Below are 72089 nucleotides of genomic sequence, written 5' to 3'. Positions count from 1 at the left end.
AAAGAATTAGTTAAGTGTTTTGTTTTTGTCTTTACTTCTATATAAGCTAGTCTTTTTAAGATTTATGTGGAACTTAACTGACAATTTTATTATATCCGTACGTTATCAAAACTTCAATCAATGCATGCTAAAAAAAAAGACCTCCGTTGAAGTCATGTAAAATTAATGAACATAATTGGTTATGGTGTTTTGTCCAAAGTGACTTATATTATTGTGACATTTGTTAAAAAAAATAGTTGAAAAGCCTACATAGTAGTACAAACCAAAACTCTGTAAGAGAATGAAATAATTAGGTGTAAGGTGGAGCAGAGGAGTTTAAAAGCACTTCTTGAAAATCTCCAAACTACCACAAGGATACTCATTCCACCACTGAGGAAGACTCTTGATTGTGACCACAGCAGACATTCATTAGCACACTGATACTGGTGTGCTTGGTGCAGAGTGGAGCTGTCCAACCACTACTTTCACTTTAATGGTCTACACAGTAATGCCATGTAACGTCAAACCTATACTGCCAAATGTAAAACCATAATATTGTTAGACTTAAGAATCCCTATGATAGAATGTGTGCATTCCAAATCTGCTAAGTCAACCCTAATTAGTCAGACTAGACTCCTAGACCCTATAAAATGTGTAATCTTATTAGATAAGCAATTCCTAGGGCTTTTGCAGGGCCTTATAGTGCACAAATGTACAAGTCTGCATAAGACAGACTCCCATCATAAGTGTGCCAATCAAGCATGTACACTCATAGATGACATCATGCAAACTTCCTACCTTTTTTTTATTTCTTAATCCAACTTGCATCTGAGATAAAAACCTATTTTTCAAAACAAGCTTCCACTAATGGGTTAAGGGATACAAACTACCAGGCTATAATCCAACTTGCACCTAAGACGAGCTATTTTTCAAAACATTCCACTAATGGGTACAAGCAACCAGGCTGCAAAAACTGCTATAGGCTGGTATGAAATTTAAGTCAATAAAGCTAAGCCTTTTCAGTGTAAATTGAAATCCCCACAAGCAGAAAGGACGATACAATTTGATTCCATACAGAAAAAAACAATCTATTTATTGAACAGAATGATTATTTCAGATCTCCTTTGTCGTCAACAATGAGGGCATGAGGCAAGTATCCCAGGTTACTGCATCAATGACCCCACTCCAGACTCCAGATCTCTGCATTCAGTCCAGCTGAAAAAAAGGACACAATTACTTCTCCACAAGGTACACAAACAAAGAGCCTAGGTGAGCTAAAACACAGCTGCCTGTGAATGACTAATACGTCTTTCACTTTTGTTTCACATCAGTCGCAATTTATTCAAACATGATTAAGAACATTAATGCATTAGGAAGCTTATTCCTTACCTTGACGAAGCCAATGTCCTTCGCATACTGCCTGAAACACTGACGGCACATATTAAGACCGTATTTCCGGATCAAACCGTGCCTGTTCGAGCATACGCGGCTGCAAAGCAAAACATAACGTAACATAAGAATCGCCAGTCGGCACTTCTACAAAAGATAAGACAAGGAGTTTCCGCAATTTCCTTACAATATAAATAATTGGTAGCCGACAGTACTAAGTTACTACATCTCGAGGTCAAACATTCTTTGCATCCCATTCGATTCCACCCTCCCGCTCTAACGTTGAGAACACTGCCAGACTAGCAATGGCCATAGTAATTTCTATTATTTTTTAAAAAAATTAATCAAATTAATACATAATTGGTTGCCGTTACTGGTATTACAATATTGTTTTCAAACATCATGCTTTGCATCCCATTCGAGCTCACCCTCCCGGTGCAATGCTAAGATTAACGTTATCTGACTAGCAAGTCGTCAAACGAAGCCCAACAATAACCGTGATCCAAGGCCATTGCTAGTGGACTTAACTTCTTAAAATATTTAGTTTAAATTAGTCCGCGTCAATTCTGACTACAACCCATAAGACAGTACCAAATGCGTTCAAGGCATTCCCATCCACACGTTAAAACTAAAAGGCCCGGACTTCACATCCGCCATGTTAACTAGCCTCATTCGCTCCATGTGGCCCGAGCCGAACACAAACTAAAATCTGACCCATTCGGGACGCTAAGCCAGAATTAAACACAGAAATAGAATAATACAACATTCTGCAACGAAAAAGTGCGATACTGACCAGGACCGAGATCCCTGGCCGTATTTTCTTGGATGACTCCAATAGAGCTGCTGATGGCCCATCTTGTCTCTCTAGCTTAGGATATCGAAAAGGAAGGAAAAGTCGCACGCATGCGCAAATAAAACAGCTTCCTTCCACTTAACGTGATAGATCGAGCAAAATGGTCGACTGACATCTACTGGTTTGGAAGAATTGTTGCGTACCTAACTCGGAGATGCACCTTTTTGAAATGACTAGGCCTGTAAAAATAAGAAGCAAGTTGGTAAAAAAAAAAAAAACATTTTAATGCAATAAAATATATGTTATATAGGCTACTTTTTTTCTTTCTATTGCACTTTTTTCGGTCTGCATGTTTAATTCAAATGTTTGCCCTACAATGCACTGTGTGTCATGAAATCAAATCAGAACGCTATATGGAAACACTGTATCTAAGGACAAACTTAATAGAAGCATTACATTTCATACATGAGTACGTCTTTCTTTGGCTTACAATCAGACAAGTGAGCCTTTAGAGCATGCAAGTATAGCCTACGTTGCATCTGCCATTGAGACAATTTTGCAATGATAGGTCTACAACACATTGACAAACGTATAAAAACATGGATTTTTCTAAATCAAGGACATTACAATAGTCCTTGCACTGGCTTCTAATTCACAGCACTATCGTTTGTTTATAGCCTAAATAACTAAAATCAGACATAATTACCTAGATCATGCTTCAGCAGTACACGTCCAGACCTGTCAGGTCTCAGGAGAAATACTAAAAGCCTGTTGTCAGAACTGCAGCGAAATGTATATTTATAAATGTATAAATATTTATTTGCTATTATTATTTGCTTTTGTTTAGCCTATGTAAAGAACATTGACTTATCCCTGTATGAAATGTGCTATATGAATAAACCATGCCTTGCCCTAATTTTCATGCTGACTAACATTTTGGCTTCAATAAGTGGCTTGTCTGGTTTTTAGTCAGCCAAAAAAGTACAACTCTCTACTCTCAATTGGCTTCATATGTGATCAAAATTAAACTCAAATCCCTCCCTCTGGCCTACAAGGCCCTTACTGGATCTGCATGTCATCTTATGATCCAGCTTTATTCCCCATCTTGCCCACAGTCCTCAGATGAGTGTTTGCTGTATCAGCCTTCTGTCAACGCTGGAAGTCAGAGTCACGACTCTGTGATTCTTTGTTGGTGGAATGATGGTGGGATTTTAAGCACTTACAGACGCTGTTTACCTTGGAGCTTACTAATTCATTCTCCTTATTTGTATGGTAATCAATTATTATTATTATGAAGATTTACAATTGTTATTATTCTGTTAAATTGGTCTATTACTATTTGCATTGCTTTAATTTAGGATATTTGACTTTGATTACTTTAAACCATTGGTTCTCAAAGTGGGGTCCAGGGACCCCCTGGGGTCCGCAGCACATTGTCAGGGGGTCCCTAAAAAAGTTTGCTACAAAATATGAAATTGTCTTATATGGCGAATATGCAGTATCAGTATTTGCCCAATTGATCTGCTGATATGTTACATCAATATGTTAAAACACTTAACTATTAATTAACCGCCAACTAAATGAAAGTTATGTGAAGCAAACACATGTGCTCAACGCAATAGGCCTACATTTGACAAAGAAAAAAAAAATCCTACTTACTGTCAAAGTTTGCTAACATGACTATTGTGGTATTAGCACTCTGTTTTTAAAATACATATAACATAAGCAAGCATAACAGAAAAAAGGCTATACAGCTACATGATTAATTTAAGATCTATGTGTTGCGATTATGAGGGGTCCTTGGAGAATTTTCCACTCCATAAGGGGTCCCCGGCCCACAAAAGTTTGAGAACCCCTGCTTTAAACTATCAAATGTCTGTAGTAGCCTAAGTCATTTGGACAAAAGCATCTGCAAAGAACCAAGATAAACATATTGAAGAGGCACAAATTGTGGGCCTATTGAATATTTGCTTTGCATGTAACAAACAAAAAATTACAGTCTATCAAACATATTGACATAGTAATTCTGTCATTGTTCAGAGTAAACGATTCTTAATTCAATTTTACAGTTGTATGTATATAAGCCTATTCCAATGAACAGCACAATCAGCCTAATATTTTATCTTGCTCAAATACTCAATGCCAATCGGGGATTTAGGCATGAGCCTATTGAAATAGCCTAAAAGAGACTATTGACAGAGCAATGCTTTGTGTGTGGTCCGGTGTTCCAGCTTAGATGGTGAGAAGATTAACTGGTGATATTTGCATAAAATCAGTGAATATTCAACAAGACCCTGCCTACTTCTTCAGAGCGTTCTGCTCTGCCTCCGCCTAGTGTAGGTTCACATTTTCACAAAGTGTTTGCAAGTGAGACAATATAACGGATATCACTGAAAAGATCACCAGTGTATGTCTAATACATGTCTGTTTAAGCATTATCCACACAAATATGACACATACTGAATGAATGGAAAAAAATAAAACTAGCGATCTAGCTGGGATGCGAACCATGCATGGACAAGAAAGTTGACGAGATAAGCTTCTACATCGTCTATACCACTACACAACAAGCTGCTAAAATTGATGCCAGATTTCTATGTATATATTGAACTTAGTCAAAGTTAACACAGGTTAACATATGTGAGAAATATACGCCCATGTTAACTGGTGCTATCACAATTTACAGTTTTTCTCAGTCGCTTTGGTGCTATTCTCACATTTGCACAGCAGTTAGTGCCTTTCTCAAAACAATTAGTGCAAACTGCAAAACCTAGTGGATGACCTGCAAAAGCACGTCACTTGCTCAAAATGGATAGTCCATTCTTCAAAAGCACGTATTCATGTCAATGAAACTGTCAGTGTCATCAAAATGAGAAGTCTTGACACCATCGTTTATGAACAAGATAGTCAAATGGCTTTGTCATGTTTTCATTATGACAGTTCTCTCCTTGTTTTCCAATGCAAAAAAAGGGCAGAAAAAAAGGTGACACTACCTGAACACGCTCAAGACAGCACTATACACTACTTGTACAGCCATTTGAAAACTACAGTAAAGTTACACATTGCTGTAGTTAGGGGAGTAAGTGAGTACAAGACACTGAATACGTACATTTTTACTGTATGCTCTTTGCAATTCTACAGCATTGTGACAGAATTTGATAACTAGTTCAACAATTTTGTATGTAATGACTCAAGCAATGAAATGAAGGGAACGACTCTTCAGTATCCAAGTATAGTTTGTTTTGACTGAAATGACATAAGCAAATTATAATGTTAAAAAACAGCAGAGAATTGTATGAAAGCAACTGATACATGTCCAAAAGCATTTTCAATTTGTTCAGAGGAAGGAGAATTTGCTACTATGATGTGCACAAATGACTAAATGTTGTGGAGGTTGAACTAATAGTTATGAGAATTTTCATTCTGATCTGCAAAAAGCACCAAAGCGACTGAGAAAAACTGTAACATGGGCATATGCAAGCCTCAAAACAACAAAGTAGGTTCATCTTTGCCTCACATACCAAAACCTAACTGATGTAGGCTACAACAAACTATCATGTCCCTAACACTTTATTCCGTTTTGGGGGTTAATAATATGAAACACGTCAGTCATGTGCAAAAATTATCATAACTTAGTGTTATCTTAGTCTCGATGTAGTGAGCTGTCTAGTGATTTAAAGTGAACATGAAACTTATTTTCTCTGAGTTAGATTTATAATTTGTTGGTCCTAATTTGACGACACAAAATGGTTATCAAGGTAGCATGGATTAGACAACTTTGATGTAGCTAGAGAGTTTGATGACAGATGTTGCTGTTTCAGATTCCCACGTAGCCTAAATTAGTAAATATTTTAGCCTATTACTGCAGCCTATTGCTCAGCAGCCTGTTGCGAAACATTCACGTAGCCTATGTTTGCTATAGGCCTAATGAATATCTTGATCGATTGACAAATAAGCTGTCACAAGACAACATAGACCAACACATTCATTTAATTGGAACACCATGCTATTGTAGCTACAAAATGACCAGTGGTGTAATTGGTTAACAGGGTGGCTTATTATTGCTAGCTTGCTATTTTAGTGAGCAGTTCGAGGCCCACAAGTGATATTCATAATTTTTGCGCACAATGTGTGTGCGAAAAAATTATGACATTCAAAAAACGAACAATGTCTGATGGGGTCATGCCAGTTTGTTAGGCTACTGTTTGTGATGGAAAATTACTGAGGCAAAATTCATCTGCATTATTCAAGGCATGCATTCGCTCATGTCATAGGCTATCACCAGTTAACATGGACATCAGGATAGCTAGCTAAACTAGTAAACTAGTCTACTAATGATAAGCGTTGCTCTCTGTGGCGTATTTGGTGATAGTGCTTGCTGCTTGGAACATTTTGCCTCAGTGAGACTCATGTTCGAAACCCAACAAAACCTTTGCTGATTTACTTGGACACATTTCCTGTTTGCACAACATTTTATGTGGATGCTTAAGCAGACATGCCTTATACATGAACTGGTGATTTCCGCGTGTTTTCGGAAAGATCTTGCTTCATGTTATGTCGCCACATAGGCTTGTGAAAATGTGAATCTCCAGCACTGGAAGGGCGGAGGCAGAGCAAAGCGTTGTTAACAAGTAGGCAGGGTCTTGTTGAATATTCACGGATTTTATGCAAATATCACAAGTTAACCTGCTCACCATCTACACTGGAACACCTGTTCTGTTCCGGTTCTGCGGGTGGCAGAAAATTAAAAATTGTAATGTTGATGCTATTAATACAAATCCACGTCCAAATGCAAGCATCACATATGAATCATGGCGCGATGCCTTCAGCGATATGTGGATGGACCTCACTGATCTATCTAATTATTGTTTAGTAGCTACAGATAATCAGGCTGCAGGCTTTCTTAGTTGTTAGGCTACATCTTGGGAAGAGGATGGATGGAAGTTTCATTGTTTCTGACATCATGCCGATGGCTTTTCTGTTTGCTGGACCCCTCCCCTTCCCCCCGCCCCCAGAGGTGTAGTGCATTGTGGGAAAGAGGTCGGCAGTGGTTCCAGAGCTGCTCCAGCATCATATATTAACTAGATACCGAAATAGTGCAAAGTAGAGACAAAATGAAGCTAAATGCATTTCTTATATTACAGCGTTGTTAAAGCCGATGTCAAGAGCATTGCCACACGCCCACGACAGCGGTAAGTAATTTTGCAAGCTTTATTTTTCTTCTCCTGAACGAAATTATTGCGACACATCATGCTGTCGATTATTATTTGTCAAGTATTAGCTATCGTGCACCACTATGTCGTGATGATATCCACTCATTGATTAAGCTAACACTAGCCAGGAATGCACATAGCTAGCTAACGCTGTTTCTTTGCCGTACACTAAGACAGTCTCATACCATACCAGCCAATATAACGAACTGCAGGGCAACTGTTGTTAATGTCTGTATTTCACTGCTGCATGACATGTCTTTACACAAGCTATTCATATATGTTCTATTGAGCTAGCTGTCGTTCTGGAATACTCATAGTAATGTTTGTGGTGTAGTGTAGCCTAGTTGTGTAATGTAGCTATCATCATGGAGTAATTGTTTATCGTAAGCTTGCGCTTGCTTGCTTGCTTGCTTGCTTGTGTCTGTGGGTGATAAATGACTTAGCTGGTTGAAAATGCAAGTTAACCAAATCTTGCTTCGACTATTGGTGCTGTCGAACATTAAAGATTGGGTAAGATTGGGATCATCTGGACAACGTTGTCACTCATGAAAATCGACACAAGCGATTCGAGTAAAACGCGTCAACTCCCCAACATAGATTGTTGTTATTTAATTATTCACGTCTTTTTAACATCCGCCCAATGCACGAAGCTTTCAAGCTGTCACGGCTGGTATGGCCGAGCAAAACATCAACAATATGCATTCAACTTCATTGTGGCAAAATTACAATTTAAATGATTCATGGACTTTTGTCGAAGAAGGAAAAACCCATCCTAACCATATTTAGTTAAGACAACCCTCTTATGAGTAAACAGGTTTTACGTAAATATTTGTGTTTCCATTGTACAACAAAAATACTATTTTCATGTTGTGAGTTGTTTAGGTTAGATTGTCAGAGTACTGGCATTTATTTTTGCTAGATATATAATGCAGCAATGATTGATGGCAGCAATTCTTGCTGTTCTAATGTTGTTTTAGTGGTGTCCTCTTGCTGGCATAATATAGCTCAATCCTAACCCTCAGTATGGTGATAATCTGGCATTATACTGTGTTTACAATATTTGATTAGGCTAATCCATCAATCTACATAGGTTGAGGCTGAGCAGTGTTGTGAATTGTGTTTGGTAGGACCGGACCAGACTGATAGTCCAGAAAGATGATTTTTCTTTTCTGTGTTGTTTTTCAGTGTGCAGAAGCCTCCTGTTGCCACAGAGTCACAGCACAATGCCTTACTGGAGATTGGAGACTGGAAATCATCATTTGTGATACGCTAACAGTCCACGTTTACATTCCAAATGTGAAAGGAAACTTTTTTTAAGAAGAAAAATCAACAAAACGAGATTTCCATCCCAAAGCCTGCACACTGCACAGCAGACACCTTTAGGAAGCCAACCTGCCTAGCAACGCCTTCCTGTTTTTCTACCCTGGTCTTCTCTTCTCCCATCCTGTTGTGGGTGACTGCCTAACATGAGATTCCGAATCTACAAGAGGAAGGTGGTGATACTGACTCTGGTGGTGGTTGTGTGTGGCTTTGCTGTGTGGAGCAACGGGAGCAAGCAAAAGAAAGTGGCTGTCTTCCCCAAAGAGGCTGAGCCTGTGAAGAAAGGCAGCAGCAGCAGCAGCAGCAGCAGTAGTAGTAGTAGCAGCAGCAGCAGCAGCAGCAGCAGCAGTAATAACAACAACAATCAGCCACAGCCACCAGTCCAGGTGCAGACCACGGTACCGGTGAGCCGAAAGCCGACCAACGAGACACACGTGGAGAAGGTGGCAAAGCCGGAGATAGACAACACCACGCTGGTGTACCGCAGCATCGTGTTCCAGCTCAACTTCGACCAGACCATCCGGAACGAGGAAAAGTTCCGGGCGGCGCGGCACAAGGACGACCTGGTGGTGGTGGTGCAGGTGCACAACCGGCCGGAGTATCTGCGCCTGCTGGTGGACAGTCTGAGGAAGGTGCGTGGTGTGGAGAGCATCCTGCTCATCTTCAGCCATGACTTCTGGTCGCCCGAGATCAACCAGGTGGTGGCCTCCATCGACTTCTGCTCCGTGCTCCAGATCTTCTTCCCCTTCAGCATGCAGCTCTACCCACAGGAGTTCCCAGGGAACGACCCCAAGGACTGCCCGCGGGACATCCCCAAGAAAGACGCCTTAAAGATGGGCTGCATTAACGCGGAGTACCCCGACTCCTTCGGCCACTACCGCGAGGCCAAGTTCTCCCAGACCAAGCACCACTGGTGGTGGAAGCTGCACTTTGTGTGGGACAGAGTCCGGGTCCTGAAGGACCACCAGGGGCTGGTCCTGCTCATCGAGGAGGACCACTATCTGGCCCCAGACTTCTACCACGTCCTAAAGATGATGGGTACTCTAAAGAGAGAGCAGTGTCCAGACTGCAACATCCTCTCGTTGGGCAGCTATGGACACATCGGCTACACCAGCAAGGCCAACCGTGTGGAGGTGAAGGCCTGGAAGTCTACCGAGCACAACATGGGCATGGCCCTCTACCGACAGACCTACCAGCAGCTTATCCAATGCACGGACACCTTCTGCACCTACGACGACTACAACTGGGACTGGTCGCTGCAGCACCTGACCGTCACCTGCCTGCCTGCCTTCTGGAAGGTGATGGTGTGCGAGGCGCCGAGGATCTTCCATGCCGGTGACTGCGGCATGCACCACAAGAAGAGCACCTGCATGCCCTCCAGCCAGAAGACCAAGATCGATAACGTTCTCCAGAGCAGTGGGAACCAGTTGTTCCCCAAGGGCCTGCTCATAACCAAGAGACTCCCGGCCAATGGAGCTGGCGCTGTGGCTCCCCATGTCAAGAACGGAGGCTGGGGAGACATCAGGGACCACGAACTCTGCAAGAGCTACTTGCGACTACAGTGACCTTATCTGACCTTTGGTTTGATTGTTTGTTTCTTTATTTGACTGACTGTTTGTTTTTGCATCCTCTTTAACAGAAAGCCTTTTAAAGAATCCTTTTATTCATATTGCCTGTTCCAAATAAAAAGTATGTGGGTTTGGGATGTTAGTCATGAATGTCTTTTAAAAGATCCAGTACTGATTATCAGACTTGGCATGTCTCTATAAGATCGTTGTGAGGGGCTTAACATAAGCCTGCTATAATCATCTATACTTGTCAAGAGTAACCTCAAGACACAGCAAAGACTTAAAAGTTTTGCACAGGTTCTGTAAATGTATTGAATGTGGTATCCTTGACACAAATGCAGATTTTGAGGATGAGCTTGGCAGGTCCCTCGGAATGATTGGGCTTAACATACACATCAATATTCTATTAAGAGTTGGGTCATTGGTTCAGTTAAAATTGCACAAGAATTGTACCAGGCCCTGTGGGAGAAGGCATATTTTTACATTTAAAATGAGCCCCTATCTCCTGTGAGGGCCTAGCGTGGGGCGTATAATTAATCCGGAGGTATTTAAATGGCACAGATTTGCTGAGATCAAACATGCTCCACTGGGTCGGTTGCTTTGGCCCGTTTGCACAAACGTGCTCTTGGTTCCGCAGTAGGTCCTCAATTCCTACAGTATCACACAGCAAGCAAGGAAGTGTGAAAAGGTAGGGGCCTGCCAATAAAAGTCCATTTAATTAGATGTAGACACTGTCGATACAAAGACTGTGTCAACCCTGCTGATCTCTGGTGTCCGAATTGAGTGGATCAGTAGTTTTTTAAACCCTTGTACATCCGAACACAGGGCTTCCCTTGACCACCATCCTGTGATGTGATGATATCGATTCCCTTGTTTGTGGCTTTGTTTTTTCAAAGCAGATTGTAGCGCTGGGGTACATGTTCAGTTGGGGCATTTCTATTGCCATTTGTTTATATACTATAGGCCATGCCGAATACATTTTTGATCATGTTATTCTAATTCAACATGGTTGAACGTTGTCACACACTGATATGACAGGTTGGCCCTTTTTCACACTTTTCTATACGCATGTGTGCCAGTGCATAGTGTGCCTTGTAATCTTAATGTTGAGTCAATCTGCTCCTGACTGTGACAACTACTGTGTCAAGTTAGTGTAAGATAATGCTATATTTTAAATCATTACCATATATCTCCATAAAATTGGCTAAGCTTGTATTAATAAGCTATGCAGCCATGTTTTCCTGTCTTTCACAGAAATCTCACAATCTTACTGAAGATGTCACATTGGTGAAAGAAGTGGTCCTGATTGAGTCAATAGGGGGACATTTCCTTCAAAGCCTTGTCCGGGGCTCTGTTCAACTCAGCTCTCTCTAAAACATCTTAAGTGCATATGCCCTAGCCCTGCAGGCAGTTGGGTCCAGTGAAAGCTAGAGCAGGAGGAGGCATGTGATGGCCGAGGTATGCAGCGTTGGGAAGTAATGGAATACAAAATAAGAGTCACTTTATTTACAATTGGAATAGGTGGTATGCAAAAGAGTATGCAACTCTAAAAATGTTAATATGTTTGTAACCAAATGAAGTATGCATCTCTTAGGTACCTCCTCCCCTCCCTCTGTGGTTAGGTCTACTGGAAGCCTACATAAAACATCAAAGAATATCAATTTAGTTGCAGGCCTTTGCCAGCCAGCATGTTTTTGGCCAGTCATAATAATGTTTCATAGCGCATACACAGCAATCTATCCCTACTGTAAGTCAGGGTGGTGGGTTGTTGCCATTGGCTGTGGGTCTACGACCTCGCATATAACCAACATTCATAGATAATAGAACAAGATAATGCTGATGTAATCCTAGTAGGCTATTCAGAATGCCTCACCAGTCTATTCTATATATCTATATCTCAAAATACATTTTATGTGTATTCAGTAATGTATACATTTTAAAAGTAACCTCAACACTAGAGGTATGTTTAGTGACTGACCCATAGATAGTAAAGGACTTCATGACTGGCCCCATTAACCTGATTGATGGGCTGAGGTAGTTATGGTCACATGACCAACTTGTTGCCTAAACAAAATAGTTGTGCCTACAGACAAGTGTGATGACAAGCAGACTGTGCCTTCCTTGCACTGAGGTAAGAAAGTTGTTTCCTTTAGTTTTGATGATTTATAAATGTGTCAGCTGTGTGACACTTCATATGTGATACAGCCTGATGATATCTAGCCTAAACTTAGTAGGCTATAGTTTTGAATTTCCGTAGTTGTTTTCACAGCATGAAAATGTTGAATTATTTTCTGCATGGTTAACCCTATATAGGTAAGTTATTAAAATGACTAGGCTATAATGTGACCCATCTGAAGAACCATTGGGTATTTTCACAATCAGGGTAAGAGTTTTGTCTCATTATGCCTAAAAAGGATCCTAAAACCTTCTTGAAATATTATGTTTTTTTCCCCCTTCAATCTACATCCGTTGAAAGGTAAAACATGTGTCATGGCAATATCATTGACAATTCTTAAATATGCACTCCTAATACTCCCAAATGTGTGTTGGGGTGGACATCTGAAACAAATGCAGTTTTTCAGTAGCCTAGCTTACAAGCCTGTCTCCTCAGATCCTGGTGAACTTTTACCGCTACACCATCCAGAGCATCCTCACCAACTGTGTCACAGTATTGTATGGCAACTGCTCTGCCTCCGACCGGAAAGCACTGCAGAGGTTGGTGAAAACTGCCCAACATACTGTATCACCGGTTCCTCACTCCCCTCTATTGAGGCCATCCAGGGCAAACAATGCTTGCGTAAGGCGCACAGCATCATCAAAGACTGTTCTCACCCCAACCACATACTTTTCACCCCACTCCCCTCCAAGAGGCATGACAGGTCTCTTCGCACCAGAACCAGCAGTTTCAGAGGAAGCTTCTTCCCTGCGCCTGCCACCCTACTGAACACTAGCTCTCCACTCTGATGACAACCAACCAAGCGCCCTCCCCCCACATGCCTCCTTGCCTGTGCCTGCTGATGTGTCCACAACCATGGCAACCCTAACAGGGACAACAAGGAGCCATAAACCATACCACTTTTTTAACTATTGTCTACCCTGCACTATACATCTTTACTGTTTATACTGCACCACCTGTCTATACTGTGTACATCACATTGCACTTTTCTGCTTTTTTGCACTTCTGGTTAGACACAGACTGCATTTTGTTGTCTCTGCACAATGATAATAAAGTTGAAGCTACTCTAATATAATCAAATAAAGTGAAATATTTGCCTGCAATAGTTGTAGGCCTAGTATTTATTAATGTTCCTTGGGTTAACATCAGACAGCTAGTTGTATAATATAATGTACTTTTTATAGAATATTTATGTCAAATTTGTTGACATAAATACTTAAACTATATCAGTTTTTATGAATTGTATATCTGTATTTTGTTGGTAGGCTGTTCCTTGATGCATGGCCTAGTGAAATATTTCTTCTGCTAAATAAGTTCAAGTAGGTCAGCTATGTTTCTGTACTTATATTTAACAGAAATGTCCAATTTCCAATACCCGCCATTTACATTAACATTATGAAAATCCTCGGTTTTCTTCAACATTACAATAAGGGCTGCATTATTTGGGGAAATATTTTGTTCTGTTTTTTTCTGACAGTATTGCGATTTGATTTGCTATAACATATTTGAAAATCAAGCTTCATTTCAGTTATTTTGATTTAAAGGTACAGTCAGCGATTTGCCCAGTGTGTCGTGTTTGTTTATGTTTATATTTCAATTTCTTTGCAGTCACTTGTCCAAAACAACATACATTATATTTTAGCCAAGGATCAAACAAAACATACTGTACCAGAGAGGTAGCTCACCCTTCCCTTCAGTATCCCCAGAGAAACCCTACACAGGGCGTTGTTTTTGAGTCTGGACTGCCTTCAGAGACCAGGTTGGGTTTTTTTTTAAATGGGATGGGCAGCAAGCAGATTGTGAAGAGATGTCCACTGAATGTGACAAAAATATTTTGGACTTGAAATGGTGTACATTTGCTGACTGCACCTTTAACTTGGGGCAGTTCTGGTGAGCATGCTTAGTGTATGAGAAGCACAACACTCCTGTCAGGTGAGTTTCATTGTCCGTCACAGAAGATCAATTACATGAAAAAAAATATATGTGACAAGATTTACCTTTGAGACTTGTTTGTGAGCTGCAAGATTAATTGCAACCTTTGTGATTAGCTAATTGTATTAGTTCAAATTGCAATTTAAATTAAAAAACAATTAATTATGCAGCCCTAATCATAACATATTACAATGATTTATCATTATAATATTTAATAGTAATATGTGTTGAAGAGGTGTTAAAGGAAAATTCCGGTTTTTAGCACTTTAAGGCTCTTTTCTGGTTTGTTTTGGATGAACTAGAGTGGTGGACACCGAAATTTTGACGATTGGTCCTGTCTCGACTTTTCTGACTCGTTTTGAATCGCCTTTGACTTCTCAGGGTGGCTGGCAATGGGCATACTGTAGTAGGCTACTCAAACATGTCCTAAAACAACCCTTAACGTTCGTTTTCAAAACTGTGCAACTCACCGAGTGGTTAGTGGTGTTCGTTGATGTTCCAAAACAAGTAGCGTAGCGAAATACAGTTTCTGTTGTCTTTTATTGCATTTTGTAAAATCCCATTGATTTCTGTTGGAAGACTCATTGCACGTTGATATTGCTGCGCCACCGTCTATGCTTTAGGCTCACAATTGAGCGGAAGTTTATACGCGGTTGTGAGGTGTCTGAAAAAATAGTTCCACAATAGCAAATAAGACGGCTGGAAATCATACATTGCGCCGATATATTTGATTTTAATAATCAACGAACACCACTAACCACTCAGTGAGTTGCACAGTTTTGAAAACGAACGTTAAGGGTTGTTTTAGGACATGTTTGAGTAGCCTACTAGTATGCCCATTGCCAGCCACCCTGAGAAGTCAAAGGCGATTCAAAACAAGTCAGAAAAGTCGAGACAGGACCAATCGTCAAAATTTCGATGTCCACCACTCTAGTTCATCCAAAACAAACCAGAAAAGGGCCTTAAAGTGCTAAAAACCGGAATTTTCCTTTAAATGAAACATCCATTTGAGGATGAAAATCCCTGAAATGTGTGTTACAAATGTTACTTTTGCAATTCTTTTTTAATTATCAAGGTGCACCTAAAAACAACATGCAGTTATCCAATATAAACACATTTATAAACACATATTTTCAGGTATACAGAGATGTATGCGGAAAGTCACTCACCCTAAACGTAAAACCACCCAAATAATAAACATTTAAATGACCTGTTATAGGCTAGACCCAGACTGATCTTTGACAATTTTCAAACAAAAATCACCTTTTTTATTCTCAGTTTTAAATCTCTGATGTGATAGCCTATTTTTATTGTGTGGCAACTCGTCAACGAAATGGTATTCTGTGAGCACATCTGAGTTATGATTGGATAGACAAGGTGCTATACAAATTTAAATTGACTTGTTTTAGAACAATACTGATTTGTGAAAACAAATTAAGAGTCAAACAGTTCTTTTGTTTTACCTGTGCAGGTAAAATCCAAACAGAAAGACATTTCACTGAACTTTAAAACCAGGACTGAGAGAAGTCCCTCCAACAAGGCAAGGCAAGGCAATTTTATTTGTATAGCGCATTTCTTACATCAAGCAGTTCAATGTGCTTTACAGAGAAGAGACAACAGTGTAGTTTATAGTAAAAAAGTACATGACAGCAATAAAAGACATTCAATAAAACCGCATGTATTTAAAAAGAACAAAGAGAGAGAAAAAAGATAAAAAATAAAATAAATATATACATACTAAAAGGAAAACATTAGCAATGTTAAGGATATGCATCACTGAAGAGCATGGTCTTTAGTTTAGATTTAAAAATATAAACTGTGGGAGCATTTTTAAAGGAATTATCCGGAGTAAAATGTACTTTAGATCAATTTACGGATGATTTGGAGTACATACGTTGAGTTGACATCAAAATCATGTCATTCGGATGTGTTTTGAGAAAGTTCGATTTTACCGTTTTTAGTCAAAACTCGTTAGCCTGGAAATGACCCGGGCATGTCATTTCGCCGCTACAAAACACTATTTTTATACCTCTTCTACAGTTCCAAACATTACACTTACGTGGTAGTGAGTAGAGGGTCCCTAAAGCCAAACCGAAGTATCCCAAGGTCTTTATGTGGTCGGATAGAGAGTCCAGAATGAATTTCATCAAGCCAGTACCTTTCCGGAAATGTTGCTGCTGCACCTGCCATCTTTAGGGGAAAGTCTGTAGGAGTCGATTGCCAAGTGTGGGGTAACACGTTCTGGAAATTCACAATTTCGTCGCCGTTTAAAAAAAAAAGAAAAAAACAAAGTCCAGTATTTCTTTCGAAATTGAAATGAAGTTGTATGCAACAGCAAACCCTAGCTTACTAACAGGTTGGAATTTTGAAATGTCACGTGACGTGATGTCTCACGTGAGGCGTTGCTTATTTTGTTATTTTTTAAATTTTATTATTGAAAAAGGCTGCAAACTCTTCGCATTAAGTGATCTGAGAGAAGTTCCGTTGTTATGTCAGTAGGAGGGTTTGTTAGCCTCTCAACAGTAGAGAAGAGCACACGGGCATTATTTATGTTCCTGCTAATAATCTCAGAGAAAAAGGTCTCCCTTGCCTTGCAGATTTCATAATTATACAACCTTAGCATGTTTTTATAAATTTGGTGGTAAATGTGTAGTTTGGATTTGCGCCATTTTCTCTCGGCTTTCCTGCATTCCTTTTTTTTTGTTTAACCATTTTGTCTCCAAAGAGCACTTTGCTTGATCAGCAACGTCATCTATGATTAGTCTCATCCTTGATGTGAAATTGTTCATCAAGTCATCTACCGAGTCACAGATTTGAGGTAGGTTTCGGGAGAGCGCTTGTTAAAAAAGGGCAGTGGTGTTCTTATTTATGACTCTCTTTCCAACAGTCCTACACATTTTCTAAATAGGGTGACATGTACACATCAAAGAAAATGCAAAAGTGATCAGATACAGCCAAGTCCATCACATTAGTAGACACAGTGAGACCTTTGGTGATGACAAGGTCAAGAGTATGACCATGCGAGTATGTTGGCCCCTGTACATGCTGTGTTAAACTAAAAGTATCCATGAGCATAAGAAAATCCCTTGCATTGGTGTTCTCTGAATTATCTATATGCAAGTTAAAGTCCCCTGCAATGATAATAGAGTCAAACTCTAAGCAAATAGTTGACAGTAGTTCACAAAATTCTTCTAGAAATACTTTAATTTAACTGACTGTCTTGGAGGCCTGTAAATGGTTAATAGTAGAATGTTGGGAGAACACTTAATAAGTGAACATAGGTATTCAAAAGATGTAAAATGCCCAAAAAGTAACTGCTTGGACTGAAAAGATGCTTTGTATATTGCAGCAATTCCACCCTCCCTCTTCATTTCACGGGTAGTGCTCATGAAATTAAAGTTTGGGGGAGCAGATTCAATCAGGGTAGGGTCTTAGGGACCGTTCGTTATTTATAAACGGGGCCACCGGAGGAAAATAGGGGAGGGTCATGTCTTTTTATTATTTGTTGAGGGGAGGGTCACCTAACTTTTTTTTGTCTAGGAGGGTGGGTCACCCATCTTTTGTATTAATGAAAACAGCAAAAATTCAAAGTGGCTTTTTTGATTGTTGATTTCTGTCGCCATATAACGTTCTCTTTCATTCCATAGCTCTGTCAACATTGAACAATGAAAATAAGGGAGATTTCCGGGTTTCTCCGCATAAAATACGGAAAATGTCAACATCCCTCCCCATTAACGTTGGAAGGTTGGAGCAACAAAGTAGCCTACTTTATTCACGCCTAACAGCCTATATCCATTTGGTCAACTTTATCCAGCCCTAAAAAAGCTAAATTTAACTTTGGTTTACCTGTAGTTTACCGTGTAGCCTAGCCTAACTTTAAACAGCTGTGCATGCTTATAAAGCATACTTGTGCTTCATTCATCCACACATCCAGCTCCTAACGTTTTGACTAGCATTTCTACCAATTGACCTTGTTCCTGCCCATCTCTAGCTTTGCTGAGCTCCATCCTTTCTGTTAAAATAGTAGGCCCTATTTATTGGTAACCAGCAACAAGTGCAATTTGTTAATCGCTGTCATTCTCTCTCCAACAAAAATGTGTTACGTTCCAAGTAGCAGTGCGTAATTCTGCTTCATAAAGTTGAACAAATACATTGGTCATATAAATAGCCAGTTTATGGTCTACAGTGTAGAGTTGGTAAGTTATGGTAGGCCAACTTGGAGTGAATATACAGGGGGATTTCTTTAGCTCTTAGCTTGGCAGGTGCGCCGTGGACATAGCCTACGGACCGAACACTGCAAGCGACAATGAATCGTGCTCTCCACGACAACCCACGTCGTTAACTTAAATAGGCCTACTGTAGGTTAACATCACTCTGAGTTCGCATTCAAGCAAGCAAAATGATGATTTGAATACATCAGTTTCTCTGGAAGGGCAAGGGGTAACAACAGCACAACACAGAGACAGGCCAGAATGCTAATGTTATGAGAGTATTACAGTAATATGGGATATTCCACGGGAAACTATTAAAACGGCAAGACAGCGGGGAAAAGTTAAAATGATAGGCCTAAACCCAAAAAAATTTGTCATGTTAGGTATTTTTCGGTCCCTGTGATTATTTGTGAAATTGTGCAAACGGCCTTTTCAAGTCATTTGAGAAGGAAGGAGTGTAGCCTGCTCCCAAATTGACGCTCGTCTGAGAAATTGAGTTTTGGATAATGTTCAGCTTCGGCAGCTTTGCAATGACTGAGGAAGTCTAGAGACGAGTCCATAGCAACAAGTTCATGTGTTGAATTTGTTATTACCCAGTGTGCTTTGTTGAATGGTCTCAATGTTTTATTGTTTTATTTCATGTGAATACGTACTAGAGGAGTAACTTATTTCAAGTAGCCTAGGCTAATGCAGTTGCAGGAAGTGTGCATTTAGTTTCCATGCTTATTGTGTTTCCACAACAATGTTAGTGAATAAATCTACTGAAATGGCCACCATCTTGGTGAAGTGTGATGTGTAAGATCAGAAAGCAGAGGGTGAGTTTAGAACGAAAGCTTCGATGTGTTTTCATAGCGCTTTATAACGTGGGCGGAAGGTATCGACAATTAGCCGGGGAGGGTGATGTCTTTTTTGAAAACACTGCTGGAGGGTCGTTGAAAGGTTTTTTGCAGGCAGGGGAGGGTCATGCAACTTTTGATTGAAGCACTCAAAATCCCTCCGGTGACCCCGTTTATAAATAACGAACGGTCCCTTAGCATGATCTAGCCATGTCTCAGTCAGGAGCATAAAATAAAGTGAGTGTGTGCAAATCAGATCATTAATTAGAAATTACTTATTTGAGAGTGATCTGACATTCAGCAGAGCTAGTTTTACAGTTGTAGCTGTGGGGATCCTTTCCACTGGTGTTTCTAGCCTAGAATTTGTTTTGGAACTGGTTTTAGGTTTGACTGGTTTACCTCGCTGTGTAGTCGCCGTCCTTTATGTTTTGTTGATATACAACTTATCAGTACAGTGATGGGGAATTTGGAGGTGGGTGATACCTGGACGGAACAGGAGGGAGGGGCTACCGATATTGGCTGCTTTCTTGGCCGGATCCAGTACGGCATCAGAAGCAGGAAGCTCTTCTGCTGCATTCAGTCAATCGTTTCTGAAACGGCGTTGGGTCATCTGAACCGTGTATAGAACATTTGCTGCCAGCAAACGTGCACCCATACGGTTTGGGTGAGTTCCATCAGGCTTAAAAAGACTGTAGACAAGCCTAACATTTCAAAGAAGTCGCTAAAACAATTAGAAATTAGATGTGGTTACATCAATGTAGTCTTTAATTGATACAAGATGTGTTTGTAAAAAACTCTACATAAGAAGAGAATAGCAATCAGCAGTCACAAAACAATGTTGTATTAATGACATTCAGGCAATATGATTGTGCCGTCTACACACACCGGTCGCATGTCAAAACTATCACTCTTTTGCATTATCCACATTTTGCACACAAATGAAATATGATCATTATGTCTGAGATACTTTAGATTTTGTATCGGGTATCTAAACTGAATATTTCTGTCATCCATGTCCTTTTGTGTCACTACGCAGGGTTCTGAAATAAATCACAAAACACATCATCACTCAATGAACAAATCTGGTTTTAAGTACGTCAGTTTTCACAATAGAAGTAACTTCTCATCATGTTACACACTCAATATTGAGGAACCCCTCAATTCAGGTATGGAAAGAAAATGTGCACCAGAGAGCCTGCCCACCAAACACGGTTACATTGTGGTTACGTACCGCTTTGGTCTCGGTTACGTCGTTGAATAACGTGATGGATATGTCATCTTGTGAATCGCCTATACGTCGTGACTATATTTTTTATGACCAAAAGTTACATGCCCAGGACGTATCGGTGACCTATTTGCAACGTCTCTTTTGGTCTTGTGTTCGTCATATCCTTTTTTTTTTTTACATTTAAATCTTATTTTGGGTCCCTCTACTGTGTCTTTATGAGCAAAAAAACGAGGACAGGACAGTTAGATAGATAACTAATGTTTGGTTTTGTGCTTTGTTAGCAAGTGTGTTGTTCACTGCAGAAACATGTTGCGGCTGATCCTGCTCCATCTCCAAAAGGTTTCCTAAACAACCTCCTCAGCTTCGGCACAGGAAATTCAAGTGGATGCCATCTATTCTGTGTTCTTGAACATACTGCCTCCATGGACAACCAGAGATGCCTCCTTTCTAGCATACATGTCACTCATTCACTCACACTATACTGACTTTGCACTCATTCACTCCTCACACACACACACCTACATGACTTTTAGCACTTTTACATCCCTCTCCCTATGCTACAGACCTTTTATTTATTTTCTTATTTCATCACACGTCAAAACACACACACACACACACATATCTGACTTTCTCCAACTTTTGCACATCTCCATAGAACTTTTTATTTATTATTTTTGATTTCTCCTCCATCTATCTACCCATGTCCTTGATTGCCTAGCCTTTCTGCCCCCACCCCACCCCCATCCCCAACACAAACACAAAAAAAAACACACACACTTACATCATCACTGTCATCACCTCACATACATACAGCACACTGCTTGCTACAATAAGCCTCCTCTACATACTTGCTGCACACTGCCCCCCCCTACATACACAGCACATTGTCTTCAGGATCTTCTCCAACACACATCCTCTACATACTTACAGCACACTGCCCCCACCTACCCACACACACACTACACACACACAGTCACTGCTCCACTCCCCTTCCGCCCACACACACATCTTCACTGTCATCACTCAATACATCATACATACAGTACTCTGCAATAGTAAGTCCCTTCACCATACTTGCAGTACACCCCCCCCCCCCCTCTCCCCTACATACACAGCACATTGTCTCATGAGGAAGCTTCTCCAACACACATATTGCACACTGCCCTCTCCCCGCAAAAAAAGCAGTTTTTCCTAAATAACTACCTGAACCGTGGCACTGAGGATGAAGAATCTTTTATGGTATGTTGGTCTCAAGGGCCCACATAAACCTGGCCCATAATCACTCATTTGTGATTTGCACCCCCCCGGTAAAAAATGAAAATGCAATATTATTCTGCTTTAATCGCCCCTATCTTCAGTTAAGATGTTCAGAACTGCACCAAATTTTATGTGTATGATTGACCTGGCATTCTCTGGGGGTATGCCAAGTTTCGTAGAATTTCATCCATGGGGGGGTCTAAAAAAAATTAGGTTATGTGTACATTTAGTGACTGTACACTCATTGGCCTGTAGATGGCGGTGCACACATATACACATGCACACACACACAGGCACCCACTATCGGTATTAGAACGGCCGATACATAATTACAAATTCATTAGGATTAAAAGAAAGCCAAAATAAATATTCATCATCATCATCATGGCTGCATTTCCAGTATTGGCGATAAGTAGTCGTTTGTCCACTAGATGGCGCATCGTTGCAGTGAGACGTAATTTTGTTGGAAGTTTAAAGTGGGTTGGAAAAACAATGGACGCTTCCTACAAGGACTGTACGCAAAGAACGGTCTAATAAGGATAGGACGATGTTCACATGAAATGTAATTCCCATTTCTTCTTGAAGCCGAAATAAATCTGAGGATGTTTATCGGACATGCTTGGTTTTTACTGCAGGTACGGACCTAGGTAATGTTACCGTTAGCGTTGGTTGAGTGATGGAGGCCAATTTGATTGATTGCATTTGTAGAAAACTATAAATGCGGTTATACCAAGCAAATTGATAGCAGCACCTGTAATTGTATCTTTCGACTGTCATTTGTTGCACGTGCTACAAAAATCTTTCTGTGCAATGGAAGATTTACCAACGCGTTACCGGTCTGATACAGTTTTGCCTATACATCGTGAGACTGAGACGCCTGTTTATTTTGTTTTAAGTGCGTGCAGGGTGTGTGAGGGAAATCGATGTGCTTTGATTCCAGCTTGGTAGTTGTAGTCTGTGAAATTAAAAAGCACGTGTGTGTGAAGTATCCAAACAATGACACCTTCATTTCATTATAGCTACTTTAGCAACACACCTTAAGCTACTGTGTAGTGGGTCCCATTTAGAAGTGGCTACTTCATTCGCGCTTTCCTTGACTCATGGAGCTGCGTGAATTTTATTACAACTTTTCGCCACGATATGGCAGTTTAAGTCCGCTTCATACTGTAAGGCGTAAGCCATTGGTTTCCAAAGGAGATTTTATTTGTGTCGCCAGCATAGCCTATTAAGGTTTTGCACCTACGTCATAATGTCATGTGACCGTTTGTTTACAACTAGAGTGGTAGGCAAGAATGGTAGGCAAGGCACTGCAGAGAGTGGTAGGCAAGCCTACAACAGTCGGGTTGCATAGGCTACACATAGTTACAAATAGCTTCAAAATTGAAATTTTAATATCAAATATTGACCGGGATGCCGACCACTTGTGTAGGCCCTAACAGTTGGTTTTACAATAAGAAGCAAAAGGCTTACGAACGACCGTTTAGCCTACCTATCCTCGTGGTTGTGGACTATGATCGTTAGCAGCTGTGAAGTCTTTTTTATTCTCAAGATAGCCTAATGGTGTAGCCTACTGTCTCTGAAGACGTAGGCTAAAAATACAACTATCTACAGTCATCCAAAAATGAATTGCCAGAGATAGGCTATGAAGGGAAAAAGTGCAGCATTTTAAACATGGCAAGATTATTTTTTACGAACAGTTTGTTCTAATTTGTCTCGTGAAATTCGTGCTTGTGGACATCAATCACCTATCTTCTGTCCTTCTATTTCAAGTTATCATGAGTGTCATTTGATTATATAATCACAACAAATGCTAATAAATGAAAACAGAATAGGCTTATGCGCTATAGGTTAACTTTACAGGTCACTTAGGCTAACTCCCGTATGTCAAAATAAACTGATTTGATCCTAATTGTTTAGCGATCACACACAACAACTTAACACAGCAACCCCAAACACCACTGTTGAACCTAGGCTACTGCTTCAGTCATGTAAAAAATAAGCAGTTTATGAATTATCTTTACCCGTTTAATCAAGTCCACATGACCAAAATAACAACATATTTAAAGGCTGAGCTAGCATAACAGCCTATATAGGCGATGCTGCAATGGATAACTAATAAAAAGTTTCATACAATTAATGAACTTTATCACTCACATTCTGAGTTTTTCTGGGTGGTTATATATCCATGCAGATCGTCTTCGAATAAGCCATCGCTGTTATATGATATAATATGTTACAGGATTCATGACTAACGCCATTAATGTAACATGATGCTGACTGACGCTGGCTATAACAGTAGGCTACCGTTAACGTCTGCTGAGTCTACTGCCTACCAAAACCTGTAAGCTGTTCAGTTGAAGTTAAATGATCAAATATTGTTTGATTTTGTGTCAGCTTTCAGAAGGAAGACATGTTCCTTTCTGGTCAAATTTCACAGCTTCTAAGAAAGTCTATCGTCTTCGTGTAAACCGAGTTTTGAACAGAGAAAAAAAGTTAGGCTACCATTAGGCTACATGCAGGTTCTCCCATAACGTTATCGATACAGATCAATGCACCAAATCAGGGCGATTTTAGCGAAACAACGTTCCTGTGACAGGCTATCAAATATTGAACAATGGGATAACGTTTCATCATCACCTTTATTGATGCCTGAAATGTTGACATTGCTGAAATACAGAGATGTAGCCTACAGAAAGGCAGCTGCAGACAACGATGTTCAATGGGTTCAACTTGTCCCTTGCCTACCAGCTGGATGTAAACAAAGCTATAGAACCTAGAATACGTCACATGAAAAACGTTAATTGACAATTTATGTTGTAAATAGGCCTACCTTATAAGCCTACCTGTAGCTTAGGGAAGCTAACAGCTTTCTATTAGGATCTAGTTTGTTAGTTACAGTTTTGTCATAACGCCCCGAGGCATTTTTGCATTTAGAATAGCCAGAGCGTGGATATCTCAATCGGAAAATTAAACAATATCGGGTGCCTATGGACTAGCTAGGCTGGGTGAACCCATCTGATCTGCCCGCTATTTATTTTTTGATTTCTTAAAGATTGAGCTTGGTCTGGTGAAAGCCAGACTAGCCATGGACCTCAGTTACACAATGCAAAGGAACATGAATCAGCCTATATTTGCACGAACAATGACGGACAACAGCTCTTCAACTTTGGCCCGTTAAAATGTGTATTCAGTCTAGCGACGCATTTCATCAAGGCCCATTTGGACATGTCAGTTATTTGCACCACTGGTTAGATGTAAAACAGCATTTCGTTTCAGACTACTGTTACTTAATTTGTGCATTAACAATAACGTTTCAGACTACTGTTACTTAATTTGTGCATTGACAATAAAGTATTACATGAACTAAAGATGACTAAAATCTTATGTAGAAGAAGAAACATTCACAAAAAATTCATCCATCCAAAAATGACCTTTGTTTTTGAGCTGTTGAAAACGGCATGGAACTGACAGATGTTTTTGTTTATAAATAAATAAATAAATAAATAACATCATGCTGATACCTTTTGCTTTTCCCAAATACAATGTAGCCTACAGGTGTAAGTGACCTTTCATCAATCCAGTTGCAATGGATGAACTGTGATGAACTGCCCTACTTGTAATTGTTTAGAGATTTTAATAGGCTACTTCATAGAGGCCTAATTTATGATGTGCATCTATTGTCCATGCAGCATCAAAGTTATATCATCATTACAGCATCAGAAATTAGGCTATTTTCCATTTTGCATAGCCTACATTCAGTTGTAGGCTATCTTTAACTAAAGCTTGACTGAAATATTGTAAAACAATTTAGTTATTTTAAAGATGTATGGGAAGAGTGAAATCACCTATTAGTTTCGACGGATCCTCGCATGTTTCTGCTGAAAAACTGCTAGTTTCATCCCGAGCTGCATGTTTTTATGAACGCATTTAAAGATGCGGTTATTTTTTTCAAAAATATGCGATTATATTTCACAACTTTGCGAAGTGTGACTGGGAAAGGCTGGCAAGCAAGCTGCAGACAGATCAGGGGATTCACGGCCTAGACTAGGCCAGCAACACACACTGGAGGGTGTGTTGACATCAAACCACGAATGCAAGTTTACCCGACTGCTGTTCCCGCTGTTCATTCTCGTGACATTTCCGTTTTTCATCCCCTGGCTGAAAGGTAATTCAGTTTCTGTCCCTATAACTGTATACTTGTCTGTCACTAGCTTGACTCAAGGGGAGACGGGGGAGGGGGCCTTCGTTAACTTGCTGGGCCCTACGCAACTTAGGGCTTTGACTCCGAACTTCGTTATTCGAATATAATTTGATTATTTTAAAAATTAAAGATATTCGAACGAATTTTAGGGATCTCTTAATATTCGAACCTGTAGCCTATGGACATAATTTCTATAAATGTATTTGGTTGTAAACGTTGTTTTAAATTCAGATTCCGAGGTTTTTTTCACGCCCGGTGAAGTAAAATCGCGAGCTCATTAGCAAGGCTATTATTGGTCATCTGGGCTCCTGTAGGTGACATTAGCATCCTGGCTGGTTCGTGCTTAGTTAGCTCACACATAGACATAATAGACACTTTTATTTTAAACTTAACCTTCCTCTGATTTTAATCACCTCAGTTATCAATCAAAGCAAACAGGGAAAAGAAATGGCAACACAATCATGAAAAACACTCAAATAAATAAATGTGCAGATAAGTCTGAATGAAAAGCAGCACTGGTTGAAGCCTGGAAATATTGTAAACAAAGTAGGCTAACGTTAGCTTAATTTGCTAGTTTATCACATAGACTGTATATATACAGTCTATGGTTTATCATAGTCCGGTTAGACTGTTCAGTTTCCCTACGTGTGTTTAAGTTCAAATGAATACTTTTTCTCCTTGGGACAGGCCCGTTTGAGTCTTGGAAAATACTTTTCCATTTGCATCGGGATTGAGATTATTAGAATTTAGCAGTCAATTTGAATGCAACAGTTTTTAACAAATTCTTGCAGCGTGCTAATGATGCTAACCGGATTTAATAGCAATTCGTCTTGCACTATTAATGTTTGGATTACATGTGCATGCTGAGGAGGGATGCGCCTGTTGAGAGGGAGAGAGAAAGAGTGCACGGGGCAAGGAGAGTCTGTGTTGAGGTAGGCCTACTTCTATCGCCTACTCTGGTAGAGTTTCACATACTACAATGCAAGATATATTTAGCCTATTTATTTATGGACAACGTAAGGCAGGAGGTGTGTGTTGCTTTTAATTATGAATGTTCTATCGAACGTATTTTTTATTGATATCGATTACATGTCTATTGCGATACATATTGCTATCGTTTTATCGCCCGGCCTTATGCTCAATAATAACAATTTTAACACACGCATAAATACTCAGCCTTTCGTGCACAGTCTATTGACATTGACTGATACACTGCCCTCTGGTGGACAGAACATATAGAACTTAAGTTTGATACCAATATCGGTCTTACTGAAGACATTTAATGGTTAAAATATTATTAATACATATTCAAATATATTCGAATTTTAATATTAATAAACAAACGAACTTCGAATATGATTTTTGGGCAAAAGTCAAAGCCCTAACGCAACTTGCGTAGTGTGCTTATAGGGAGAACCAGGCTTGTGGCATTTTAGTTTTGATGGTTTCATGCTCTCATGTACAAGCAATTCACTGCACGCCACACACAGGGGTTTCGGTCGCATTTTGTCCTCAATTTAAGTGAATACATATTATTGTTTTATCCCACAAGCTCCGCGACCCACCCAGAACGGTTCCGCGACCCACTTTTGGGTCCCGACCCACCAGTTAAGAAACACAGCTGTAGCATATAGCTGTATTTATATTCTTATTCTCTCTCATTTGTGTTTGATATTGTTATTGACTGGACTCACATGTACAAAATAGTACATAAATTGTATTTTAAATCAGTTACTCTGTTCTCTCTTGATTTAATGTTCATTCACCCAAGTAACATTTATGTTATGTCCATGGACTGTAATGTGCTCAAAGTGCCAGCTCATTTTTAATTAAAAATGTGTAATGATCACTTTTCTAAACCTTGATGTTGATTATTTCAGGCACTTAAATGTTTCTATCTTGTTCTGATGCCCATGTCTCCAGTATTCTTGTGAATGAAGTGATTATCAGTATATCAGTATAGGAAACTGGTCACCCACATGCAATGTCCTAGTTCATGTATGTATATATACTGCTCAAAAAAATTAAGGGAACACTTAGGTTTTCCACAATTGTTAAAACACATTTTTTGAAACCTTCCACCCTTTTCTCCATTCTCAAACTACATTCACAGAATGTCTGACAGTTCTTGCGAAATAAAACACTCAAAAACACGCAAAAGTTTTACTTGTGCTCAGAACCAAACAGTGCCAGAGTACCGATCCAGTGTATGATTGAAGTGTTCCCTTAAAAAATGTTTTGAGCAGTATATTACACATGCATATGCATATACATACACACACTGTTGCTTAATTATGAAGTTATGTCGAGGCTGGTATTCTCAAGCTCATACATTTTTTTACTGTATCTGTTTGATGCAGAATGTTTGTAGATAGCCTATATATATATGTTGGGGAAATTCAAATTGCGCTATATATGCATGTTTATTTAACAATTTTAATGTGAACTTGGGAATTTGCCTTTTTTTTGTCTCTTTAAAATTGCTTCACAAACGTGTTACACAATATCTTTAAGCAAATACAGTTTATTTAAGATTAGTGAGAATAGCCTATGCTTTCACCTGTAGCATCCATTTTTTCCACACATTCCGATGGTAAAGCACATAATGAACACTCGCAGTGGGGAAAACAACAGCATAACAGGTGGTGGGCAATTCCATGGAAAATTAAGTTTTTTGTAACATCCATAACGCCAATAAAATGTGATGGTATGGTATGATGTGAATGATTACATGACATTTGAGCATTTGCTATTTTTGGCTGAAGAATGTCCATGAGAAAAAATGCACAAAAAATGAATGTTATCATTCACATCATACAAATGCCAAGGCATTTCACTGGCGTTATGGATGTGACAAAAAGTCAATTTTCCGTGGAATTGCCCTGGTATAACAATATTCCCAGGTGCCATTAACGGACCTTATGAGTAGGACCAGGTGATGACGTAGCAGCTCAGTTATTCACGTTACGAACTGACAACGTAATCACGGGACAAGATAGCGACATCGTGACAACATAATTCACGGCACGAAATGGCAACATTGTCTCCACCACGTAGCAATGACACCGAATGTTAGTCTCGTCGCGGTGACCAAACCACGACCAACTAGTTACGTAGTCACTACGTCCTGTGTTTGGAGGGTGCAAGCTAGCCCACATTTACCTCGCCCACAAAATATGAGGATTTCAGATGCTTTAATCACTGTTTTCCGTTCGTCTTTTAAAGTTAGTGCGCTATCAATATCTTGTATAACAAATGCAAAAGGGAAATCTAAGAAGTGATTAGCCTACTGGCGGTGAAAAGTCCCAGTGAAGATGTCTTGGGATCTCCCCACTTGTGGAATGCCTCTCGTCCAATCACATATTAATAAATAGTGTGGCCGGATGTAACTGTTGTAGGCTATAATGTAGGCCTAAACTGTGGTTCTAACTATTGTAGTGATTCTAAAAACTGTATTGTGTTTAGTTAGAGCTAATTATTGTGTTCTATCAGAGCTAATTTATTTCAGTGATACAAAAACAAAATATCAATATTTTCTTTTGAATGTTGACAGAGTTTAGATTATATTCAAATCATACTTCTCTCTGCACTTTATTTGAATTTGTATAAGTTTCCAGGTTTCAATACAAATTCTATAGGGTAATTTCTGAAACTTGGATGTGAGGCTCCCCACTAAATTAGACAGAATGTTTGGCACATTTCTGAGATTATTACTAACTAGTGCAGTGCCCGTTCAAACATGCCATTCCTGAAGAAAACCCATAGCTCAATTACATGCCCACAGGTATGCCTGCTTTAAAAATAGGATGATAGGGAAACATCATTCCAGCTAAGCATTTAATAATGAATACTGAATATTATATAATATATTAGCCTATAATTAATGTGGCCTCTAATACATGTGTAATAAATGTAGGCATGGCTGCATGTGACATTTCTACAGATCAGAATGACATAAGCATAAACAACTGTTTTGAGTTAAGTGTGTATAGCTTACTGAATAATTTCTAATGCTATTCGAAGCGTCAGTTTATTGCACATACTTTTATTTTGAGTGGTCACTACATACCCGTGTTTGATGGTGTGATAAGTGCCATCGCTTAGGCTGCAACTTGTCTAACGTTAGCTATGTGGCATTAGCTTATCGCTCGTTTCAATTTGGGACCTTGCAGTCGGAATTGTCGTTTGTTTAGTCAAAGTCTCAAGTCCAAAGTAGCCTGGGCTATTCGAAGCGTCAGTTTAATGCACATACTTTTATTTTGAGTGGTCACTACATACTCGTGTTTGTTGGCGTGTTGTTGCAAAATCCGCGTAATCATTTTATGCAAGCAAACTGCATACAAGGAGTCTTTATTGTTAAGGTCATGATAATCATCTTGCATCTTAACCCACAAGCGGTTCCCGAGTAATCCGTTAAAATTACGACTGACTATCATCAAAGTGAGACCTAGCAGAGCCTGTTCTCTGGACCTAGCAACTGTCAGTACACGATCCATAGGGTGAAGCTCCCCTGAAACTGATCCTCTTGGAAACAGTGCAGTGGAGCGATAAACGTCCTACGTAAATAAGCATATTTTGAAATATGCATTCAAAAATCTTCAAAATCGAGAGTGCACACCTTTGTGCCACACACAAGCCACATACAAAATCTTAGGTCAGTCTGACAAACGGTCAGCGAGATATGCGTGCCACAGACACACAGACGCTTCTTGCTTTATAGATAGATGACCAGATCCTCCAACGCCACTAGCAGCGACTACCTTTTAGTTTATGAGACTCAATATACAATTTAAAATTTCTAGGGCGAGAACTTCAATCGAGACACATGGCATTAAGACGAATCAGTGTACTTACTATAACATCTCATTGGAAAGACCCATTGTCCATTATGGCATACATTCTGTATCGTTTTTTTTTCCTGGTTTTCCTGAAAACTATAGAAGGCTGGGCACTGGAAAGTCACCCGGGTTCCAGAAGGATAGACTTGCTCTTGGGTGTCGATTGCTTGTATGAAACTTTCCTCTGGAGGTGGAACACATGAACCTTGAGACACTATTAAAAAAAATACAGAGGAAAGAAGGGTCAAAGGGAATACACAATTTGTGTGTGATTTACATTTTCTAGTTTCTTGTTGTACTGTATATCCGATATACAGTTTCGTTACCTAACTAAACTTACTAGTAAAATAGAGAATAGAGAATACCTACCTACATTTAGTAAAATAGAGAACAGACAAGGTACAATACTGTAAGTACTAACTTTTATAACAAATAGATTGACAGTTCAGAGACATGTTAATTCAGGGATGTAGATAAGAGGGATAGACAGGTTAAAGAAGGATGTCATGGTAAGTGCAAGTTAAGTCTGTTGGAAGAGCTGGGTCTTCCAGAGACTTTTGAATACAGAGATACCTGCAGAAATACCTACAGAAATACCTGCTCCGGCAGGAACTGGTAATTGGTGCTTTACCATCGGGGAACAAGAAATGAGAACAGTTTGGATTGTTGTGAGCTTGCAGGTGTCAGTGTCAGGTGGTTTTCTTTGGAGGAGAGCAGTGGTAGCATATTGGAGCATTCAAGTAAGTGGGTGAGGAACCGGAAATCACTCTATAGGCCAGCATCAGTGATTTGATTTTATTGCCAGCAGCAGGGGCGTCACTAGACCTAGTCTGACCAACATTTTAAATTGTTCCCTGTTAAATTTAAGTATAATATTGTTTTGTATTTGTATGTCCTTTTGGACAAAAGCGTCTGCCAAATCTCATAACCATAACCATAGACCAGTGGTCCCCAAACTTTTTCTTCTGAGGGCCAGCTCACTATGCCTGGCACTAAGAGAAGGTCAGAGACTCGGAGTATATCAGTAACCATAAATAGTTTAGTGCTGTGAACAACAACAATCCACCTTAGTTGAATATTCCATTACATTTAATCATAGGCTACTGCAATTTAATACCATTGTTAGCTGTGTTTATATTGCCATCATGCCATGTAAAATGTAGCTCAAATGAAATGAAATTAAATGAATACTAATAAAAAGACTTTAGCATTCCCAAAAGTATTAGCAGGGAGTCCCAAAAGTATATCTTATTTAAAATGAACTCTGAACTCTGTGTCTTTGCATAAACAGCTCAAGTTGTGAACAAGCAATATCCAACAAATAATTTAAAGTTCTCAAACTATGAGTTTTATGAAGTGCTGGCAAAAACATCTGGAATAACCACCATTCAAAGGGGCAGCCGTGGCCCACTGGTAAGCACTCTGGACTTGTAACCGGAGGGTTGCCGGTTCGAGCCCCGACCAGTGGGCCGCGGCTGAAGTGCCCTTGAGCAAGGCACCTAACCCCTCACTGCTCCCCGAAATACCCGTTGAAGCAGGCAGCTCACTGCGCTGGGATTAGTGTGTGCTTCACCTCACTGTGTGTTCACTGTGTGCTGTTTGTGTTTCACTAATTCACCGATTGGGTTAAATGCAGAGACCAAATTTCCCTCACGGGATCAAAAAAGTATATATACTTATACTTATACATTCTAACTTTCACTCACCTGATGAGAACTTTGTGAATTGTGAATTTGGATGAACACTTGACCGAGTGAATAAAAAATAGAAATAGTTATCCCAGGAAGTCCCAGAAATATGACTTGAATAGAAGTTAGTTAGTTATTAACAATGAATTGATAAACTTTTAGAATACTTTGAGCACTGATGCAGTCAGCATAGGCCTCTTACATTGTTTGCAGGTAGTCCTACATTTTATTCCGTTTTCGATGGTAAACGCAAAACAGCGCCAAGACAACCACCAGTGGACAAAAAGAGTATTACACGTGTACTGTTAAGACCCGCCATAGAGAATGAATGGGGGAAATTACGGATGTTATAGTTTGACGATGTCGTACTCCCCTGCGGGCCAGATGCTATATACCACGGACATGTTTTGGGGGGCCACCCAAAATGAGGTGGCGGGCCGTAGTTTGGGGACCACTGCCATAGACCTATGGGGCACACGCCCCAATAGGGATCTGGGGGTATGCTCCCCGGAAGAAAACATTGTATATTTTAACATTTAAATGCATCAATCTATTAGCCTGGGTGCCAGCCGAACTTAGTCCCGCCCACAACATTTGAGGTCGGAAGTTCGGTCTGGAATTGCTCCGTTGTGGAGCAACTATGCTCACCCTAGATCTGGCGGACCAATCAAATTGGGGTTTACGATGATGGACAGGTGAGCAACAGCGCCTCGCGTCATCTGAGCACGCTTAGATTAGGTCTGTGTTTGCAACAAAAACACCGTGGCTAGAAGGAGACATGGCTTTTAAGACCCCATATGGAAAATGCATATTATTATGACCGCCGCGTAGCGAAGCTTAGGTTGGTTTAGTCCACCTTTTTTTTGTATGTTGGTCTTAAGGGGGCATGTCAACCCATCCCATTACCACTTATTTCATGTATAGCGCCATCTAGTTAAAAATTAAAAAGCAAAAAATTTGGTGTTTTCATCACAATATCTCTGGCTGACATGGTCAGAACTTCACGAAATTGAAAGTGTAGGATCATTATGACTCCGAATGCATGCCAAGTTTTGTGAACTTTCGTTCATGGGGGGCCTTACAATAAAATAATTTATGTGTACATTTAGTGACCGTACACCAACAAGGATTCCTAAATACACTGAAATAGCAGAGGAGGCAGCTAAGCGAGGTTGGAGTGCACGATTAAGGCCTATTGAAATCGGTGCACGTGGGTTTGTGGCCAGATCTGCTATTGGCTTGCTGTCTGAATTGGGCATTTGTGGTCGAAGTCTAAGGCAGGTGGTTAGTAACATGTCTTTAGCAGCAGAACGGGCAAGCGAATGGTTGTGGGTAAGGAGAAATTACCCTTCCTGGGGCGCAAGCTAAGGTAAGCTAACTGGCTCATTTGTTTTGTGTTTGTGATGGACTGTGCCTAGGTTGATGGTACTTGGCTAAGGTTTTTTATGGTTTATGGTTCAGTCCGCATCAACGGGACGGACCAACCTAGCCAACTTAGACCATGCCTAGGTTGGTTAAGGGTATTTGGATCTTTGTTGAGGTAATATGGTGGCAGCATGGGGCGTAAGCTAACTGGCTAATTTGTTTTGTGTTTGTGATGGGGCCTAAGCTAACTGGCTAAGCTAACTGGCTAATTTGTTTTGTGTTTGTGATGGGCTGTGCCTAGGTTGATGGTTGGTTGGCCAGGGTTTTTTATGGCGATGGTTCAGTCCACATCAACGGGACGGACCAACCTAGCCAACCTTGACCATGCCTGGGCTGGTTAAGAGTATTTTGGGTACTGGATATTTCAATGTGGTAATATGGTGTCACCATGGAGGGGAGTGTCTCCAGGACGCTGGTTTCACTGTTAAGCCTTCATGAGGTGTCGTGGGCCTAACTTAACGAAACATCGGTGAATGAGGGTGCCCACTTGATAACCCCAATGACATGCCGCATACTATATACTGCTGTTGGATGGGCCATTTGTATTGTGCTTGTGACCATTTGTTGGCGGATTTGTGGGTAGTTTGCTTTTTAAAGTTAAACTTGAGCAGGGGCTTCTGAATGTGTTTTTACCTTGGATCTAATCCTGTGTATTAATGTAATACTGGGACACTGAAAGACCGGGGTACACGAAACTTAGTGGGCATGTAACCCCACTTGGATAGCAAGGAACCATCGTTTTTCGTTTTGATCTGTAGCCCCCCCGCTGGACTGGAAAAAGGAGGAAAGGAGGGTAGGGCAGACACAGTTTTCTGTGAATATCTTGAGAACCGTACGGCCTAGGATGACCAATTTTTTCCGTATGTTTGCCTCCAGGGGTCATGTTAACCCATTCCATGTGCACACATGTGCATAAACAGATACACACGTACACACATACATTCACAGTAATCATACGTATGACACATACTCACACAGTAGACATATGTACGCATGCATGCACAAACACACATACGCAGACAAACACACAAGCACTAATACTATTTTGTGCTTCAATTTGAGCCATGCACACACAAGTGATTATGATGATACTGCAATAAGTTCACAACCACAAAGCATATTTGCTGAGTTTCACAATTCAGAAATGGTCAAAAATAGCGTACATTTAAGCATTCCATGAAATTATGCAGTAACCTAGTGGTCACCTGTTTATATTGGTCATCTAGTTACAGTATATTGGTCATTGTAATGTCCATCTATACAGTACATGCTATATCTTCCTTTTTCAGGACAGTCTGGGTTACCCATATTTGGGAAAGTATGATGTGATAATATTTGTCTTAATATGTATGTTAGCCTTTATATCAAGAAAAAAATATTTGCAAATCATGATTTTTTTTCTACATATTTTACGTGCCCCAGTAAAAAAGGTCTAGTGACGCTCCTGATCCACCACAAACTATAGTTTTTGAAATTTTGCCAGAAATGTTATCATTCAAAATAACACACTTTCCATTAAATGAAAAATATAATCAGAGTCTTAGACTATTTAATTTATTCCCACTTGACTGTGTTCAATGAGAGAGCACAAAACTGGAGGCACCACTAAGCACTATGTCGAGGTCAATTTGAACATACAGTACATTCAAACAGTATACAGAGTTAGACCATCATACCCCAGTAACATACATGCTTTCCCATAAAAATGTAATTGCAAAAACATAAACCAAATTACAACCATTTTGGAAGTTTTTATCAAGATAATTTCTGAACTAATGAATACTTACCCATGCATTCCACTTTACCATTCCACTGGCCATTCATACAGCTCAATTCTTGATCTGGTTTTGCAGTGTATGGGGACTTGCATATGTACTTCACAGAGCTTCCATCATCATACTCAGCCAAATCTGGATTTAACTCCATATGTTCGCCATCAGGCTTACCACAGCTTGCTACATGGAACATAGAATAATAACGTAGAAATATCAAAGTATGTGGTTCTCAATGTTAGCCATAGACCGGGGGTCCTCAAAATAATTAGCTATAAATTAAACTATATTTACCGCATAGCAGTACAAAATATGACCGCCACTCAGTCCTGTACATCTGTTTCGTGAAAATAAATCACACTTGTCAATGTGTCCATCTCCTACTCTTTTGTGTATGCTTGTATGTGCATTCCTATGTTTGTGTGCGTGCATGTGCCTGTGTGCATGCATGCGTGTGTGTGAGTGTGTGCACGCGTGTGTGTGTGTGCATGTGTGTGGATTTGTGTGTGTGTGCATGCGTGTGGATTTGTGTGTGTGTGCATGTGTGTGGATTTGTGTGTGTGTGCATGTGTGTGGATTTGTGTGTGTGTGCATGTGTGTGGATTTGTGTGTGTGTGCATGTGTGTGGATTTGTGTGTGTGTGCATGTGTGTGGATTTGTGTGTGTGTGCATGTGTGTGGATTTGTGTGTGTGTGCATGTGTGTGGATTTGTGTGTGTGTGCATGTGTGTGGATTTGTGTGTGTGTGCATGTGTGTGGATTTGTGTGTGTGTGCATGTGTGTGGATTTGTGTGTGTGTGCATGTGTGTGGATTTGTGTGTGTGTGCATGTGTGTGGATTTGTGTGTGTGTGCATGTGTGTGGATTTGTGTGTGTGTGCATGTGTGTGGATTTGTGTGTGTGTGCATGTGTGTGGATTTGTGTGTGTGTGCATGTGTGTGGATTATGCATCGTGTGTGTGAGTGTGTGCACGCGTGTGTGTGTGTGCATGTGTGTGGATTTGTGTGTGTGTGCATGCGTGTGTATATGTCAATTTGTCTCCATCTCTATAGAGCCTGACTGATATGGGATTTTGAGGGCCGATACAGATTTCGACGTTTGAGTTTTTCAAAAACTGATAACCGATATATCGGCCGATAGTCATTTTTAACAAACACAATGTAAACATGTTCGGTTACACTTTACTTGACAGTGTCGACATAAGAGTGACATGCCACTGTCATAAACAAGTCATAAACGTTTATGACATAACGCTTTTGTTATTAAGTGACATTCGTTTTTGTCATAACAAGGGTTAGGATTAGGATTAGGGTTAGGATTAGGTTTAGAATTAGTTAGGGTTAAGATTAGGGTTAGAGGTTAGGATTAAGGTTAGGTTTCACGTGTCATGACGGTGTCATGTGTTCATGACTGTCATGTCACTCTTATGTCGATACTGTCAAGTAAAGTGTTACCACATGTTCTCCCATAGCAAGGTTCTAATCAAGATTGACAAGAGAAAGGACAAATTAAACAAAATGCTTGTTTGAACGTGAACGGTTTTGTTCAGAGCTGAAAATGCAATTGCAATGCAATTGCAAATGTTTGACAGAGGGTAGATGTAAATTGCTTGTGACAAAATATTAGCTTTTAGTGTGGCACGATGTCTTTGTAAATTAGCCTACATTTAATTAAAAAGTGTTTAATGCTTCCTGCTTCTCCCTACAACCAGACAGTGTTGCAAATTGTGTGTTTCCGTCACTCTGTCTCTTTCGTTGCTCTGATTGGTTTTTGGCCTTTCCTATTGCATCCGAGGCATTTTGATCGGCATCCGTTTGGGAATGCCCTTTGGAAATGGGCTGTAAACGAACCTTCCCCAGACCCACTCAGTTACGACTGAGGCCCAGTCCACATGGAGTTGCTTTTTGGGTTAAACGCACCGGTTTTGCTTCGTCTTGGCCGATCATCCAAAGTAATCCTGTAAACGAAACTGTAAATTTTGAAACCTGGTCCCAGGATGGAAAAATCTGAAACCGTAGCCCTTGTGAGTTCGTTTGGACGGCGAAACCGCATACTTGCGTATTGATGATGTCATCGCCACACCTCAGCTGCCCTGGACTTGACACTTATGACATTACCTACAATTACAATCAGTAGCAGGGGCGGAGTGGCAATCGGAACGATCAGGAGTTTTCCCGGTCGGCCGGCCTAGGAATGTGCACGGTGCGGGCCGGCCCATAGAGCCTTTATCGCGGCCGTGAGGCGTACGCAGCCATGGAAATGATAGATTTTATAATGAATTTTCCGCGAAAATCTCCAAGATCTATACCTTAGAGTTTAAGAAGTCCAACCAATATTTATACCACTCGCTCACTGTTTCTGCCGGTGCCGTCAGAATTTTCCCGGTGGATTTTAGTGCCCCACTCCGCCCCTGCTCAGTAGGATAAATATCACAACTGGTGTTGCGCAGCGCCAATAGCTTATGACTTGGTGGACTGAACACTGTTTTTCCCGGTGTTTTTTTGATGCATTCTAGCTACTGTCAGTGACGCGAGAGAACTAGAGTGTGGCTACCCGACCCGAGCCCGACGGGTCCCTAAAAAAAGTTGTTAGCCTATCAGGAGATTTTAAGATTATTTGCGTTGCATACTGTGGTAAAGAAATAGGCTACCGGTAGGCTATAAGGTCGTCTCGTTCAACTGGATGAGGATTTCCTCGAGTTGCCCCAATTAACGTTGATGCTGCATAAGGATCAGTGACAGAGGCACTGTAGTTTCAACGACTGTTGCAGTTCATTTTTAAGACTTTTCGTCAATGGTAAGACAAGAATTCTATTTCAATAGGCTATGCTTGCTTGGGCCTCTTGTGTTAATGTGCGCTGTGTGTGACCTGCGTGCGTGCACGCTCATCTGATTCTGTAGACAATTTGTTGTGTGTTCCGTTTAATGGGCTAAAAAGACAGGCTATCCACAAACGTGAACGTTTAATCACTAGCATGGGAATAACTGAGGCATCATCTGCGTCGGGCTCGGGTCGGGTTCGGATCGGGTTCGGACATAAAAATGAAAATGCCTGTCGGGTTCGGGTCGGGTTCGGACGCAACTCTGTCGGACGCGGGCCGGGTTCGGACAGAAATTTGCGGCCCGATCCGCACTCTAGAGAGAACTAGTCAGAAGTTATTAGGGAAGTGCGGTGTAAGTTTAAAGTTGTGCGTAGTGCAGGTGTCATTCATTTATTTTACATGTCTTACAACATAAATGATAGAGATAGATAGATAGATACTTTATTGATCCTCAAGGGGAAATTCAAGGGTCTCTATCAATGGTTGACTGATGGATATAATATAAATGCATTCATAGTCTAGTGAAGTCAGATATGAATTCAGATATGAGCATACAAAGACGCTTAGGACTCATGTTAAGCATATGGTAGATGCGCACTAAATGCGAATGCACGATTTGATGCAGGCAAAAGTATTGACTGTTGCTAACGAAAGTATTATAGCAATATTATAAATGTGGCGACGGAATAGCCTAGAACTTGGGTAGGCCTAGCGTTTAGTAGCTATGCACTTGCTGTGATAGCCAAAACTAATGTGAATGTGAACTATCCTACAACCAAAGAAAGTAAAGAAGATTATTTGTCCCTGCATTAGCAAAAAAAAAGACGGGACTGCACCCTTCACAAACCGTAAAAATTAAGTTTATTAGTTTTACTAACTGTTGACTACAGTTGACAGTTCACTTTCAGTCCACACAAACAATTCTGGTTTCCTTGCACTAGCCATTTTCGTCGTAGCCTACTTTGTTTGTATAGCCTACAGCGCGCAAGCTGGTCAATTTCTTTAACAAACAGTGCCACCTATAGGCCTGGGATATGAAGTAATATGTTGAGTCGTGTTGAGATGAATCCGTTTGCACGCAAATATTCTTGATACGGTTCCAGGGAAGACAGAGGAAAAAAAGATAGGTTAGGTACGTGTGGACTAGCCCTGGGAAGGGTCTGGTTTCAACCGGGCTACTAACTATCAAGTTTCCTAATGAAAGGTTCTTCATATGCAGTAATTCATTTTGTTGTATAGAATAGAAAGAATAGAATAAAAGAGGTCTTTCTTCTGTGATAACAAAGCACTGACAGGGCCAGGACTCTGAGCAAGTCAACAGCAGAAAAAAATATTTAGCAAGCAGAAATGTCCCAGCCCAGTGTTTAGGATGTCTTCCATTAGCAAACCATCGCATTAGCGAACGTTAGCATTGTGGCTAACTACTTTAGCTCCTGTCAATATGGTCAGAAAAGAATGAGATGACAGTCAAAAGAGACAATTACAGTGCTGTTATCAATTTGCTTGGTATAACCGAGTTTATGTTTCACAAATACACCAACAATCAAACTATCCTCCATCAGTCAACCAATAACGGTAAAAAAAAATCTACATATGGATATAACATTAAGCTGGTAAACAGTAAAAACCAAGCATGTCCAATAAACATAAACATTTTGCTAAGGGAACACAACTTCACGGAAGCTGGGATACTTACATTTGATGCATAATGGTGGATCATTCCAGTTTCCCAGGCTGCATGTAATTGTGTCTTTGCCATCAAGTTTATAAAGCTCATCACATGAATATTTCACTTTAGATCCATCTGGATATTTGTTTTGTACTTTGGAGACAATCATTCCATTTTCAATTGTTGGTGGAGCTGTACACTCATTTAGGCCTACTCCTGCTTGAGAACAGAAAACAGCTCATAATATTGAGGGCAGACTGTCCATTAAAATGTAAATCATATCATGATGAAGCCAGTTTTGAAAGAAGTGTCTGAAAGCTTATGTGTACAATTTGGATCTCTCCATGTTTTGTTTTGACACTCAATCTGTTCATCGCTGCTCTCAATTGCCATCGCAAATAATAGTGGAAGGCCGATTATGGAAGGGGTTGAGGGAGGCATTTGGTCGGATTCTGGCGCTGTGGAAATGTGAAGCCTTTATGTGCAGGGTAGAGTAATATGACATTCAATTCAACAAGTTTGTTAAAATGGTGATTTTAATTTATAAGGCCTACTGTAGGCTATGTCCGATTTATTTTAGGCTATTCTTGCTCAGATGTTCAGCATACTGTAGGCTAGGCCTATGTCCGATTTATTTTCGGACATACAGTATTCTTGCTCAGATGTTCAGCATCACCGATTAGATGGAATACATGAATGTCCACGTAAGGACATTGCTATGACGGGTGACATTAGAGACTTCTGCCTAGATCATCAAAGATAACGAATTCCTTCGGCTGACAATCTATATCTTCATAGAGAATATCGTATATATATGGCGGTCTCTAAAACCCCTCGCCCTGCGAAGAGAGTCCCTCACGATTTGCGCTCCAATGTCGTATGGATCATCCAGGTACGCCGACATTGTCTCGAATTGTTAGTGGAGGGGTGGTACTTATAAACGGTGTGGTTAATGGAAACCTCGAGTTAACCAAGAACATAACCTGCTCGGAGCAGGTTTGAGATGCAGCATAAATTGCCATGGCAGCATACCTCGGTTGAAACATATCCACCTTTCGTAGTACGGGTTAACCGGGAAGTTACGCCACACGTGATCAAGTTACTCTCGAAGTTACCCAGATAAGCCAGTAACCCCGCTTCGTAGTACAGGCCCCAGGTTTGCATTCAAATTCCAAAACTTCTCCACCCTAAGTAAAATTGCTCTTCAAACTTCCCTATGCTGTATACCATTTGTCCTCCTAAGTCATTTTCCTGAGTTTCAAACAGGATGTTGCAAATGAATGCCTCTTGAAGTCATATCTTGACTCGTCAGCTTGTTTGAACCCTGACTACCCCGAGTTCGAATTTTCCAAAATGGCAGTGCCACTAACAGTAAATGAGAGCAATAGATGTGTCTCATTAATTCAGTCGTATAGAAACAATAGTGTCTGACCTCTGTCACCATGTTGCCAGGACATTTGTTTGTGTAAATGCTTTGTAACTATTGTTATGTGGTAACAATCACTAACAACAAACAAATAGAAGCATTTTGTTCTCACGACGTGTTGACAACTGGAACGCAACCTGAGTTTTTACACGGATGTGTTCATCATTCCGAATTAGTCGTTTTACAAGACAACTGGAACGCAGCATTAGCCTCCTTGCTTGCACGCCCACGTCCCCTCCGTGCTACTGCGAGTTAACAGTGCAAGTCTACCTATGAAAGTCTACCTGCACGAGTTCACTGAGCATGGCCACTGAATAAGTCAAACCTTTCCTTTTTTTCCCATAGTCCCCAGTTCCCTCCCACTTTTCTAAACAATATATTGCTGTCCTATTCCTGTTATCTCCGGATCACTTTGAAGGTTTTGATATGCCCAAAGCTGTCGCAACCTGGCTAACCTTTCCCACAGGAACCGCCTTCTCCCATGGGTTGTGACTTTTTACCTATACAACACATCTAAGCGAAGGAATCATCTTACGACGGGGCCCACGTGTGATTTGTGAAGGGTTCCCATCACTCCAATTCCAGCGTAAGACAAATGTGTGTTGGTAAATGTGGCGGCTGAAAACAAGCATGATTTAAAAATTACGCCCCTATATACTGTATGCTCATTTTAAAGGCCTGGCCCATAGAATTTATGATATGAAGGTGCATAATACATCCAGAAGAGACTTTTTTGACCTGAATATAGCCACAGATGTTGCAAGTCCAGCTGAACCTCGTTTGACAGTTAGAAAAGTGTCAAGAAAGCCGGGAAACTTTATTTTCGCAGTGAGAACGCAACCTGCCATTTGTCCCTTGAAAAAAAATATTTATGACTGTTCTCTCCACATATGGCTGTGGTACTCAAGACATGCATGCTTCTGGATAACACTTCAGTTGGCAACGGCTTCAGCATTTTTAGCTCGGTTAGCAAGCTAACTACCTAAGCCTTATGCCACAGTGCTACATACTCATAAGTTGCACCTTCTTTCATACGAATTAACATCCCCCAGAATGTCTATACAAAAATGTTAAAAAAGTAATGTCAATATAACTATTTTACACTGATGATGCAGTTTGCTAGTTAACAAGCTAATGAAGCTAATATGGAATGTTTCGGTGTTTTTGTATTTGTGAAGAGGAAGCGGGGCATATCTCCATCTAGCGTAGCGGAATAAGACATTAGGTGGATTCATGTAACCTGCGTTGTGTTGAACCTGCGCGATTCAGCCCTGCACACGCCCGGACTCGAACCCGCGAACAGCAGCACCTCGGATCGAGGCGAAGCGGCAACAATTGAGCCAATAGCCCAGGCTACTGGCTCACATGCCAGCAGCACTCTTGAGGCATCGGGGAGTGAGGTTTACCAACGTTCCACAAGCACAGCTAAGCTAGCTGGCATCCGTTACACTCACCCCCCTAAACCTCACTCCCGATCCGGATCACGGCACCAATGTAACCTGCATTGTGTTGAACCTACGCGATTCAGCCCTGCACACGCCCGGACTCAAACCCGCGAACAGCAGCACCTCGGATCGGGAGGCGAGCGTGCTAACAATTGAGCCAATAGCCCAGGCTACTGGCTCGCATGCCAGCAGCACTCTTGAGGCGTCGGGGAGCATCCGTTACATTTACATGGACAGTTTTTTTGTCATTCCGATTAAAATATTCTGAAAAATGTGTGCGCCGTCTGTTTACACGGGGTACGTTCTATTCCAATCAGGTGCTCTCAAGCACTTTAGAATCTTTGATCGAATAGCCGTTGTTGCCTACTTTCCCATGATAAGATACAGCAGGCAATCCGATTGGCTGTTCAATCGGAATAGGAACAGAATACACCACCTCCAAATGGGTTAAATGTGAAAAAATTCCTTCAAGGACAAATAAATAAAGTAACTTAAAAACCATTACTATAATGTTTTATTTATTACTCTATCATTTATCATTTCAATCATTTTATTTCAATAACATAAATTAAATAACATGAATACACTTACCAATACATTTGGGTGTGAGAGACCATGAGCCTTTAGAGCAGCCAGTATGTAGTTTGAATCCATGATTGCATAAAAACATCACACTGTCCTCACGCTGCACTATGAACCCATTTTCAATTGTAAGTGGGACACATGCATCACGCTGCACTGAAAAATAAGTTATATTGTGCATCACATGATGCATTTCAACTGGACACAAAAATGGATGCAGAATCTTTAGAGACTGAGAATCACAACTTATTGCAATGGGGGTATGTGCAGCATGTGATCTCTGAAGACTGAAGAAGAGGCATGGTAATTGTAAGCCTAGATCATGTTCATATTATAGGAACAGGATTCCACTAGCCTATGTGTGCAGTTTTGTATTTTTTTATTTTTTTATAAAAAGTATAAGTATACATACTCTTTTGATCCCTTGAGGGAAATTTGGTCTCTGCATTTATCCCAATCCGTGAATTAGTAAAACACACTCAGCACACATTAATCCCGGTGCAATGAGCTGCCTACAACAACAGCGGCGCTCGGGGAGCAGTGAGGGGTTAGGTGCCTTGCTCAAGGGCACTTCAACCACTTTCTACTGGTCGGGGTTCAAACCGGCAACCCTCCGGTCACAAGTCCGAAGCGCTAACCAGTAGGCCACAGCTGCCCCAAAGTATTCACCCCTTTGGATATTTTCCCGTTTTATTGCCTGGCTTTTTGACAAAACTTACAAAAAAACTCTTTCAAGTGATACTCTAATATCAAGTGAAACCAGATATCACTCTAATATCAAGTGAAACTTCTGAGATTTCTACCAAGTAATGTTAATTAATTAAAAATATATAATGTAGAATAAGTGGTTGCTAGCCTCACAATTTGTGAAATGGAGATCAGAGTTTGCCTAAGTGCAATGAATGTGCATGGATTCTTAACTTAGCCTACCCTTGTCATCGACACACCCGCTCACTTGTCTGTCGGTCCCACCACAAAACGAAGTAGCCTATGCTTTGACATTCTTACATGTGAGTCAGAGAGAACCCCCCCTCCACTTTTGGTTTCAGCCAATCAAATAACAGTGTTTCTTTTACTGTCGTCCTGGCTGTCGGAATCGGTCCAAATAGCACAAACGAGTTTGATAAAATATTGGTGGGGACAGTTTTGTCATCTCCAATTATTTATGGGGACAAGTCACCATGGTCCCCATCTAAATCTACACCCACGATGCCTAGATTTTAATGGCTTTGATCAAATAAGCATGGTCATACACCATAATGTGCTGCTTTTTGTCTATAATGGACTGATAATTGTTCCGCAGTTTTCAAAAACATTCCATTTTAGAAAAAAATAAATAAGCATTATATGGTATTATTCATTACTTATATTAAAAGTAGATATAAACATACAAAAATGATAATGGCTTTGACCATATAATCATGGTCATACACCATAACTTGCTGATTTGTCTACGACGATTAGTGATTACTTTCATAAACAACATACTCCCTCTGACAGCATCTTCCAATTCTGCAATAGAGTACTGAAGCCATGACGTAGTGTCATCAAGGCAGCAATTTTACTGGATCTTGAAGGAGAATTCCGGTGTGATATTGACCTAAAGTGTGTTGAAACATGATACCGAGTGTGAACGTATGTCTCACAGCTCACCTCGGCTTGTCCCCTGCACTCAGAAATCTGGCGCTAGTTAGCCAATGCTACCAACAGTTTTTCGTTGGGGGTGCCTCAGGCATCGGCCTAGCCATGCAAATAAATCACTGTTTTACACAATTTACGAGGCTCAAAGTAGCTCCATTATTCAGTGGTAGACTTCCGAGGGCCTTGACATTTAAAGCGAGACATTGAGAACTTTGAAAAAGCACTGGTAGTTTATTTACAAGACGATTTATACAGATAGTACTTTAAGGAATTTTACCGTTCAACGCCATCTTGAATTTAGTCATGATAAGTCGAGCGACGAGTACGAATGAACAGGTATGATAAGGGATCAGATTCCAAAAATAATTCCGTGGAAATGCATGGATTCCAGTTGCTGCTGGAAGCAACTGAATCCATGCATTTCTGAATTATTTTTGTTCACACTCGCTATCATGTTTCAACACACAAATCAATCTAACCACAGTGGTGATGACGATGGCAGCCCAGTCCTGCACATTCTCTCCTCAAAAATAAATCACGCTTGTCAATTTGTCTCCATCTTCTACTCCATCCCCTACTCTTGCAACGTTTGTGGATGTAAATATGTGCATGTGTGCATTTGCTTCTGTGTATATGTGTGCTTCTCTCTGTATGTGTGTATGTGAGTGCTTCTGTGTCTGTATACATGCCTGTGTGTGGCATGTGTGTGTCTAGGTTTGTGGTGGTGTGTGTGAGCATGCTTATTTGTGTTTTCTGTGTGCTTGTGTGTCTGTGTACATGCCTGTGTGTGTGTGCCTGTGTGTGGTATGTGTGTGTGTGTCTTTAGGTGTGTGGGTGTGATTATACGTGTGTGTGTGTGGTGTGTACAGTCCAGCCGGATTTTGTTTCTTACTATTACACCGGACAGGGAATCCGTATATGTGGCTAAGCGGCTGCCTCAGGTAAAACACGTTTAAATGGCTACAGCCCATAGATTTAAAAACAATCTATGAGAAACGATGCCTAAATGCAATGCTGTCGATGCCACTTTAAAAAGTTAGTTTAGATCCAGTAACATTGCTGGAAACGGAACGTCACTTTGGCCCATTGTAATCCAGGCTCACAACGTAATCATACTGACTGGCTGTCCTTAGCTATGGTTAAGACTTGGGCTATATTTACACGTGGCCGGCTATTTTCATAAACTGACATTTCACCCTCTCCGTTTTCAAAAATAACATTGTGCACACCTGTCAGTTTTCAGAAAAGTTTTCCTTTACACTAACCTGGGTATGCCTTCAAGAGCATGCCAAACCTGTACGTGGTAGTGTAACGAGAAGCTCATGCCCATGTTAGCCAATCAGAATCCAACAGCAACAAATCACTTCCTCTCTCTCTTTTGAACTGACTAAAAATCTCCACCTCGTCACATAAATCTCCATTTGTACCTCTTTAGACGCAAACGAACAAACAGTTCTCCCAAAAAAACGATCAGCCCAGAGTTTTTAAAAACTCTGTTTGCGGGGAGATTTCCGTTTGCGTCTAAATGACAGAGTCAAACGCAGAAAAACATCACCGGCTGCACCGTTTTCATTGCCGTCTAAACAGGGCCTTGATGAATCCAAATGAGCTGGTCTTGCTTTTTTTGCAGCCTATACAAAGTGCAAAGATTTGACCTCCACATTGTCAAAATGAGAAAGTCTTGTTTTCAAATCCATTACATTTTAAAAAAATAAAATAAAATAAGCATTATAATTCTGTGTATTTTTTACATTATTTATATGGAAAGTAGATATAATAATACCAAAACAATTACTTACTTTGACATTTTCCCAAAGAGCATAGGCACATGAACAGGATAGAGGGTAGAAACACAGCTTGCATTTTAGATGCCGATCTTGCAGACCTCTCCCTCTTCTAGTGTGGCAGCAAGGATTATAGTAACTGTGGATTCTGTGTTAATAATTGACTGCTTGTCCTGATGTGTCTGTAAAGAGTAAAAGTTGCTAGGATGTACCAATCTTGAATTTCCCCTTGGGGATCAATAAAGTATCTATCTATCTATCTATCTATCTATCTATCTATAACTAAAACAGCTCTGCAGTTGCTTAAATGCAACAAATGTGGATAGTAAATGCTTTAAGGGCCAAGAACTGGGAGATGTCAACTTGTGGCATCCTTACAATATGTCACAATAAAGAATATTGCATCTTATGGTTTCTTTCCTTCTCAGTACATGTGGACTCCAGGCAACATGATATACATGGCATTTCTTCTATTATATTGCTAAAAGACACCATTTACCATGCAAGTTTGTATCAGTGCCAATTGTGTTGTTTTTGGTTTTGGTAAGGTGTTTGCATGCCTTAGATAGTCAGTTCACTTGTTTTACATCAGAACTATCATTGTATTAACATATAAATATAAACATTAAGGTTAGGTGGGCCTTGGCTTTGTGTTTTAGGGAAGTGAGTTAGACATTTTGGGATGAGGCTCTTGCCCTAATCACTGTTGGCCTGTTGATAGGTAAACAGTGGTGAATGAGGCAATCGTAATAGCTTTCACAATTATTGCAACTATGCAAAATGTATTGAAGTTTGACATCATCCTAGTCCAAAACCAGCTCATTTGTTGTGAAATGCTCCGAACACTGCAGACTTTCTTTCTGGGAAATCAACTCAAACCAATGATTGTCATTACAGTAACTCAAATTGTGATAATGAAAAACAAAACAAACAACCCACATTGTTATGAATATCAAAATCAACCTTGGGCAGCTCCATAGTTTTAATAGGAAAAGGTCTTGGCAGTTAGTTTAAAGAGGGTATGTGTAGGATGCAAGTGGTCTTGAATGCACCATTACTTTTGTGAGGACAGTCCTCCATGGACCTTATGCACGGAAAGCGCTTTAGCCAGCTCATTTAATTCCGGTGGAGCCAGGTGTGTTATAACCGCTGCTATTTGGGCGGTGGTAGTGTAGTGGTTTAAGAGCTGAGCTAGTGTGCAGTAGCCTGAAAGTTGTGGGTTCAATTCCTGGTTTCTACCGTTGCGCTCTTGAGCAGTCGAAGGCACTCACCCCCAAGTTGCTCTGGGGACAAGGTAATCCCTTGTAATATAGTTGACATATGTAAGTTACTTTGAACAACAGTGTCTGCTAAATTATATGCATTTGTTAATGTAATTAGTGTCTACATGGAACCGATTGGCCGTTGCACCTAGTGAATCAGCACGTGACGATGTAGAAGCATTTATGCGTGTGTTGCATGAGTGAACATGTAAGGAGCAGAATATAACACACAGCCGTTACAACACACGGCAACGCACCATCAGAAATAAATGAGCTGCATGCCCAAAGAGCCTCCCATGCATAAGGTCTTCTGACTTGCACTGTAATAAGGGTACAACGTATAGTATTACAAGAGCATGGCCACAGAGAGCATAGGCATTTTTAACATTACATTAAAATGTTTTTTTTTTTTTTTTTTTACATTATTTTGACATTTTTGAAAATTTAAACAAAAAACTCTATGATGCACCATTAAACTATGGGGTGCTGCAAATGAAAATGTAAGATGAGAACTGCCTACTTTCTGGTCCACACTTCATCTGAACCCTTCATAAGATTGGAATAAGATGACAATATCAATGATTTAATGTAATATTACTAATGACAGTTTTGTTTAACACAATTATGCAATTACGCAATTTCAAGAACATAACATTTTTTGTCACATTCAGCAATCATCTCCTCATGATCATCATATTCTGTGAGTGCACTGTAAACCAATGTTTTATACCAAAAACAGTCAAATGCTTAGGAGTGTTATATCAAGAATGTTGACAACTGTTACGGTGATAATGTTACTATGATGATATCAATGAAACTAATTGATCATGGAAACCTATATTATATGAAAGGGATAGGTTTGCCTTCCACTGGTCAGTTCAAACAATACTCTTGACTTTATTTACTTCACCTTTTGCACTGCCACTGTTGATCATTGACCGACAATCAATAGCATGCTTGTGTCTTCCAGTCAACCACATGACCCAGACTATTTTGTAACAGCAAACACAATGTGGTGTATCAGACAGGATAGCCTACATGAAATCTGTGCGATACTAGGGTTGGTTGTTAACTTATTATGACCGCCGCGCAGCAAAGCGGCGGTCATATAGGTTTAGTCAGATTTTTTATTTATTTATTATTATTTTTTTTGGATACTGAAAGACTGGGGTACACGAAACTTGGTGGGCATGTACTGGACCCCCCGAAAGAAGGGGAAGGTCAGACACAGTTTTCTGTGAATATCTCGAGAACCGAAAATCTCGAGGGTTTAGAAGGACCTTTTTTTTTTGTATGTTGATCTCAAGGGGCCATGTCAACCCATTCCATAACCACTCATTTCATGTATAAGCCCACCTAGTTAAACACAAAAAGTAAAAATGAGGTGTTATAATCGCGGGTATCTGTGACCTAACATAGTCAAAACTACACGAAATTGGAAGTGTAGGATCATTATGACACCCTCTGAATGCACGCCAAGTTTAGGTGGAATTCCGTTCATGGGGGCCACACAATAAATTAATTTATGTTACTATACACCAACTGGCCTGTAGGTGGCGGAGACAGTTTTCTGTGAATATCTCGAGAACCGTAGGGCCTAGGAGGTCCACCTTTTTTTTGTATGTTGGTCTTAAGGGGGCATGTCAACCCATCCCATTACCACTTATTTCATGTATAGTGCCACCTAGTTAAAAATTAAAAAGCAAAAAATTAGGTGTTTTCATCACAATATCTCTGGTTGACATGGTCAAAACTGCATGAAATTGAAAGTGTAGGATCATTATGACACCTTCCGAATGCATGCCAAGTTTTGTGAACTTTCGTTCATGGGGGGCCTTACAATAAAATAATTTATGTGTACATTTAGTGACCGTTACACCAACAAAGATTCCTGGGACACTGAAAGACCGGGTACCGCGAAACTTAGTGGGCATGTAACCCCACATGGATAGCATGGAACCATCTTTTTTCGTTTTGATCTGTAGCCCCCCCGCTGGACTGGACCCCCCGAAAGGAGGGTAGGGCAGACACAGTTTTCTGTGAATATCTTGAGAACCGTACGGCCTAGGATGACCAATTTTTTCCGTATGTTTGCCTCCAGGGGTCATGTTAACCCATTCCATGTGACACATGTGCATAAACAGATACACACGCACACACATACATTCAGTAATCATGCGTATGACACATACTCACACAGTAGACATATGTACGCATGCATGCACATGCACAAACACACATACGCAGACAAACACACAAGCACGCACACATGCACACAATTCAAGAATTTCTCAGAATTATGAACAGGCAAGATGGGGGTGGGGTTGTATAAAATCCTTTTTACATGTGAAATCTATGAACTAATCATGTTTTGGTACTTGTTGTCTAGCAGATACCAGAGAGAATTGAGTGTGGATAATGCAATTTAGTGAGACAGTTAGAATCATATAGGCCTTTCAGCGTGATTTATTTTTGTGAAAAAAATGTGCTGGACTGGGCGGCGGTCATATTTTGTACATCTAGTTTTTGCATGTATCAGTGGTGTTGCAGAGGTGAATAGATTTGTAGCACCAGCCACAAGATCTGTAGCATCGGTATAAAACCTCTAAAACCTCACAGTCAATTGTGGTTGGGAACTAGGCCTACTGCAACTGGATCCATACAAGGTCATGGAACATGTCAAAGTCTGCTTTATTGTCAATTTCCTCACATGTCAAGACATACAAAGAGATCGAAATTACGTTTCCCACTATCCCACGGTGGAGACAAGACATATTTGACCAATTAGGTCCACAGACAAACATAACATTCAAGTAAACAATATAAAAAGTAAAAATAAGAAGGCACATACAATTAAGAAATAAGAGCAGCAAAATTTGGGTTGAAATTGTGCAATTGTGCATACAGTAGACAGTCAATATAATAGTGCAAAAGTCAGGCCAATAAATGGCTGAGGTAGTTCTATTTGACCTAAGTATGTAAGTGGCATAGTGGTGCAATGTAAGAGCAGCAGAAGTGTGTTCAGAAGTGTTTTCAGGACAACAGGACAACAACAACAAGTTGCAAAGTGTGCAAGTGTACAAGTGGAGTAGTGCTAGTGGAGTAGTGCAAGGCAGCCATTTTGGGTCCAAAGTCCAGGATGTTATGTAGCTGAGGGTGGAGGGGGGAGAGGGGGGAGAGAGTTCAGCATCCTAACAGCCTGGTGTATGAAGCTGTTGGTGAGTCTGGTGGTGCGGGAGCGCAGGCTTCTGTACCTCTTCCCAGAGGGCAGTAGATCAAACAAATTGTGAGCGGGGTGACTTGCATCACTCACAATTGTGGTCGCCTTGCGGGTGAGGTGGGAGGTGTAAATGTCCTTCAGGGAGGGGAGTGAAGCACCAATAATCCTTCCAGCTGTGTTCACTATGCGCTGCAGGGCTTTCCTGTTGTATTCAGTGCAGCTTCCGCCTCACACAGCGATACAGCTGGAGAGGATGCTCTCAATGGTGCCTCGGTAGAATGTGGTCATGATGGCTGGTGGAGCACTTGCTCGCCTGAGTTTCCACGAGGAAATAGAGGCGGCGCTGAGCTTTCTTAAGCCAGTGATGCAGTGTTGGTGGTCCAGGAGAGGTCTTCACTGATGTGCACCCCCAGGAATTTGGCGCTGCTCACTCTCTCCACCACAGCACCGTCGATGGTCAGTGGCAGGTGTTGGGTGTGACCTCTCCGGAAGTCAACAACAACATCTCAGAACAACAACAACATCTCAGAAGATATCCATCCGCATAAGGTTATTTTTTATTAAATATCTTCTGCAAATGCATTGCAAGTTAGTTAATTTATGAATGAATAAGTAGGGTAGAAGATGTGCTGAAGATTTTATTTACATTTTATTCATCTTTAGTTCATATGTAAGTCTTTAGATTAGATTACAGTATATTCAACTTTATTGTCAATGCACGAGTGAAATACCAGTAGCCTACAACGAAATGCAGTTTTAATTAGTGGTGTAAATGAGTAGACTAACTGACATGTCAAAAGGTGCATCCATGAAATACATCACTAGACCCTTCCACACATACAGGGCCTAGCCTAGGTAGCCTACCCCTTTAATGCGCAAGCTAGGCTTACCCCTTCTAATGCGTAACATGGGTCAAAAATGACCCGTACTCATTTCCTATGGTAACTCATGCATCGTTGTCTTTTTATTTGCAATATTTTAACAAATATATGTATTTTATCTTTCAATATGTCAGATATCCATTAAATAACTTTATGTGATCACTGCAAATATTTTTTTTATTTTTTCTCTTTAACATTATGAACAAACAAGGTTTTTGCATTATTACATCCAGTTTTCAGACATGGGCGCATTCATTTCCTATGGTATTTCATAGATATTTGTGTGTTCCTTTCCTATATTTATTGAAAGTAATTTATTTTATCATTCAATATTGCTCGTATTTATCAAGATAAATATTTTTGATTGCTACATATAGTTATATCTACTTTTCCTGTCTTATTTTCTGAACAAACATATTTTTTTCTATTGTTTATGTGTGTGGGCCAAAAAGACCCATGCATTCAAGTTTGTAATGTTTTTAATAAAAAATAAACTATAACAACATTTTTTGTTAAAACACAAATCTTAGAATAATGTTCTTAGACTTACTATAGTGTTTTAATCCAAATAGCACTATATCATCAGTTTATTTCTCAATTTGTCACATGTTAAAAACACAGATAACTAATATCACTTATGTTGGACTGTGTACTATGTCTATAGTATTGTGAACTGTAGTGAACGTCACCAAAAGTGTAGTTAATTCACTTGGGAATAGGAAATAATTATCCATAACATGGTCACCCCACCATTTGATATTTCATGTCTTATATGCCCCACACAAATGACCACCATGTTTGTGTTGTGTTTTGTGCATCCTTGCACATAGGTCAGTTTCTTACTTTTAGTGTCATTGGTAGGTCAGATATCTTCCTTTTCTCTTGACCATCATGTCTGATATCACATTGTGACTGTGGTTTCTTTGTCCCACATCTTTTCATATCCATATAGCTCTGGAGGTCATGCATGCACTTCTTCATATGCGTCATGAGAATACTTCACCTAGCTCCATTTTGAACATCCATAGTAACTCCACTGATACAATCAGGATGCTGATCAGTTAAACTGCTATTGGTATTGAGGGGTGACAACTTGCAGCACTCTGGACCAGGGAACCATGAGCCATATTTATGTTCTCTGCATAGATGTTTAGGCATACTAATGAAAGCAGGGATAGAGATGGCCCATGTGTCTATAGTGCTCTTGTCCAATGTATTGGATGCACTTGATCCGTATACTAACTGCACAATACCCTGATAATAAGCTGGGCAAAGAGCTTGTCATGCCACACAGGATAAGCAGTGTGGAGGTCACTTCCTTCTTCCAAACACATATAGGCTGAATCCCAAGACCCCCTAAGTTGTGAACCCTCAAAAACAGTACTGACATGAATCAATTTCACGTTTGGCCTGATGGCAGTTAAGTCTTTGAGGGTTCAGGGCTGATGGAGGGATATTGAAATTCACCCATTACTTACAATTGAAATATGTAGAAAAAGGAAACCAAACAGAGCCATAAAAGGGCATCAGAGAGGAAGGACAAGTGAAGTGGTAGAGGAGCTAGAGCTGCACAGAAACCAACAATACTAAAAGTTGGAAGTGGTGTTTCCAATGCACTAGGACTGTGTACAAGGGCAAACATGTAATGTTAATTTGCATGTGTCATGTAGTGCTGAAATGGCCATTTAGTGTACCCATGTGTTTTACTTATCAGCTTCAGTTTATTTGGACACATTCACCACAGTTCTCTATACTTCAGATATAGTATATTTCAATACGTGTGATTGGTTATTAGTGATGTCATGTGTGACAAAGTGAGATATAATAGATGAAATATGTGTATTTCACATATTTCAACTATTGTATGTGCTGTTATTTTGTTTAAAACAATTACAACCTAATACTTTTATCACAGTAATTGTTTTAATATATCTTGTTTTTGCTTCTAATCAAAAGTGCACACAGGGGTCACATTTGACATATGTCTGTAAACTTGATTTAGTAATAGAAAAACTATATTTGTAATTATTTGAAGTAATCAAAAAGATTTTTACTGAACAACTGTAAAATGAACTGCAATATTCAATGATTATGAACAAACATTATTTCACTAGATATAGCAAAGGAATACCTAGCCATGTATGAAAAAGCATGGGAAATGAATGCGGGTCATTTTTGACCAATGTTTGAAAACTGGACGAAGTAATGAAAAAACTGTGTTGTTGTTAATGTAAAAAAGGAAAAAGTTTAAAATTATGATTTGTAGTAATCAAAAACAAGATATTACATTTATAACTGGAATATTGACTGATGAAATAAATAAATTCCTAAAATATTGCAAATATAAACACATGCATGTATGCATGAATAACATGGGAAATGAATGCTGGTCATTTTTGACCCATGTTGCGCATTAAAGGGGTAGTGATACATAAACGACTTTTTCTAAAAAATAAAGAATGGAAAAATGAAAATAGAGATATGTAATGGTTAAAAACAAGTTAATTGAGGAATTCATGGAATACTGGATGATGAAGTCACAAGTTTTAAATACCTTGGTGTCCACATTACTGAAGACTTAACATGGACTGTTAACACTCAATATGTTCTGAAGAAGTCCAGACAACGACTCTACTTCCTTCGTCAGCTAAGGAAATTCAAAGTTTCTACATCCATCATGAAGGCCTTCTACACTTCAGCGGTTGAGAGTGTTCTAACTGGTAGCATCATCACCTGGTATGGGAACTCCACAGTTAGAGATTGTAGTACTCTGCAGAGAGTAGTGCGCTCAGCTGAACATACTATAAGAACTCAAATTCCTGCTCTACAAGATATCTATTCCAGAAGAGTACTCCTAAGAGCCCAAAAGATTCTGAAGGACTCTTCTCATCCTAACAATGGATTATTCCTACCGCTGAAATCAAGAAGACGCCTATGTAGTCACAAAGCCAGAACTGAGAGACTCAGGAGAAGTTTTTATCCCAAGGCCATCGGAACTCTGAACTCACACTATACTAACTTTGCACACATTCACTCCTCAGCACTCTCAGACATTTCCCAACTCTGAATTCACACTATACTGACTTTGCAGTCATTCACTCCTCAGCACTCATGACCCCCCACACACACACACCTACAGTACATGACTTTTATCACTTTTACATCCCTCTCCCTATGCTACAGGGAGAGGGATGAAAATACCTTTAATTTATTTTCTTATTTCATCACACGTCAAAACACACACACACACACACACATACGCGTAGATTACAGGGGGGGTTGGGGGGGATATGTCCCCACCACTATTTATAATTTGAATTTTGTCCCCACCACTTCATCGCGTCTAAACCATGCGATAGGCGCACACAATGACATCCTCACAGCATGCACACCTGCCTGGATATGTGTGGATCGAGTGTTGCGCAGTTAAGGATTTTTAACATCCGCACCCACCCGACCCTCCAGTCATTTAATGCCTGAGTTGACTGTAGCTCGGAATGCAATCAGTTGCCATAGTAGGCTATCCTAAAATCCAGCGATAAAACAAAGCATGAATTCATGAGCGTCGGTCTGCCCTATATGTATATCCTCTGATTGTAATGTTTACAGATAGGCTATCTAGGCGATATTTGTAACATTTATTTTGTATTTGGCCTGTTATAAAATCATGTAGGGCTATTGAACAATTTAAACACATTGTGAACCCCAAAGTTGGAGACATGCATATAGACATTGCTGCAAATTAGCCATTCCGGATTACTCTGGAATGGCTAACTGTACAGGGGAGTGCTTCAAACTTTAATTAAAACTTTAAACTATAATTACACCTTTGTGTTCGGTAAGGTCTGCTGTTTATTCTGATATATGGTTTGTCATGTGTTGAGGGAAAGTTCGCGAAGCCAAGATGAATGGGTAGGGAGACGGGCGCAGAAAATATGATTAAATTATAAAGTTAGGCTACTTTTCTCGCGAACCGTTTACCACAACAACTAACCACCAACATCGTTTAAAAGCTGAGAAAAAGCTCTTTCGTGTGATACATGTGATGTCTGTGATGAATAGGCTACTTCGCAAGTAGTTCAGCAAATTTGGGTGGGACAGAAATACCTTTACAGAGCAGCAGATCAGGGCTGGCCATATCGGCTCTGATGTACATTGATTTAAATGCATTATCGCTTCATTACCCTGCGAACAAGAAAGAAAAGAAAAAAGAAACCAATGAGCTTATGTCACGATTTCCGATAGGCCCAGACCTAGAGAAAAGACAGCTATTGGTAACCTAACAAGTAGGATTTGCTTTGCCTACTCTGCTGTTTGGTTGTCCCAAACTTTGAGACGACCCATACTCGCACTAACTGAATCTTATCAACCCGAACTGCGATGTTCCAAACAGAGTGACAGGATACAATGCCTAATAATCTCACTGCCTATGGCATAACTGATACAGTGCACCTAGGCCTACTGTTAAACACCTGAAAAATATTAAGCCGCTGTTTTCTTTTCATGACGAGCACTAGGCCTACGTTTGAATGATTTATGACTGAATGGAACGTTGCATTTTTAAGCGCCAGAACTGCTTATCACGTCGTGTGACAGTTTACACCAATCATCATCATCTTCTAATGTATCCTTATGTTGAGATGTCCATTCTCTTTGCCATAGGCTATCATTTGTGTGTGAAGCATGTTTCAATTAAGACAGTACACAAGCTATTTTTATTGTTGTATTGAATGGTTTCATGAATGGATTGTACACACATAGGCTACAGGATTACGGCTGGCGGCGCCACTGACCAAGGCCACAGTAGCCTGTGAACCTCTGATTTTCAAAGGGGAATCACGGCCAACGCAGGGGGCAACTCTTCTCTTCAATTTCCCTTCCGAATGACTTTTTATTGTCTTAAGACATCTATCGCAAGAATCTAACATTCTAAGCAACAGCAAAGCAAATTAAAGCTAACCAAAGTGCAGTCGGTTCTCCCGCCGTGGTTTTGGAAATCACACACCTGCTGCATCTGAAGGCCCACGCATAATAAGGCCTACGCCTATCACTCTACACGCCCCCTGTTGCACGTCACATTAATAGCTGATGCTGCCTCCTGGCTCCCCAAAATGCCGCATCATGTGAACAGATCAGCAGGCCTGCAAATTTTCACCTCGTTTTCAGACACACATTGCGGCAAAAAGACGTCTCATTGGTTCACAGGTTCGGGTAGTTAATCAGTGCATATTGAGGGTCGAGTGGGTGCAGATTGACGGGTCGGGTGGGTGCGGATGTTAAAAAACCTTAACCGGCGCAACACTACTGTTGAGCATATTGTAATGCAGCGTTGAATGGATGAATAGCTTACTTAAGGGTACCCCGCACTTTTCAAACCACACTCAAGCCAATGGTTATTGTCCCCACCACTTCTAAAAACAAACTGACGCCCTTGCACACACACACACACACACACACACACATATCTGACTTTCTCCAACTTTTGCACATCTCCATAGAACTTTTCATCACTCACATACATCATACACACAGTACTCTGCTTGCAATAGTAAGTCCCTTCACCATACTTGCAGTACACTGCCCCCCCCCTCCCCTACACACATCCCCAACATACTTACAGCACACTGCCCCAATACACAGCACATTGTCTCATGAGGAAGCTTCTCCAACACACATATTGCACACTGCCCTCTCCCCACATACACAGCACACTATCCCATCTCCCTGTCATCCCCCCAACACACACACCAAGACCCTGGCAGTTGGGTTAGCCCGTTGAGCCGTGGATCTGCCCAAGGGAGTTTTTCCTTGCCCCTGTTGCTCTTGGGTGCTCCTTGTTGGTGCCCCCCAATCCCAATCCTCCCCCCACCTTTCTTATGCAGCCCTTGCCACTTAATCTACTAAACCCCTCTTCTACTGCACTCCCCCATAAATGCACAAATAGGCTGACACCAGACATAATTTCACTGCATTTCTTACTTCCAGTAACTATATGCATGTGACAATAAACTTCCTTGTAACTTGTAACTTGAAATCAATTTATCGCAAAAATATTCAACATTTTAAGTCATCCGGGTCACTTTTGACCCAGGTTATGCATTAAAGGGCTACTGAAGATAGCTGAAGGTCTGTGGACTTTCAACCCTAATGAAAGTGTTGTGAAGGTTTTTTTCCAGAACTGATAGTGTTCTTGTATAGGCTAATTAAGCACTAATCTTAAGAGAGACAGTGTTATGATGCACATAAAGCATGAAGTGAGTTTAAATTTGACCGATAGAAGCAAACGTTCCCAGCTGACTTTTTTCTTGGACGTTTTAAATCTGATTGGTGTTGTGTGGGTTCTCAGTTGTTTATGAAATCCCACTGGAAAACAAAAAAGAGCCTCAAATGATGTCATAATTCTAAGATTTAAAGTCGAAATAATTAGATATAAAGTCATAATTATGAGTTTTAAAGTCGTAATTAAGAGAGAGTCATAATTATGAGAAATAAAGTTGGAGATTAAAAGCCGAAATTTCGAGACTCTTAACCCAGGATGAAACCCAGAAGGTCTGACAATTGGCAAACATGGTGAGCAATTGTGGTAAAACAATTGCACCTTAAGTGATGATGAGGTCAATTTATGTATTAAAACCTGAAAATGTAAATGTCATGATGGAATTTATCGATGGGTGCAAGTAGATAGGTTATTGTATATGTTATTGTATAGGATAATCCATCATGACTTTTGTGACAAGCTTCATACTCAGAAAAATTTAGGGTGTCATCAATTCTGACACCCAAGTGTCAGCCAATCAGTATAATTTTTAGCTGGGTTCGAGTGTAGATTAGCCAACCTGGATGCTGTTGGGGTTGAGGTTAGGGCTAGGGTTATAGTTAGAGTTAAGGTTAGGGAATACCAGAGGCTGGTAATACCAGAGGCTCAGATTTAGAGAGATTGAAATGAAGGTGTTAGTCTTTCACCCAGGCTGTAATATCCCTGAGGCATGCAGAAATCCGAGCAGAAATATTAATCCTCAGGTGGGAAAGATGGATAAGATTTAGTATCATCCGCATAAAAATATGACTTGATAAGTCCAAATAAGTCCCACCCAATTAGTGAAAACCTTTGCAGTTCACCTTTGAGGAGTTTTCACTCTTTAAAATGCTGAAGTCACGTACAGATAATGCACAAATAGGCCTTCCGTATGTAAGTGGTGAAAAAGAAGTATAAGCCTGCATAATTGAGTTCAAGTGCAAGATGCAGTCCCAGTAGTTGGCAAGCATTAGTGACTTTAATTTGATTTAGGCTATGTGTAGCCAGTGGAAATCAATGCGCACTGAAGTGATTTAATTAGGTGATTAGGTTGATTGAAAGCCAGATGCCTTATTGTGTTCTGGACCATCTGCAAGGGATTCACATAAAGTACCTAAGTGTGTGTGTCTGTGTCTTTATGTGTGTGTGTATGTATGTTCAGCAACCAATCCTTTCTGACCATATCATGTTTTACGATACCTGTGAACAGTTATGCTTTGTTTTTTGCTGCTGAGAGACAGTCTAGATGCATGGTGCATGCATGCAACCTACATGCATACATACAGTACATAGTGCGTATAATTTATGTGTGTGTGTTTGTGTGTGTGTGTGTATGTTTGTGTGTGTGTGTGTGTGTGTGTAAGTATTGAGTGATGGTGCACTAAATGATGGTGGTGGAGGGGAGGTTAATTTGTGAAGTGGTTGTGACAAATTATGTCTCGAAGGACTGTTCCATCCATCAAGAGCATCTGTTGGGTGGAGGGGACAGTCTTCATCATTCATTTGTATGATGGGCTGTTGCTCTTCTTGCAATATTATGGAGAACAACACACCACACCACACCACAATAAGGTTGCATGCCCTCTCTGGGGTTACCTCACGTCTATGTACACACTGGAACGTGGCTTTGAGCCTATGTCATCTCCACCTGGGCTCCGGCCCTGCAGTGAGCCACCTTGAACCTCTGTTGGGGTCCAGGTTCAGGGTCTAGATAAAGGGGTCAATGGCTGGCATGGGTTGCCCCTGTTCCTAAGCATGGCAAGCAAACTCTCCTGCAAATGGTAAATGGACAGCATTTGTATAGCGCTTTTTTCCAAAGTGCTTTACAATGTCATGCCTCACATTCATCCATTCACACACATATACACCACTGGCAGAGGCTGCCATGCAAAGCACCAGCCAGCACATCGGGAGCACTTTGGGGTTCGGTGTGATGCTCACGGACCCTTTGACAGGGTAAAGACAGTCGGGGTCGAACCGACAGCCCTCTGGTTGCTGGACAACTCCTCTACCCCCTGAGCTACCTCTACCGACTGCTGCCCCGCCTCCTGTAATTATATACATATATTTTGAGTAAAATATTTGAGCAAGCCTTACACAATATACAGTAGTTTGGTAGTGTTTATTGTTATCCTTTGCAATGTAACTTGAATGTCTCTTTGATGACCCTCAGAGGATTGTGCCCAGGGAAGACAACAATAATGCAATGCAAAGAGTTTGCTAAGATGTAAAATCATGACCCCAGTGTGAAACATCTGGACAATGTTTTAGAGATAAGTGATTAACTGAGATGAAAATCAGTAATGCTCTAACAGGTATTCAGCAGGACATGACAGTATGTCCAATTGTGGTCAGATCATTTTCTCCAAATTATTATGACCGCCGCGCAGCGAAGCGGCGGTCATATAGGTTTAGTCAGATTTTTTTTTTTTTTTTTTTTTTTTTTTTTTTTTTTCTTTTTAGCATGTCCAAATTTCCGTCAATGATTCCCCGGACACTGAAAGACCGGGTAGACAAACCTTGGTGGGCATGTAACCCCATATGGATAGCATGGAACCATCGTTTTCGTTTTGATCTGTAGCCCCCACGCTGGACTGCACCCCCGAAAAGGAGGGTAGGGCAGACACAGTTTTCTGTGAATATCTCGAGAACCGTAAGGTTTAGGAGGACCATTATTTTTGTATGTTGATCTCAAGGGGCCATGTCAACGCATTCCATAACCACTCATTTCATGTATAGCGCCACCTAGTTAAACACAAAAAGTAAAAAAATGAGGTGGTGTAATTGAAGGTATCTGTGACCTAACATAGTCAAAACTGCACGAAATTGGAAGTGTAGGATCATTATGACACCCTCTGTATGCACGCCAAGTTTTGTGGAATTCCGTTCATGGGGGGCCACACAATAAATTAATTTATGTTACTATACACCAACTGGCCTGTAGGTGGCCGGAGACAGTTTTCTGTGAATATCTCGAGAACCGTAGGGCCTAGGAGGTCCACCTTTTTGTATGTTGGTCTTAAGGGGCATGTCAACCCATCCCATTACCACTTATTTCATGTATAGCGCCACCTAGTTAAAAAATTAAAAGCATAAAATTAGGTGTTTTCATCTCAATATCTCTGGCTGACAAGGTCAAAACTGCACAAAATTAAAAGTGTAGGATCATTATGACACCCTCTGAATGCATGCCAAGTTTTGTGTACTTTCGTTCATGGGGGGCCTTACAATAAAATAATTTATGTGTACATTTAGTGACGTACACCAACAAGGATTCCCGGGACACTGAAAGACCGGGGTACACAAAACTTGGTGAGCATGTACCCCCATATGGATAGCATGGAACCGTCATTTTTCGTTTTCATCTGCAGCCCCCGCTGGACTGGACCCCCGAAAAGGAGGGTAGGGCAGACACAGTTCTCTGTGAATCTTTTATGGTATGTTGGTCTCAAGGGCCCACATAAACCTGGCTCATAATCACTCATTTGTGATTTGCCCCCGGTAAAAAATGAAAATCAGTAGGATTAAAAGAAAGCCAAAATAAATATTCATCATCATCATCATGGCTGCATTTTCAGTATTGGCGAAGTAGTCGCTTGTCCACTAGATGGCGATCGCTGCAGTGAGACGTAATTTTGTTGGAAGTTAAAAGGGTTGGAAAAACAATGGACGCTTCATACAAGGACTGTAATTTACCGCAGCTTAACATCTAATAAGGATAGGACGATGTTCACATGAAGTGTAATTCCCATTTCTTCTTGAAGCCTAAATAAATCTGAGGATGTTTATCGGACATGCTTGGTTTTACTGCAGGTACGTTAATCTTGTAATATCAATAAGGACCTAGGTAATGTTACCGTTAGCGTTGGTTGAGTGATGGAGGCATTTGATTTATTGCATTTGTAGAAAACTATAAATGCGTTATACCAAGCAAATGTATAGCAGCACTGTTTGTATCTTTCGACTGTCATTTATTGCACGCGGCTACAAAATCATTCTGTGCAATGGAAGATTTACCAACGCTATAATCGGTCTGATGCAGTTTTGCCTATACATGCGAGAGACTGAGACGCCTGTTTATTTTGTTTTAAGTGCGTGCAGGGTGTGAGAGGGGAATCGATGTGCTTTGATTACAGCTTGGTAGTTGTAGTCTGTGAAATTAAAAGCACGCGTGTGTGAAGTATCCAAACAATGACACCTTCATTTCATTATGGCTGTTTTAGCAAAACACCTTAAGCTACTGTGTAGTAGGTCCCATTTAGAAGTGGCTACTTCATTTGCGCTTTCATTGACTCATGGAGCTGCGTGAATGTTATTACAACTTTTCGCCACGATATGACAGTTTAAGTCCGCTTTTGATACTGTAAGGCGAAGCCATTGGTTTCCAAAGGAGATTTTATTTGTGTCGCCAGCATAGCCTATTGACAATTTATGTTGTCAATAGGCCTACCTTATAATCCTACCTGTAGCTTAGGGAAGCTAACAACTTTCTATTAGGATCTAGTTTGTTAGTTACCGTTTTGTCATAACTCCCTGATGCATTTTTGCATTTAGAATAGCCAGAGCGTGTATATCTCAATCGAAAATTAAACAATATCGGGTGCCTATGGACTAGGCTGGGTGAACCCAGCCTGATCTGCCCGCTATTTATTTTTGATTTCTTAAAAGATTGAGCTTGGTCTGATGAAAGCCAGACTAGCCATGGACCTCAGTTAAACAATGCAAGGGAACATGAATCAGCCTATATTTGCACTAACAATAACGGACAAAAGCTCTTCAACGCTGGCCCGTAAAATGTGTATGAACAGTCTAGCGACGCATTTCATCAAGGCCCATTTGGACATGTCAGTTATTTGCACCACTGGTTAGATGTAAAACAGCACTTCGTTTCAGACTAGGCTACTGTTACTTAATTTGTGCATTAACAATAACGTTTCAGACTACTGTTACTTAATTTGTGCATTGACAATAAAGTATTACATGAACTAAAGATGACTAAAATCTTATGTAGAAGAAGAAACATTCACAAAAAATCCATCCATCCAAAATGACCTTTGTTTTTGATAGCTGTTGAAAACGGCATGGAACTGACAGAGATGTTTTTGTTTATAAATACATAAAAAATAAATAAATAAATAACATTATGCTGATACCTTTGCTTTTCCCAAATACAATGTAGCCTACAGGTGTAAGTGACCTTTCATCAATCCAGTTGCAATGGATGAACTGTGATGAACTGCCCTACTTGTGATTGTTTAGAGATTTTAAAGGTTTTATAACAATTCTACATCTTCTTTGGCTATTCTACAATCTATTCACCTTTTCAGCACCAGTAGGGTACTTTCTGTGCAGCCGCACACACACACTCAGGCATGCCAAACAAGCATACACAAAAGTTTCAAGAGTGGGGGATGGAGTAAAATATGGAGACAAATTGAAGTGTGATTTATTTTCGCGGAACGGATGTACAGGACTGAGCGGCGGTCATATTTTGTACCGCTATGCGGTACATCTAGTTTAAGTATGTATAATTAGTTAATATAAAATGAAGACCTAGTAGGGCTTCTGCCTTTTGTGCATATTGACTTTAAATTACACAGTGAATAGAGTTTTCCTGCTTACCAGCTGTAGATCCTGTCAAGTTGGGGCATGGTTCTAGATTTACACAGACAGCTCCAAAGATCCTGTAGGCCTATTTGTTCAAATTAGTGATGGGTTTTTATATTACCCAGCTAAATAAAAAAATGTTTATAGAATAAATTATGCTCATTCAGACTCTTCTTCAGTTCTGCACTGTATAAATGAACGCACATCAAATGGAACACCAGACTTTCTTCTCATCCAAAACCAGTCTCCAGGCACACTGACCACAACATAAACATAAATCAGAACATAAATCAGTATCTAAGGGCTTCATTAAATTAAAAGTATAACAAAGAGGAAATTGGGAATAATTAGAATAATAAATAATGAGAATAATTTTGATGAGAAAAATGAGAGCATAAAAAAATCAGCAAGGCCCAAAATGGCATGGTGGCCACCCATGTTCAAAACTCTCCCTGGACTTCTTCTGTTGAGTTTATAGGCAGTCTGCAATTTAACACCATCTGCTGGACTGAGGTGTGAATGCCTTATGAATGTCAAGGCTTTACCTTAGAAAAAATAAATAAATAAATATATATATATATATATATATATATATTTTTTTTTTTTGCAAGCTGGGTTTAGCTCATAAATACCAAAACAGCCTTAATAATTGATTGTGGCTCAGGTAAATTCAGGCTACGTACATTTTGCAGACTATGCTCTTTTGTACTTTGACTTCCGTTTTGAATGTTGTATAAATGTGTTCATTTGTCTTCCTTATCCTCTACATTTTATTGGTAGGATCTTTAATGATTCTTTTTCTAGTGCATCCACTAATATCCTACAATGTGCAGCCCACATGTTCTGGAACCCATGAACAATTCTGTGTCGATGTTTTGCTGATTCAGTCTGAAAATGAAAAGATCTACGAGGTCTGGCCTGCATGCAGATTTCCCACTCTGACAAAGAGGAGAGTCATTCTGAGACTTAACTTCCTCTGCCCATTGTAAAGCTATACACTAGCCATCATTTCAAGAGACAAAAAATGATGTCCTCTTTTTATACTATGTACCCACCTTCTTCTGTGCATTTGTGTATATATTATATCATTGTGCATTAGTTAGTAGCCTGTTAAGTATTGTTGAACAATTTGATAAATACTTCTACATTTCACATGCAAAATAACCTAGTTTAAATGGTCCGATTTATTGTGTTACAATGCTAGCTATAACTATATCCATTTCATTTGCATATTTATTTCCATTTCTTCCGAAACTACAAATCTTGATGCAACCTGCAGAGGTTTTATTAGAAAATGCACCTCCCACACGGAGTAGGACTCACCAGTGGATAATAAAGACAACCCAAACATACTACCCTGGGTAAACCCTAGATAGATAGATAGATAGATAGATAGATAGATAGATACTTTATCGATCCCCAAGGGGAAAGGTCTCAGTAGCATACAGACATCATCACACACATGCACTTACAGCAGAAAAAGTAATATACATATACAGTAAAAAAAACTCCACTGTACAATAGAGACAGTAGAAGATAAACAGGCTACTAAAATACTAAATATACTATAAAAACTAAATAAAATATCAACATAGTGTGCTTAAGGATGATCAAGCATGACAAGGCAGGGACTGAGCCTGTAATTCAGTGTGCAGCTGAGGATGATCGCTTCCTTGTTGTCCCTGTCAAGGGGGCCATGGTCGTGGACCCCTCAACAGACACAAGCAAGATGCAATATACAGTACAGTTGATAGGGTGGGGATAGTAATATGGACATATAAGAGAATAATGTATACAAGATAATATACTGTAACAAAACTATGTCAGTGCAAGAATAGGTTGAGGTAAAAGGGTTACAGCCATTGGTCAAGTATTGAGTAAGGTATTAAGCATCAAGTACTAACCTGTTAGCCAATTTTCCTCAAATACCAAAAAAGGCTGGTGGTCAGAAGTGCTTCCTCACTGATATGTCTCAAAAGCAGGTGCTCTTTGGTATCAAGGGGATACTTCACTTCTTAAGAGTTGGTTTGACTTGTAAAGCTTCATTAAGGAGTGTAGACTATGTCTAACCAAAAAAGACACACTGCTTTTCTTAGTTAAAAAGCCTTTAATTTAGGTCTTTATCAGAGCATCTTGGTCTGATGAAGACATTTTTTGTCGCAACGCGTAAGTATAAACTATAAAAAGTAAGTAATAACTATGAAAAGCATTGTGCCTTTGGATTATTTTGCTTAGACATAGCCTACACTCCTTAATGCAGCTTTACAAGTCAAACCAACTCCTTAGATTAAGTAATTGATGGTAATAATATAATATTTCATGGTTGATTTTTTTGTGTGCATTGCCCCATGTTGTAGGCTACTTGTTTTTTGTTGGTACAATTGTATGTTGGTTATGCAATTCTACAATATAAATGCAAATTTCATTTTTACATTATGTCTGTCATAATATAATTGCCAATCTCTCTCTCTCTCTCTCTCTCTCTCTCTCTCTCTCTCTCTAATAATAATACATAATCATCTCTCTCTCTCTAATAATAATAATAAATAATAATAATAATAATAATAATAATAATATATACAGTATATATATGAAATAAATGTTTCCCTCAGCCACCAGGGGGAGGCCAAATCAGCGACGAGAAGGATGATATTACATTAGTGTCTAAATCGAAAATGCCTGTGGTAGTAGCGGCGTCTACAAACATAAAAAAATGCAGTCAAAATATTTTTATACAGCAATGATAAATGCATTGTTTTCGGACTGCAGTGCGATGTGCTTTATCAACAGTTTAAGTTTAAGCTACACCTACAACAATGCCAGGGTTTAAAACATTTCCCAGTTGGAAGGTGCGATACTTCAAAATCCCCATGTTTCTTTCCCATAGGAAAAATCTTAAGATACTGGATCTCCTTATACTGTATGGGCAAAGATGGTATCTTTTTTGTAGGCTAACTTCAAGAGGTCTATTCTACCTGGTGGAAACATCATGCACCTGGCCATTCACACGATCCTGGATGTGGTGGAGTTGGAGATGTGGTGGAGTTTCCAGTGGCTGTTTAAACAATGCAGCCCACCAATCACGGGATGCTAGGCTATAGTAATTTAATAATAATTCAGTTGGTTACAAGTCAGTTAGTTTAACCCTGTTTTGTAACATTGAGGTGTAAATTTAGCATATTGATTTTGCATAGTTGTTCAATTATCTTCAGACTTAAGACTGCACTTTGCCCATCATTGAATATACGGCCCTAGTAATGTTTCACTTTAGCCACAGGGGGGCGTTATTTTACCATTCGCTTGGATGTGTATAGGTCAACATCAATGACCTCAGATAATAGGTCTTCATCAATTATTATTTTTTAGTCACTGTTGAGCATTATTGGTAAATCTACAGATACATACTCTTGTTATTATTTGTTATGTGATGCTTGATATTGACTCTCACTAGGGGCATATACAATGTAGTTAGTTTAATTGAGTGGCTTCTGGACATGACATTGAAGACTGACAGGAAAGAGAATAAAGCCCGCCACATACGGCTGGCGATACAACAGTCAAACACACCGGTGGAATTCTGTTAATCGCTTTACTAGTACACACACTAGTTAACCCACTTCCCCGTGATTAGGCTACTTTGTTTTTCCCACAGCGAGTGTTCATGTGCTTTGCCGTCGGAATGTGTGACAAACACGGATGCCACAACAAAGGTTAAAACATACACTCACTAATCCTTAATAAACAACTGTATTTGCTTAGAATATAGTGTAAGATGTTTGTGAAAGAAAGATATGCAGCTTTCAAGTGACAAAAAATGGCAAATTCACATTAAAACTATTGGACATGAAAGGCCGCATGGACTACAAACGAACTACAACGTGACGACAAAAGTGATGACGAGCCCCTAAACTCTGTTAGCAAAATCTAGCCCCAGTTTCCGACCTCTGACTCACAAATTATATGACGTGAATGATGCGGAATGATGATGTTTTCACTGGGAAAAAGTTTTTTCCGAAGCCCATGAACGCTAGGTTACACTGACCATACAGCTGTTTTCTAACATGACGTATCAAAAAATTAAAAATAGAAAGGGGCCGATTAAAGCGATGTGACTGCCGTGTCCTGTTGTGTGTGTAGGCCTTGAGAGTGGCATTGATTAAAACCACCCGCCCCTTACACACACCAACACACACACACACACACACAAATGCCCTCTTCAACATAAGCTTCTGTTGTCTAAAATTATCACTATGGTTTGTAGACATAATGATGTGAGAGAACGAGTTTGAAACTGTAAAGCATGTATTCATATAACCTCAATCATAATCAAGTAATACACTGAAGTTTTTCCTAGCTAACATACTTTTATAACATTTTAAATAACAAGTTTAACTATTACTAATAACATAACAAAGCCATCCTACCAGAATGTGCACTCTGTATTCCGATGCCTTTTTTTGCTGCCCTGTGTCTCATTTTGTTGCACTGTGTCTCATGCTGCCTTAGCCTGGGCCTTTTGAAGAAACCAAAGTCGGCCTTGAAGCTGCAAGATAACGCGTACACAGGGCAAGCTCTACTCATAACAACCAGTAGGAGAGTGCAGGGGGGCGAACGATATTTAACCCATGCACAATGTATGACCTGTGATCACTCTATACTGTACACCCCTGAACTTTCCGTAAACTTAAGGTGAAAAGTTTGTACCCTTGGCAACAATATTGCTGACTTGCGAAGATAAGAGCGAACAACGATCCTTTCATAACGCCATCTGTGGGTTCGGGGCAGTGTTGTGTCAGCATTTTGGAGGGGTATACAGTAAGTAAGAGAGTTCTACCTCATACTCCATGATGTGATATGATCCAGGCATACAGGCTAAAACATAAAAGCCTGTGAGAAAACACAGAAAGCTTTAGAGAGAGAGAGAAATACACAGATGCAGTTATTTTGTAAGGACATAACGGCCCTGTGACTGGACTATGATACTCACGGAAATGTCTATATGGATTTAATTAACTTGAAAAATAAACAAGTATAATAAGCCATTGAAGACACTGGCGCTTGACGCAGTGTCCTTACTTTCAACAAGGAAGTCAGTTTCAATTAATTCAAGGATAATCAATTCAGACTGTTTACATGCTTGGTCTTGAAGGGTTTAATCAAACGTTTGCCTTGTGATTTGTCATTAATCATTTTTCATTACATTTTATTTTCTAAATAATTGAAACGTGCAATTAACTGACTTTGAATTACAGAAGCACATAGCTGTGTAGATAATCCATTTTTATTGGTTGTTTCTGGTTGCTGTTTTCAGATGCATATACCAGGAAGTAAAAGTAATTGTGATCAGAAATGAATGTAATTAATTATTTTCCATGAGGTGAGTGATTTGATAATTACTTAATATAGGGGAGACCGGGGTTGGTTGTCACAATTTTTACTCATGTATGAATTGCTCATCTTCAAAAAATCTTTCAACAGTAATTCCTACATGAAATGAAAACTTGGGGTCTTGGCTTTAAATGTGTATACTTTTTACTTTTAGAATGTTTTGTAACAGGAAGTAATTAACCATCAAAGACACTCTGACACAATGTGACAACCAACCCCATCACAGGGTTGGTTGTCACAGAGTATGGGGTTGGTTGTCCCTATAGAGATTCAATAGGATTTCAGTGATAAATTGGGATCTTAAAAGATGATGTGTAACTTTTTAGTTTTTAAGCTAGAAACTGCAAACAAGTTTTAATATGAATACCCCTATGATAGTTGTCATTAATGCCCCTTATGATTAAACAATGGGATTAAAGTAGGTGATCAGTTACTTGAATTGTCTACTGTGTTGAGAAATACAATGAAATACATGTGATAACCAACCCCGCGAGCTATAAGACAACCATCCCCAACTGACTTCTTGACAAACATGTTAAGCTAGCTGCCACATGGCTTTAACTTGATAGCTAAAAGATGACTCAAAATAAAGCTACTAATCTTGGCTTTTTAATGAGTGTTTTGTTTTTGAATGACTAATAACATATAAGCTCTCAATACAAAAATAACACCAACAATTTATTCTGATCCATGAAAATTAAAAATGGTCTCCTCACCTCAATGTTTTGTGTCTGCTCAGCAAAATTGCAAGTGCAAATGAGTAAGCTATCAAAGGCTAACAGTTTGATATCAAAATTGTACCACAGCGCCATCTAGTTTGTCTGGAATAAGCAATGTGACAACCAAATCACATGAATAATGGCATGAAAATGATTTCAGTATATGCTGCTGTTAGAGTATATGAGCTATTAAATACATTATCTCTCTCTCTCTCTCACACACACACACACACACATACACAGAGACACTTATTTGTTGACTTTGCTTGTCTACTGTGCTATCAGAATAAATCAGTGCATGCACATACAAACTTGAAATTTGAAACAGAACAGAGAAGCTTGATTACCTGGAAACCTTCAGTCTTCCAGTTGAGTTCAATGGTTGTTCTCAACAACATATAATGTAGGATTTGTTATCATTATCTCTGCCAGAGGTAATATTTTGTTGTGGTTTATCTGTCTATGTGCAGGATTATGCAAAGACTACTGGCCTGATTCCATAGGTGAAACTTGGTGGAGAGGTGTATATGGGCCAATGATGAACCCAGTTTGAAGCAGATCTGACTCGCAGGCCAACTTAGTTTAGCTTTCATTACTGTTGCACCATACGGTACGCATGCTTGATTTACCCTCTAGTGTTCAAAGCAAGGAAATGTATTTATTTTTGGATGGTTTTACCCAAATCACTGCCATTTTTGGATGGTTTCACCCAAATCATTTTAATATCAAACTGATTGTCTAAAAGAGATGCACATCTTAAGAATATCATTATTTAACTCATTGAGTGCCAGTGCCAAAAATGTAATATTACGTTTTTAGCTTTTTTATTTATTAAATTACGAAACTAGACACTCTAACACACCTTATATGTGATTTTGGGAACTCTGTGATGAATGGAAATTAAATATATGACGATCGAAAACTCATGAAAACGCACAATCTGGACATTTTATCTGGACATTTTATCATAACTCGTTTGCCGCTTTGGGTCGAATCAGTGACGCATCCACGTCAGCTCAAAACCAGGACACAGGACAAAGCTTCCGAAAACAGCTTGGCATTCAATGAGTTAATAATGTTTATGTCAACATATAAAAGCCAATTACATACTGATATCTTGACTTGAGTAGAGCTGCATAACCTTGTGTCACTACTACCTGGCTCAAAGTAGCTGTGACATTAAATGGGAGACCACACTGTAGAGAAATGTTCAATAATATAAGTTTATTTTAACATTGAAAAGATAAAGTCAGTATGGTGTATGGAATAGGATAGTGTAATGCAAAGTATATCTAGGGGTGATCAAACAAAAGTGTAAAACGCGACGTCGGTGTGAGGAGCGATGGGCTGAGGCTCTCCCCAGCGGAGCAGCCACGGACTGCAGGAACCAGGCAAGAGCGCAAAAGGGTCAGAGGGTTAGAGAACGTCCATTACCCATGATGTCTTCTTTATAGGACCACCCATTACTCCCAGCACCAATGGGCACACTCCATGATCTGCAGATTGATGAAAAGGCAGCTCAGAC

The 72089-nt window shown here is 40.0% G+C and overlaps 3 protein-coding genes across 4 annotated transcripts; 1 reads left to right on the top strand and 2 right to left on the bottom strand.

Annotated features, from left to right (window-relative positions):
- Positions 1-1046: 1046 nt before the first annotated feature.
- On the bottom strand, positions 1047-2282 carry rps29 (ribosomal protein S29). The gene is made up of 3 exons (XM_048250728.1): positions 2162-2282; positions 1369-1468; positions 1047-1194 (listed from the first exon to the last, which is right to left on the bottom strand). The coding sequence occupies exons 1-3, from the start codon at positions 2221-2223 to the stop codon at positions 1186-1188; spliced, it is 171 nt and encodes a 56-aa protein (XP_048106685.1). The 5' UTR covers positions 2224-2282; the 3' UTR covers positions 1047-1185.
- A 4815-nt stretch (positions 2283-7097) lies between these two features.
- Positions 7098-10397, top strand: mgat2 (alpha-1,6-mannosyl-glycoprotein 2-beta-N-acetylglucosaminyltransferase). The gene is made up of 2 exons (XM_048250727.1): positions 7098-7353; positions 8560-10397. Exon 2 carries the CDS (start codon positions 8841-8843, stop codon positions 10257-10259), a length of 1419 nt encoding a protein of 472 aa, XP_048106684.1. The 5' UTR covers positions 7098-7353; positions 8560-8840; the 3' UTR covers positions 10260-10397.
- Positions 10398-20154: 9757 nt separating this feature from the next.
- On the bottom strand, positions 20155-47315 carry LOC125299448 (complement factor H-related protein 1-like). 2 transcript variants are annotated; one of them, XM_048250725.1, is made up of 6 exons: positions 47208-47315; positions 43777-43923; positions 40342-40533; positions 35842-36009; positions 30958-31155; positions 20155-20457 (listed from the first exon to the last, which is right to left on the bottom strand). In XM_048250725.1, the coding sequence occupies exons 1-6, from the start codon at positions 47269-47271 to the stop codon at positions 20261-20263; spliced, it is 966 nt and encodes a 321-aa protein (XP_048106682.1). In that variant the 5' UTR covers positions 47272-47315; the 3' UTR covers positions 20155-20260. The 2 variants fall into 2 exon arrangements, with proteins under 2 accessions (XP_048106682.1, XP_048106683.1); XM_048250726.1 differs by having other exon boundaries at positions 40342-40530.
- Positions 47316-72089: the final 24774 nt, after the last annotated feature.

The sequence above is a fragment of the Alosa alosa genome, chromosome 8 (genome assembly GCF_017589495.1).
Source record: "Alosa alosa isolate M-15738 ecotype Scorff River chromosome 8, AALO_Geno_1.1, whole genome shotgun sequence".
Classification (NCBI taxonomy): domain Eukaryota; kingdom Metazoa; phylum Chordata; class Actinopteri; order Clupeiformes; family Clupeidae; genus Alosa; species Alosa alosa.
Note: the sequence above shows the minus strand (reverse complement) of the source record. Positions and strands in the feature narration are given on the sequence as shown.

Excerpts from the sequence above, each read along its gene's own strand:
- rps29 (XM_048250728.1), bottom strand. The coding sequence starts at position 2,223 with ATGGGCCATCAGCAGCTCTATTGGAGTCATCCAAGAAAATACGGCCAG. Across the intron at positions 1,469-2,161 it reads GGCCAGGGATCTCGGTCCTG|CCGCGTATGCTCGAACAGGC; the intron begins GTCAGTATCGCA and ends TTTGCTTTGCAG.
- mgat2 (XM_048250727.1), top strand. The coding sequence starts at position 8,841 with ATGAGATTCCGAATCTACAAGAGGAAGGTGGTGATACTGACTCTGGTG.
- LOC125299448 (XM_048250725.1), bottom strand. The coding sequence starts at position 47,271 with ATGCAAGCTGTGTTTCTACCCTCTATCCTGTTCATGTGCCTATGCTCT. Across the intron at positions 43,924-47,207 it reads CTCTTTGGGAAAATGTCAAA|TGCAGCGTGATGCATGTGTC; the intron begins GTAAGTAATTGT and ends CTTATTTTTCAG. Across the intron at positions 40,534-43,776 it reads TCTCACACCCAAATGTATTG|CAGGAGTAGGCCTAAATGAG; the intron begins GTAAGTGTATTC and ends TCTGTTCTCAAG.